At 49.7% G+C, this 68,157-nt stretch overlaps 4 protein-coding genes across 5 annotated transcripts; 2 read left to right on the forward strand and 2 right to left on the reverse strand.

Moving 5' to 3' along the window:
* Positions 1-1,729: 1,729 nt before the first annotated feature.
* LOC140357118 (complement C1q-like protein 4) lies at positions 1,730-3,631 on the reverse strand. 2 transcript variants are annotated; one of them, XM_072442037.1, is made up of 4 exons: positions 3,214-3,631; positions 3,012-3,136; positions 2,745-2,882; positions 1,730-2,044 (listed from the first exon to the last, which is right to left on the reverse strand). In XM_072442037.1, exons 2-4 carry the CDS (start codon positions 3,133-3,135, stop codon positions 1,758-1,760), a joined length of 549 nt encoding a protein of 182 aa, XP_072298138.1. In that variant the 5' UTR covers position 3,136; positions 3,214-3,631; the 3' UTR covers positions 1,730-1,757. The 2 variants fall into 2 exon arrangements, with proteins under 2 accessions (XP_072298138.1, XP_072298137.1); XM_072442036.1 differs by lacking the exon at positions 3,214-3,631 and having other exon boundaries at positions 3,012-3,207.
* A 6,295-nt stretch (positions 3,632-9,926) lies between these two features.
* LOC140357122 (uncharacterized) lies at positions 9,927-50,463 on the reverse strand. Its single transcript, XM_072442040.1, has 17 exons — positions 50,240-50,463; positions 43,303-43,490; positions 41,917-42,061; positions 41,659-41,835; positions 41,379-41,457; positions 41,194-41,250; positions 39,478-39,589; positions 27,358-27,399; positions 27,214-27,290; positions 25,233-25,345; positions 24,120-24,216; positions 23,970-24,055; positions 22,107-22,290; positions 19,596-20,201; positions 19,332-19,403; positions 17,925-17,987; positions 9,927-10,080 (listed from the first exon to the last, which is right to left on the reverse strand). The coding sequence occupies exons 1-17, from the start codon at positions 50,461-50,463 to the stop codon at positions 9,958-9,960; spliced, it is 2,445 nt and encodes an 814-aa protein (XP_072298141.1). The 3' UTR covers positions 9,927-9,957.
* LOC140357123 (cytochrome b5-like) lies at positions 50,326-55,459 on the forward strand. Its single transcript, XM_072442041.1, has 3 exons — positions 50,326-50,599; positions 53,662-53,790; positions 55,415-55,459. Exons 1-3 carry the CDS (start codon positions 50,462-50,464, stop codon positions 55,457-55,459), a joined length of 312 nt encoding a protein of 103 aa, XP_072298142.1. The 5' UTR covers positions 50,326-50,461.
* A 2,035-nt stretch (positions 55,460-57,494) lies between these two features.
* Positions 57,495-58,329, forward strand: LOC140357119 (protein phosphatase 1 regulatory subunit 3G-like). Its single transcript, XM_072442038.1, has one exon. It carries the CDS (start codon positions 57,604-57,606, stop codon positions 58,324-58,326), a length of 723 nt encoding a protein of 240 aa, XP_072298139.1. The 5' UTR covers positions 57,495-57,603; the 3' UTR covers positions 58,327-58,329.
* Positions 58,330-68,157: the final 9,828 nt, after the last annotated feature.

Raw genomic sequence — 68,157 nt, forward strand, 5'->3', positions numbered from 1 at the left:
TATAGATATATAGAGGTATATAGAGTTATAGATATATAAAGGTATATAGAGTTATAGATATAAAGGTATATAGTTATAGATATATAGAGGTATATAGAGTTATAGATATATAGAGGTATATAGTTATAGATATAAAGGTATATAGAGTTATAGATATATAGAGGTATATAGAGTTATAGATATATAAAGGTATATAGAGTTATAGATATAAAGGTATATAGTTATAGATATATAGAGGTATATAGAGTTATAGATATATAGAGGTATATAGTTATAGATATAAAGGTATATAGAGTTATAGATATATAGAGGTATATAGAGTTATAGATATATAGAGGTATATAGAGTTATAGAGGTATATAGAGTTATAGATATATAGAGGTGTATAGTTATAGATATAAAGGTATATAGAGTTATAGATATATAGAGGTATATAGAGTTATAGATATATAGAGGTATATAGTTATAGATATAAAGGTATATAGAGTTATAGATATATAGAGGTATATAGAGTTATAGATATATAGAGGTATATAGAGTTATAGATATATAGAGGTATATAGAGTTATAGATATATAGAGGTGTATAGAGTTATAGATATATAGAGGTATATAGAGTTATAGATATATAGAGGTATATAGAGTTATAGATATATAGAGGTATATAGAGTTATAGATATAAAGGTATATAGAGTTATAGATATATAGAGGTGTATAGAGTTATAGATATAAAGGTATATAGAGTTATAGATATATAGAGGTATATAGAGTTATAGATATATAGAGGTATATAGAGTTATAGATATATAGAGGTATATAGAGTTATAGATATAAAGGTATATAGAGTTATAGATATATAGAGGTATATAGAGTTATAGATATAAAGGTATATAGAGTTATAGATATATAGAGGTATATAGAGTTATAGATATATAGAGGTATATAGAGTTATAGATATAAAGGTATATAGAGTTATAGATATATAGAGGTGTATAGAGTTATAGATATATAGAGGTGTATAGAGTTATAGATATATAGAGGTGTATAGAGTTATAGATATATAGAGGTGTATAGAGTTATAGATATATAGAGGTGTATAGAGTTATAGATATATAGAGGTGTATAGAGTTATAGATATATAGAGGTGTATAGAGTTATAGATATATAGAGGTGTATAGAGTTATAGATATATAGAGGTGTATAGAGTTATAGATATATAGAGGTGTATAGAGTTATAGATATAAAGGTATATAGAGTTATAGATATATAGAGGTATATAGTTATAGAGGTATATAGAATTATAGATATATAGAGGTGTATAGAGTTATATAAAGTTATAGATATATAGAGTCATAGGTCTATAATTGTTGCCACAGATGTCACTTTTACTTTGGCTGTTTTCATGTTGTTGCTCGTTTTATAGATTGGTCGTTAATATAAGCAAACGGTAAAGCAGTTGAAGAGGCTCTTTACTCTTTCCATATCAATATCAGCTGATCTTTTGTTCTGAATTTAGTTCAAATTCCAATCATTTCATTTCCACCTGTAGCACTCATAAACAAAGACCTGTATATTTGTTCCAGCTAGTTCGTATAGAAATAACATTTAAAGTTATTCAATGCATTTGCTATTTCCCTTGTGTCATTTAAGATAAAGTTATCCTTCATAAAATGATTTAGGAAAGTACTATGACTTTGTTTATTTATGTGAAGTGTTTAATAGACACATGATCTCTTGTGCTTCAGGAGCTCTATGACATCACAGGGGGTGGAGCAGGAAGCCACTGAACATGTTGTTTTGCCCACGAAGCCCATAGATGGACTTTCCCCTCTCGAGCTCCACGTACACCATGTCTCCGACCTCTAGAACCAACGTGTCGGCACGGCTCACCGAGTCGTGAGTGTCCGAGGGCGCTTCGTCGAATACGTAGGCCACAAACTCTGTGTTTCTCTTCAGTGCAGCTCTCATATTTGGGGCGGGGTCAAAGGTGGCCATCAGTGAGAAGTAGAAGAAATGCAAGCCTTTGACTGGAGCAGTGAAGATTCCTGCAACAGAAGCAGGACCATTAGTCCTGAGCCACGTCTGGACTGGTTCACTTTGGAGCGCTACGCAATGTCCACCAAGAGTCTGGCTCTCTTGGTGGACTTTAGCTCAGGGGGAGGAGCTCCACAGCACAGCCAGATGATTGGACGAGAGAGACAACACAGACTCAGGCCAAAACAAGAGGCGAAAAGCAGAGAAACACAAAAGAATCATTTGTCTCCAAACTCTCCAAGCTCCGTGTTTCCACTGATGCTAACGACTATGTGGAGCCTTAGCAACACAAAGCTAGCGTAGCGCGTTAGCAACAGCTGTTTCCCGTTTATGGCACTCGCTTTGTCGAGAGCCACAATCTGATATTTCCAGGTCATAAAGCGTCTGACATGATCCAAAGCCAAAGCATGACATAAAGAGAGGTTCAGACGCCACGCCCCTCACAAACACTAGCTTTAGCCACGCCCCTCACACACACACAAACACACACACACACACACACACACACACACACTGTAACTCGCTCAGGGGTCTGTACCTGTCGGAGGGGGGCGGGGTCTGTACCTGGAGGGGGGCGGGGTCTGTACCTGTCGGAGGGGGGCGGGGTCTGTACCTGGAGGGGGGCGGGGTCTGTACCTGTCGGAGGGGGGCGGGGTCTGTACCTGGAGGGGGGCGGGGTCTGTACCTGTCGGAGGGGGGCGGGGTCTGTACCTTTGGCAAAGTTGTAGTTGTTGCCCACGTTGGTCAGGACTCTCTTGAACAGGATGGTTGTGTCGATGTTGTACGGGCCGTAGTTTCCCTGCTCATTGTTTGGATTGAGACCAGCAGTGAAGGCCACACGGGGGGGATCTGAGGGGGCAAACAAACGTGTGTTACTAATGGAGCCGGAGTCTCATGAGTTCAATGCTCAACAAACACAAACAATTAAGACAAATAATCACAGTATTTTCTCACATTCTCCGGTCAGAACATACTCACTTTGCAACTGGAGCAAAGATCTCTCCAGATTCTCCACTCTGGTCTGGAGGTTCTGGCTCTCATCCCCCGACTGGACTGAACACACACACCCTCCCAACAGCACCAGCAGCACTGCAGTCTGCATCCTGGTCCAGACCTGGTCCAGACCTGGTTCAGACCTGGTTCAGTCCTGGTACAGTCCTGGTTCAGTCCTGGTTCAGACCTGGTTCAGTCCTGGTTCAGTCCTGGTTCAGTCCTGGTTCAGACCTGGTTCAGTCCTGGTTCAGTCCTGGTTCAGACCTGGTTCAGACCTGGTTCAGACCTGGTTCAGTCCTGGTTCAGTCCTGGTTCAGACCTGGTTCAGTCCTGGTTCAGTCCTGGTTCAGTCCTGGTTCAGACCTGGTTCAGACCTGGTTCAGACCTGGTTCAGTCCTGGTTCAGTCCTGGTTCAGACCTGGTTCAGTCCTGGTTCAGACCTGGTTCAGACCTGGTTCAGACCTGGTTCAGTCCTGGTTCAGTCCTGGTTCAGACCTGGTTCAGTCCTGGTTCAGTCCTGGTTCAGTCCTGGTTCAGACCTGGTTCAGACCTGGTTCAGACCTGGTTCAGTCCTGGTTCAGTCCTGGTTCAGACCTGGTTCAGTCCTGGTTCAGACCTGGTTCAGTCCTGGTTCAGTCCTGGTTCAGACCTGGTTCAGTCCTGGTTCAGTCCTGGTTCAGTCCTGGTTCAGTCCTGGTTCAGACCTGGTTCAGACCTGGTTCAGTCCTGGTTCAGTCCTGGTTCAGACCTGGTTCAGACCTGGTTCAGTCCTGGTTCAGTCCTGGTTCAGTCCTGGTTCAGACCTGGTTCAGTCCTGGTTCAGTCCTGGTTCAGTCCTGGTTCAGTCCTGGTTCAGTCCTGGTTCAGACCTGGTTCAGTCCTGGTTCAGTCCTGGTTCAGTCCTGGTTCAGACCTGGTTCAGGACCCGTATTTGACCAGATTAGAACCCGTTAACATCGAAAACTCTTTCATAACTGACCTGGGCCAAAGTGCAGCCACAATCGAAAATAAATGTTTACATGTCTGGATAGATCAATAACTTCAAATGTATATGTCTGGCAGCCAAATAAAGACAGTCCTGAAGTCCAAAGGGGAGTTTATTATGTTTGGATTGTAATAATGTATAGATCTGAAAACTTTGATTACAGTCATACAACCTCCGTATACTAAGAATACTAGATTGTACCTTAGAAGACGCTCTGCCCTCTGTTATGGGGCCCACGTGATGGTCCGGGGCCCACGTTCTACCCTCTGTGATGGTCCGGGGCCCACGTGATGGTCCGGGGCCCACGTTCTGCCCTCTGTGATGGTCCGGGGCCCACGTGACGGTCCGGGGCCCACGTTCGGCCCTCTGTGATGGTCTGGGGCCCACGTGATGGTCCGGGGCCCACGTTCTGCCCTCTGTGATGGTCCGGGGCCCACGTGATGGTCCGGGGCCCATGTTCGGCCCTCTGTGATGGTCTGGGGCCCACTTATAGAAGTGTATGTAGAAGTGTAAAGGTATAAAAGTGTAAAAGTGTAAAAGTGTAAAAGTGTAAAGTGTAAAAGTATAAAAGTATAAAAGTGTAAAAGTGTAGAAGTATAAAAGTATAGAAGTGTATATAGAAGTGTAAAAGTATAAAAGTGTAAAAGTGTAAAGTGTAAAAGTATAGAAGTGTATATAGAAGTGTAAAAGTATAAAAGTGTAAAAGTGTAAAGTGTAAAAGTATAGAAGTGTATATAGAAGTGTAAAAGTAGAGAAGTGTAAAGTGTAAAAGTATAAAAGTATAAAAGTGTAAAAGTGTATATAGAAGTGTAAAAGTATAAAAGTGTAAAAGTGTAAAGTGTAAAAGTATAGAAGTGTATATAGAAGTGTAAAAGTATAGAAGTGTAAAGTGTAAAAGTATAAAAGTATAGAAGTGTATATAGAAGTGTAAAAGTATAGAAGTGTAAAAGTATAGAAGTGTAAAAGTATAGAAGTGTATATAGAAGTGTAAAAGTATAGAAGTGTAAAAGTATAGAAGTGTATATAGAAGTGTAAAAGTATAGAAGTGTATATAGAAGTGTAAAAGTAGAGAAGTATATATAGAAGTGTAAAAGTAGAGAAGTATAGAAGTGTAAAAGTATAGAAGTGTAAAGTGTAAAAGTATAAAAGTATAGAAGTGTATATAGAAGTGTAAAAGTATAGAAGTGTAAAAGTATAGAAGTGTAAAAGTATAGAAGTGTATATAGAAGTGTAAAAGTAGAGAAGTGTAAAGTGTAAAAGTATAAAAGTATAAAAGTGTAAAAGTGTATATAGAAGTGTAAAAGTATAAAAGTGTAAAAGTGTAAAGTGTAAAAGTATAGAAGTGTATATAGAAGTGTAAAAGTATAGAAGTGTAAAGTGTAAAAGTATAAAAGTATAGAAGTGTATATAGAAGTGTAAAAGTATAGAAGTGTAAAAGTATAGAAGTGTAAAAGTATAGAAGTGTATATAGAAGTGTAAAAGTATAGAAGTGTAAAAGTATAGAAGTGTATATAGAAGTGTAAAAGTATAGAAGTGTATATAGAAGTGTAAAAGTAGAGAAGTATATATAGAAGTGTAAAAGTAGAGAAGTATAGAAGTGTAAAAGTATAGAAGTGTAAAGTGTAAAAGTATAAAAGTATAGAAGTGTATATAGAAGTGTAAAAGTATAAAAGTGTAAAAGTGTAAAGTGTAAAAGTATAGAAGTGTATATAGAAGTGTAAAAGTATAGAAGTGTAAAGTGTAAAAGTATAAAAGTATAGAAGTGTATATAGAAGTGTAAAAGTATAGAAGTGTAAAGTGTAAAAGTATAAAAGTATAGAAGTGTATATAGAAGTGTAAAAGTAGAGAAGTGTAAAGTGTAAAAGTATAAAAGTATAAAAGTGTAAAAGTGTATATAGAAGTGTAAAAGTATAGAAGTGTAAAGTGTAAAAGTATAAAAGTATAAAAGTGTAAAAGTGTATATAGAAGTGTAAAAGTAGAGAAGTATAGAAGTGTAAAAGTATAGAAGTGTAAAGTGTAAAAGTATAAAAGTATAGAAGTGTATATAGAAGTGTAAAAGTAGAGAAGTGTAAAAATATAAAAGTATAGAAGTGTTAAGTGTAAAAGTATAGAAGTGTATATAGAAGTATAGAAGTATAGAAGTATAAAAGTATAGAAATATAGAAGTATAAAAGTATAGAAGTATAAAAGTATAAAAGTGCTTTTCACTGTTGCATCGTTTGACTTTCTCTGGGTAAAATCAAACGTTTTAAGAACATGAGGAAAAACAAAACGTTTGTCTCATGAGCTGCTGCTGTTACTACGGCAACGGCGCGACACACCAGGGTTTCCTCATTCTCAGACTCGTGTGAACCTGAGCTCGCCTCGCTCCCAGAAGACCAACTGAAGTCCAGCAGCTGTTTCGCATCGTCACGGCGATTGAACCCGACCAGCGATTGGTTTACATCCGTGCTCCCCCCGGCGTAACGGGGCGCTCCCCCCGGCGTAACGGGACGCTCCCCCCGGCGTAACGGGACGCTCCCTCCGGCGTGACGGGACCTTCCCCCCGGCGTGACGGGACGCTCCCTCCGGCGTGACGGGACCTTCCCCCCGGCGTGACAGGACGCTCCCCCCGGCGTGACGGGACGCTCCCTCCGGCGTGACGGGACCTTCCCCCCGGCGTGACGGGACGCTCCCCCCGGCGTGACGGGACGCTCCCTCCGGCGTGACGGGACCTTCCCCCCGGCGTGACGGGGCGCTCCCCCCGGCGTGACGGGACGCGGACGCTCCCTCCGGCGTGACGGGACGCTCCCTCCGGCGTGACGGGACCCTTCCCCCGGCGTGACGGGACGCTCCCTCCGGCGTGACGGGACCTTCCCCCCGGCGTGACGGGACGCTCCCCCCGGCGTGATGGGACGGGACGCTCCGCCGGCGTGATGGGACGGGACGCTCCCCCGGCGTGATGGGACGGGACGCTCCCCCCGGCGTGACGGGACGTTCCCCACACGCGTGTTAAGTTTCTGCACAGGTGCACGAGAGAGCAGCTGGAGGAGGAGGTTCCTCTGGAGAGCCACAAAACACAACACGAAATCTGCTCTTTTCACATTTTAAACTTTCAGGCACTTCAACAAACTACAGGTCAGTGAACGCCTCAGTAGGACAAACTACAGGTCAGTGAACGCCTCAGTAGGACAAACTACAGGTCAGTGAACGCCTCAGTAGGACAAACTACAGGTCAGTAAACACCTCAGTAGGACATACTACAGGTCAGTAAACGCCTCAGTAGGACAAACTACAGGTCAGTGAACGCCTCATTAGGACAAACTACAGGTCAGTGAACGCCTCAGTAGGACAAACTACAGGTCAGTGAACGCCTCAGTAGGACAAACTACAGGTCAGTAAACACCTCAGTAGGACATACTACAGGTCAGTAAACGCCTCAGTAGGACAAACTACAGGTCAGTGAACGCCTCAGTAGGACAAACTACAGGTCAGTGAACGCCTCAGTAGGACAAACTACAGGTCAGTAAACACCTCAGTAGGACAAACTACAGGTCAGTGCACGCCTCACGAGGACAAACTACAGGTCAGTGAACGCCTCACGAGGACAAACTACAGGTCAGTGCACGCCTCAGTAGGACAAACTACAGGTCAGTGAACGCCTCAGTAGGACAAACTACAGGTCAGTGAACGCCTCAGTAGGACAAACTACAGGTCAGTGAACGCCTCAGTAGGACAAACTACAGGTCAGTGAACGCCTCAGTAGGACAAACTACAGGTCAGTGAACGCCTCAGTAGGACAAACTACAGGTCAGTAAACACCTCAGTAGGACATACTACAGGTCAGTAAACGCCTCAGTAGGACAAACTACAGGTCAGTGAACGCCTCAGTAGGACAAACTACAGGTCAGTGAACACCTCAGTAGGACAAACTACAGGTCAGTGAACGCCTCAGTAGGACAAACTACAGGTCAGTGAACGCCTCAGTAGGACAAACTACAGGTCAGTAAACACCTCAGTAGGACAAACTACAGGTCAGTGAACGCCTCAGTAGGACAAACTACAGGTCAGTGAACGCCTCAGTAGGACAAACTACAGGTCAGTAAACACCTCAGTAGGACATACTACAGGTCAGTGAACGCCTCAGTAGGACAAACTATAGGTCAGTAAACGCCTCAGTAGGACAAACTATAGGTCAGTAAACGCCTCAGGAGGACAAACTACAGGTCAGTGAACGCCTCAGTAGGACAAACTACAGGTCAGTGAACGCCTCAGTAGGACAAACTACAGGTCAGTGAACGCCTCAGTAGGACAAACTACAGGTCAGTAAACACCTCAGTAGGACAAACTACAGGTCAGTGAACGCCTCAGTAGGACAAACTACAGGTCAGTAAACACCTCAGTAGGACAAACTACAGGTCAGTGAACGCCTCAGTAGGACAAACTACAGGTCAGTGAACGCCTCACGAGGACAAACTACAGGTCAGTGAACGCCTCAGTAGGACAAACTACAGGTCAGTAAACACCTCAGTAGGACAAACTACAGGTCAGTGAACGCCTCAGTAGGACAAACTACAGGTCAGTGAACGCCTCAGTAGGACAAACTACAGATCAGTGAACGCCTCACGAGGACAAACTACAGGTCAGTGAACGCCTCAGTAGGACAAACTACAGGTCAGTAAACGCCTCAGTAGGACAAACTACAGGTCAGTGAACGCCTCACGAGGACAAACTACAGGTCAGTGAACGCCTCAGTAGGACAAACTACAGGTCAGTAAACACCTCAGTAGGACAAACTACAGGTCAGTGAACGCCTCAGTAGGACAAACTACAGGTCAGTAAACACCTCAGTAGGACAAACTACAGTTCAGTGAACGCCTCAGTAGGACAAACTACAGGTCAGTGAACGCCTCACGAGGACAAACTACAGGTCAGTGAACGCCTCACGAGGACAAACTACAGGTCGGAGAGTTGTTTCCTGCTTCCGAAGAGTGCACACGCTTTTTTGCTCGCTCCGCTTGCTATCGCTGCTTTCCTTATTTATTTTGCTTTTTAATCAGTTTTTGTCTTCCAAACATTTTTGCTTTAGACTTTTTCAAGTAAACCAAGGATTTTAAGAACATTTTTCCAGTTTTAACGACATATCTGACGCCAGCGACATGTCCGGGAGAAGAAGGGAGAAAGACTGTGAACGCTGTCGGAAATATCAACAAGAAATTAATGAGCTGAAAACACGGATATTTGTTTTGGAATCTGAAAAAGTTCTTCACGATACCATTCCTGTGTCAACCGACGGTAAGAAGAGCACACTTTTTACAAGAAAAACGGCTACTTTCAACCTAAACCGCAGTGACTCTGTGTCGTTTCCAAAACTGTCTAAAAACCAGAAAGACCAGGCTGTTTCTTGGAACAAACTTGGAGCAAAGCCTAAACGATACAAAGATAACGTGAAGTCACCTAAAATACAGCTCACCAACAGATTTTTACCACTTTCAGAGATGGAATTAAATGAAAAATGGAAAGATGACGTGGCTAAAATACAGCGAGGAGGATCTGTGCCAGGAGCCAAGGTCAAGATTGTTTTAGTTGGGGTTTTAAAAAAGTGGAAATTTGTCAAAATCACATCAGGAATTAAATAAAAATAGTTCATTTTAATGAATAAATATAACTTTAATTCAAGGTGAGAGTTAATTTAAATAAATATAATTTCACACAATATCAGCTTAAATTTGCAAAATCAGGAATTTAAATTAAATACATTAGTTTGAACATCGAACAGTGAACAAGAAAAACAAAAGTCCTGGTCCTGGTTCAGTCCTGGTCTAGTCCTGGTTTAGTCCTGGTTCAGTCCTGGTCCTGGTTCAGTCCTGGTCTAGTCCTGGTTTAGTCCTGGTTCAGTCCTGGTCCTGGTTTAGTCCTGGTTTAGTCCTGGTTTAGTCCTGTCAGGTCTACACCTGGTCCTGGTCTTCAGCTCTCGGCTAAACATCCCATGACCTTCAGCATGAGCAGGTCTTTGGGCAGTTTGTGTTGGACGTTCAACCCTCGAGCTCGAAGCCACTGGAGCATCTTCACCGAGCTGACTCTGGAGAGCTGAAGGACACCAGCAAGGAGTGAGACACGGGCAAGGAGTGAGACACCAGCAAGGAGTGAGACACGGGCAAGGAGTGAGACACCAGCAAGGAGTGAGACACGGGCAAGGAGTGAGACACCAGCAAGGAGTGAGACACGGGCAAGGAGTGAGACACCAGCAAGGAGTGAGACACGGGCAAGGAGTGAGACACCAGCAAGGAGTGAGACACGGGCAAGGAGTGAGACACCAGCAAGGAGTGAGACACCAGCAAGGAGTGAGACACCAGCAAGGAGTGAGACACCGGCAAGGAGTGAGACACCAGCAAGGAGTGAGACACGGGCAAGGAGTGAGACACCAGCAAGGAGTGAGACACGGGCAAGGAGTGAGACACGGGCAAGGAGTGAGACACCAGCAAGGAGTGAGACACCAGCAAGGAGTGAGACACCGGCAAGGAGTGAGACACCAGCAAGGAGTGAGACACGGGCAAGGAGTGAGACACCAGCAAGGAGTGAGACACGGGCAAGGAGTGAGACACCAGCAAGGAGTGAGACACGGGCAAGGAGTGAGACACCAGCAAGGAGTGAGACACCAGCAAGGAGTGAGACACGGGCAAGGAGTGAGACACCAGCAAGGAGTGAGACACGGGCAAGGAGTGAGACACCAGCAAGGAGTGAGACACGGGCAAGGAGTGAGACACCAGCAAGGAGTGAGACACCAGCAAGGAGTGAGACACCAGCAAGGAGTGAGACACCGGCAAGGAGTGAGACACCAGCAAGGAGTGAGACACGGGCAAGGAGTGAGACACCAGCAAGGAGTGAGACACGGGCAAGGAGTGAGACACGGGCAAGGAGTGAGACACCAGCAAGGAGTGAGACACCAGCAAGGAGTGAGACACCGGCAAGGAGTGAGACACCAGCAAGGAGTGAGACACCAGCAAGGAGTGAGACACGGGCAAGGAGTGAGACACCGGCAAGGAGTGAGACACCAGCAAGGAGTGAGACACGGGCAAGGAGTGAGACACCAGCAAGGAGTGAGACACGGGCAAGACACCGGCAAGGAGTGAGACACCGGCAAGGAGTGAGACACCAACAAGGAGTGAGACACCGGCAAGGAGTGAGACACCAGCAAGGAGTGAGACACGGGCAAGGAGTGAGACACGGGCAAGGAGTGAGACACCAGCAAGGAGTGAGACACCGGCAAGGAGTGAGACACCAGCAAGGAGTGAGACACCAGCAAGGAGTGAGACACGGGCAAGGAGTGAGACACCGGCAAGGAGTGAGACACGGGCAAGGAGTGAGACACCAGCAAGGAGTGAGACACGGGCAAGGAGTGAGACACGGGCAAGGAGTGAGACACCAGCAAGGAGTGAGACACCAGCAAGGAGTGAGACACCGGCAAGGAGTGAGACACCAGCAAGGAGTGAGACACGGGCAAGGAGTGAGACACCAGCAAGGAGTGAGACACGGGCAAGGAGTGAGACACCAGCAAGGAGTGAGACACGGGCAAGGAGTGAGACACCAGCAAGGAGTGAGACACCAGCAAGGAGTGAGACACGGGCAAGGAGTGAGACACCAGCAAGGAGTGAGACACGGGCAAGGAGTGAGACACCAGCAAGGAGTGAGACACGGGCAAGGAGTGAGACACCAGCAAGGAGTGAGACACCAGCAAGGAGTGAGACACCAGCAAGGAGTGAGACACCGGCAAGGAGTGAGACACCAGCAAGGAGTGAGACACGGGCAAGGAGTGAGACACCAGCAAGGAGTGAGACACGGGCAAGGAGTGAGACACGGGCAAGGAGTGAGACACCAGCAAGGAGTGAGACACCAGCAAGGAGTGAGACACCGGCAAGGAGTGAGACACCAGCAAGGAGTGAGACACCAGCAAGGAGTGAGACACGGGCAAGGAGTGAGACACCGGCAAGGAGTGAGACACCAGCAAGGAGTGAGACACGGGCAAGGAGTGAGACACCAGCAAGGAGTGAGACACGGGCAAGACACCGGCAAGGAGTGAGACACCGGCAAGGAGTGAGACACCAACAAGGAGTGAGACACCGGCAAGGAGTGAGACACCAGCAAGGAGTGAGACACGGGCAAGGAGTGAGACACGGGCAAGGAGTGAGACACCAGCAAGGAGTGAGACACCGGCAAGGAGTGAGACACCAGCAAGGAGTGAGACACCAGCAAGGAGTGAGACACGGGCAAGGAGTGAGACACCGGCAAGGAGTGAGACACCAGCAAGGAGTGAGACACCGGCAAGGAGTGAGACACCAGCAAGGAGTGAGACACCAGCAAGGAGTGAGACACGGGCAAGGAGTGAGACACCGGCAAGGAGTGAGACACCAGCAAGGAGTGAGACACGGGCAAGGAGTGAGACACCAGCAAGGAGTGAGACACCGGAAAGGAGTGAGACACCGGAAAGGAGTGAGACACCGGCAAGGAGTGAGACACGGGCAAGGAGTGAGACACCAGCAAGGAGTGAGACACCGGAAAGGAGTGAGACACCGGCAAGGAGTGAGACACCGGCAAGGAGTGAGACACCAGCAAGGAGTGAGACACCAGCAAGGAGTGAGACACCGGAAAGGAGTGAGACACCGGCAAGGAGTGAGACACCGGCAAGGAGTGAGACACCAGCAAGGAGTGAGACACGGGCAAGGAGTGAGACACCAGCAAGGAGTGAGACACCAGCAAGGAGTGAGACACCGGCAAGGAGTGAGACACCAGCAAGGAGTGAGACACCAGCAAGGAGTGAGACACCAGCAAGGAGTGAGACACGGGCAAGGAGTGAGACACCGGCAAGGAGTGAGACACCAGCAAGGAGTGAGACACGGGCAAGGAGTGAGACACCAGCAAGGAGTGAGACACGGGCAAGACACCGGCAAGGAGTGAGACACCGGCAAGGAGTGAGACACCAACAAGGAGTGAGACACCGGCAAGGAGTGAGACACCAGCAAGGAGTGAGACACGGGCAAGGAGTGAGACACGGGCAAGGAGTGAGACACGGGCAAGGAGTGAGACACCGGCAAGGAGTGAGACACCGGCAAGGAGTGAGACACCGGCAAGGAGTGAGACACCAGCAAGGAGTGAGACACCAGCAAGGAGTGAGACACGGGCAAGGAGTGAGACACCGGCAAGGAGTGAGACACCAGCAAGGAGTGAGACACGGGCAAGGAGTGAGACACCAGCAAGGAGTGAGACACCGGAAAGGAGTGAGACACCGGAAAGGAGTGAGACACCGGCAAGGAGTGAGACACGGGCAAGGAGTGAGACACCAGCAAGGAGTGAGACACCGGAAAGGAGTGAGACACCGGCAAGGAGTGAGACACCGGCAAGGAGTGAGACACCGGCAAGGAGTGAGACACCAGCAAGGAGTGAGACACCGGAAAGGAGTGAGACACCGGAAAGGAGTGAGACACCGGCAAGGAGTGAGACACCAGCAAGGAGTGAGACACGGGCAAGGAGTGAGACACCAGCAAGGAGTGAGACACCAGCAAGGAGTGAGACACCGACAAGGAGTGAGACACCAGCAAGGAGTGAGACACCAGCAAGGAGTGAGACACGGGCAAGGAGTGAGACACCGGCAAGGAGTGAGACACCAGCAAGGAGTGAGACACGGGCAAGGAGTGAGACACGGGCAAGGAGTGAGACACGGGCAAGACACCGGCAAGGAGTGAGACACCGGCAAGGAGTGAGACACCAACAAGGAGTGAGACACCGGCAAGGAGTGAGACACCAGCAAGGAGTGAGACACGGGCAAGGAGTGAGACACCGGCAAGGAGTGAGACACCAGCAAGGAGTGAGACACGGGCAAGGAGTGAGACACCGGCAAGGAGTGAGACACCGGCAAGGAGTGAGACACCGGAAAGGAGTGAGACACCGGCAAGGAGTGAGACACCGGCAAGGAGTGAGACACCGGCAAGGAGTGAGACACCAGCAAGGAGTGAGACACCAGCAAGGAGTGAGACACCGGAAAGGAGTGAGACACCGGCAAGGAGTGAGACACCAGCAAGGAGTGAGACACGGCTAGGAGTTAGGAGACCAGACGAGGAGGTCTCTGTTCTTTGGACCTAATGTTCAGATTGATGGTGTGTTTTCGTTGCTGTGAGTATCTCGTCCTTCATCACAAAGTATTCTTCACTTTTACCTCATGAATCTAAAATATTGTGTTTAATCTGAGCAAAACGAGTCTAAAGAGAATCTAACGTGAAAATGTGTCCAAACTTCTGTGTCCCAGGACTAAACCAGGTCTAAACCAGGACTAAACCAGGTCTAAACCAGGACTAAACCAGGTCTAAACCAGGACTAAACCAGGTCTAAACCAGGACTAAACCAGGTCTAAACCAGGACTAAACCAGGTCTAAACCAGGACTAAACCAGGTCTAAACCAGGACTAAACCAGGACTAAACCAGGCCTAAACCAGGTCTAAACCAGGTCTAAACCAGGTGTAAACCAGGACTAAACCAGGTCTAAACCAGGACTAAACCAGGACTAAACCAGGTCTAAACCAGGACTAAACCAGGTCTAAACCAGGTCTAAACCAGGACTAAACCAGGTCTAAACCAGGACTAAACCAGGTCTAAACCAGGTCTAAACCAGGACTAAACCAGGTCTAAACCAGGTCTAAACCAGGTCTAAACCAGGACTAAACCAGGTCTAAACCAGGACTAAACCAGGACTAAACCAGGTCTAAACCAGGACTAAACCAGGACTAAACCAGGACTAAATCAGGTCTAAATCAGGACTAAACCAGGTCTAAACCAGGACTAAACCAGGTCTAAACCAGGACTAAACCAGGTCTAAACCAGGACTAAACCAGGACTAAACCAGGCCTAAACCAGGTCTAAACCAGGTCTAAACCAGGTGTAAACCAGGACTAAACCAGGTCTAAACCAGGACTAAACCAGGACTAAACCAGGTCTAAACCAGGACTAAACCAGGTCTAAACCAGGTCTAAACCAGGTCTAAACCAGGACTAAACCAGGTCTAAACCAGGTCTAAACCAGGACTAAACCAGGTCTAAACCAGGTCTAAACCAGGTCTAAACCAGGACTAAACCAGGTCTAAACCAGGACTAAACCAGGACTAAACCAGGTCTAAACCAGGACTAAACCAGGACTAAATCAGGTCTAAATCAGGACTAAACCAGGTCTAAACCAGGACTAAACCAGGTCTAAACCAGGACTAAACCAGGTTTAAACCAGGACTAAACCAGGACTAAACCAGGACTAAACCAGGTCTAAACCAGGACTAAACCAGGACTAAACCATGACTAAACCAGGTCTAAACCAGGACTAAACCAGGACTAAACCAGGTCTAAACCAGGTCTAAACCAGGTCTAAACCAGGACTAAACCAGGTCTAAACCAGGTCTAAACCAGGTCTATACCAGGACTAAACCAGGACTAAACCAGGTCTAAACCAGGACTAAACCAGGTCTAAACCAGGACTAAACCAGGTCTAAACCAGGTCTAAACCAGGACTAAACCAGGACTAAACCAGGTCTAAACCAGGACTAAACCAGGTCTAAACCAGGACTAAACCAGGACTAAACCAGGTCTAAACCAGGTCTAAACCAGGACTAAACCAGGACTAAACCAGGTCTAAACCAGGACTAAACCAGGACTAAACCAGGTCTAAACCAGGTCTAAACCAGGTCTAAACCAGGACTAAACCAGGACTAAACCAGGTCTAAACCAGGACTAAACCAGGACTAAACCAGGTCTAAACCAGGTCTAAACCAGGACTAAACCAGGACTAAACCAGGTCTAAACCAGGACTAAACCAGGACTAAACCAGGTCTAAACCAGGACTAAACCAGGACTAAACCAGGTCTAAATCAGGTCTAAACCAGGACTAAACCAGGACTAAACCAGGTCTAAACCAGGACTAAACCAGGTCTAAACCAGGACTAAAACAGGACTAAACCAGGACTAAACCAGGTCTAAACCAGGTCTAAACCAGGACTAAACCAGGACTAAACCAGGTCTAAACCAGGACTAAACCAGGACTAAACCAGGACTAAACCAGGTCTAAACCAGGACTAAACCAGGACTAAACCAGGTCTAAACCAGGACTAAACCAGGACTAAACCAGGACTAAATCAGGTCTAAACCAGGACTAAACCAGGACTAAACCAGGTCTAAACCAGGACTAAACCAGGTCTAAACCAGGACTAAAACAGGACTAAACCAGGTCTAAACCAGGACTAAACCAGGACTAAACCAGGACTAAACCAGGTCTAAACCAGGACTAAACCAGGACTAAACCAGGACTAAACCAGGACTAAACCAGGTCTAAAAAACCAGGACTAAACCAGGTCTAAACCAGGACTAAACCAGGACTAAACCAGGTCTAAAAAACCAGGACTAAACCAGGTCTAAACCAGGACTAAACCAGGACTAAACCAGGTCTAAACCAGGACTAAACCAGGACTAAACCAGGTCTAAACCAGGTCTAAACCAGGTCTAAACCAGGACTAAACCAGAGTCTAAACCAGAGTCTAAACCAGGTCTAAACCAGGACTAAACCAGAGTCTAAACCAGGACTAAACCAGAGTCTAAACCAGAGTCTAAACCAGGCCTAAACCAGAATCTAAACCAGGACTAAACCAGAGTCTAAATCAGAGTCTAAACCAGGACTAAACCAGGCCTAAACCAGGTCTAAACCAGGATAAAACCAGGACTAAACCAGAGTCTAAACCAGAGTCTAAACCAGAGTCTAAACCAGGACAAAACCAGAGTCTAAACTAGGCCTAAACAGGACTAAACCAGGCCTAAACCAGAGTCTAAACCAGGACTAAACCAGAGTCTAAACTAGGTCTAAACCAGAGTCTAAACCAGAGTCTAAACCAGAGCCTAAACCAGGACTAAACCAGAGTCTAAACTAGGCCTAAACCAGAGTCTAAATCAGAGTCTAAATCAGAGTCTAAACCAGGCCTAAATCAGGTCTAAACCAGGATTAAACCAGGACTAAACCAGAGTCTAAACCAGGACTAAACCAGGACTAAACCAGAGTCTAAACCAGAGTCTAAACCAGGACAAAACCAGAGTCTAAACTAGGCCTAAACCAGGACTAAACCAGGCCTAAACCAGGACTAAACCAGAGTCTAAACTAGGCCTAAACCAGGACTAAACCAGAGTCTAAACCACAGTCTAAACCAGGACTAAACCAGGAATAAACCAGGCCTAAACCAGGACTAAACCAGAGTCTAAACCAGGACTAAACCAGGACAAAACCAAAGTCTAAATCCGAGTCTAAACCAGGACTAAACCAGGACAAAACCAGAGTCTAAATCAGAGTCTAAACCAGGACTAAACCAGATTCTAAACCAGAGTCTAAACCATGACTAAACCAGAGTCCAAACCAGGACTAAACCAGGACTAAACCAGAGTCTAAACCAGGACTAAACCAGGAAGGACAAAACCAGAGTCTAAACCAGGACTAAACCAGAGTCTAAACTAGGCCAAAACCAGGCCTAAACCAGGACTAAACCAGAGTCCAAACCAGAGTCTATACCAGGACTAAACCAGGACTAAACCAGGTCTAAATCAGGACTAAACCAGGTCTAAACCAGGACTAAACCAGGTCTAAATCAGGACTAAACCAGGTCTGAACCATCAAACTATAAAATTTGTGATCAAATCATGATTTTTAATCTGAAATGTGTGAATTCCTGAGACTTCGTTGTTTCTTTCCTGGCTGAATGTTGAGCATTCTGGATCAAGTGAAAAACCTTTAATTGAGTTTCCGAGCAGCAAAGTGATGTTTCTGTCTGTTTCCATGTGTGGTTTTCCAGAAGCCTGCTCTTGTTACATAAAGGGCTAACCACTCTGCCAGCCCCTGTGAGCGGCCCACATTAAAGCGCACACCTGGTTGTTTCTGGCCATCTTCTCCACGTCCACCTCCCTCGCCGCTCTGGCTTTTGCTTCTCCCTAAAACAAAAGCAACAATATGTTTTAACGAGATGTTGGACTTTACGAGATGCTCCCGTTTCAGGGCCGTAAAAACTTCAAAACAAACCAATGGAAACTATTTGTGGCTGGAGGAAGTCCAGACGGCCCACATTTATGAACACACTGGGCCGCACAGTCTGGGATGTTTGTTTGTTTGTTTGTTTGTTTGTCTCTCTCCACATTTAAACCACAGACAAGTCCAGTCTTTCCCTGAAGATGTTTTCTCCTTCCATTGAATCAAGCCTAAACCAGGACTAAACCAGGACTAAACCGGCCCTAAACCGGGCCAAACCCGGGACTAAACCGGGCCTAACCCGGGCCAAAACCGGGACTAAACCGGGCCTAACCCGGCCTAAACCAGGACTAAACCGGCCCTAAACCGGGCCAAACCCGGGACTAAACCGGGCCTAACCCGGGCCAAAACCGGGACTAAACCGGGCCTAACCCGGCCTAAACCAGGACTAAACCAGGGCTAAACCAGGCCTAAACCAGGCCTAAACCAGGATTAACCCAGGCATAAACCAGGCATAAACCGGGACTAAACCAGGCATAAACCAGGCATAAACCGGCCCTAAACCGGGCCAAACCCGGGACTAAACCGGGCCTAACCCGGGCCAAAACCGGGACTAAACCGGGCCTAACCCGGCCTAAACCAGGACTAAACCAGGGCTAAACCAGGCCTAAACCAGGCCTAAACCAGGATTAACCCAGGCATAAACCAGGCATAAACCGGGACTAAACCAGGCATAAACCAGGCATAAACCGGGACTAAACCAGGCCTAAACCAGGCCTAAACCAGGATTAACCCAGGCATAAACCAGGCATAAACCGGGACTAAACCAGGACTAAACCAGGCATAAACCAGGCATAAACCGGGACTAAACCAGGCCTAAACCAGGATTAACCCAGGCATAAACCAGGCATAAACCGGGACTAAACCAGGACTAAACCGGGACTAAACCAGGCATAAACCGGGCCTAACCCGGGACTAAACCGGGCCTAAACCAGGCATAAACCGGGCCTAAACCAGGACTAAACCAGGCATAAACCGGGACTAAACCAGGACTAAACCAGGCATAAACCAGGCATGAACTGGGACTAAACCAGGACTAAACCAGGCATAAACCGGGCCTAAACCGGACACAGCCCGGGACTAACCCGGGCCTAAACCGGGCCTAAACCAGGCATAAACCGGGCCTAAACCAGGACTAAACAAGGCATAAACCGGGCCTAAACCGGGCCTAAGCCAGGCATAAACCGGGACTAAACCAGGACTAAACCAGGCATAAACCAGGCATAAACCGGGCCTAAACCAGGACTAACCTTCAGGTTCTGGGTCGTCTTCTCTTCAGTGACGACTTTCAGCACAGATTTCATCTTTAACTCTTCATGTGCCTTAAAACACAACAACAACATTTAATCTGTTTGACTTTATTATAAAACTGATTTCTCTGTCGTTTGATCTCGTAAATGAAGGTTTAATCGTGTGTTTTGTCTCTCAATAATCTGATAATATTCAAACACTTTCTGACACTAAACCCGCCGTCTTTCTCGTTCTGTCAGACGTAATCGTTCAGGGCGCTTCACCTTTTTGCTCCGCCCACTGGGTTTTGGCGCCGTAGTCTCCGCCTCCTCGAGGTTGAACTTCACGACGGCTTTGGACCGTTTACTCTGTTCTGGATCCTTCGCCCGCGCACTCACGGGCGGCGGCGCCTGGATCTCGCTTTTGGGGCTGAACGTCGGAATCCGCTTGACCTTCTGCGAGGAGAACGTTGTCAGACACGTGGGAGGCCGGGCGGGGTTCTGCCGAGGCGTCGCCAGAGCGTGTTGTTCAGCCGCACGCTTTTTCGTCTTCAGCAGCGCGAGGTTGACGAGCCGAGACGGAGGCGCGCCCCTGAAAACGGGGACAAATTTTGGTCTTGATTCCGGAAGTGCCGGAGGAGGAGGCGGAGTCAGAGGGTTGGATTCACAAACGGTGAAAAGGTTGTTGAGAGAAGAAGCAGGTTTGAATAAATCTGAAAAGCTTGGCGAGGGATTCAAGGATGAAGGCTGCGAGAAGAAAGATCCAGAGCTGGAGAACAGAGGAGGACATGAGGCCGGCTGCGACCCCAAGAAGAGCTTCATCGAGCGGGGAAGATGGGACAGGACCGGTCTGGAGCTGGAGAAGGTGGTCAGGTTTAAAGGAGCAGAAATCTGCAAAACAACAAGAACGAGGTTCAAGAACAGGTCTAAAGAAGATCTAAACCAGGGCTAACCCAGGGCTAAACCAGGGCTAAACAAGATCTAAACCAGGGCTAACCCAGGTCTAACCCAGGGCTAAACCAGGGCTAAACAAGATCTAAACCAGGGCTAACCCAGGTCTAAACCAGGGCTAAACAAGATCTAAACCAGGGCTAACCCAGGTCTAACCCAGGGCTAAACCAGGGCTAAACAAGATCTAAACCAGGGCTAACCCAGGTCTAAACCAGGGCTAAACAAGATCTAAACCAGGGCTAAACCAGGTCTAAACCAAGACTAAATCAGGGCTAAACCAGGGCTAAACCAGGTCTAAACCAGGACTAAATCAGGGCTAAACCAGGGCTAAACCAGGGCTAAACCAGGACTAAACCAGGTCTAAACCACGGCTAAACCAGGGCTAAACCAGGGCTACACCAGGTCTAAACCAGGTCTAAACCAGGACTATACCAGGGCTAAACCAGGACTAAACCAGGTCTAAACCAGGCCTAAACCAGGTCTAAACCAGGTCTAAACCAGGTCTAAACCAGGTCTAAACCAGGACTAAACAAGGACTAAACTAGGTCTACACCAAGTCTAAACCAGGTCTAAACTTGGTCCAAACCAGGTCTAAACCCGGACTAAACAAGGACTAAACCAGGACTAAACCAGGTCTAAACCAGGACTAAACCAGGACTAAACCAGGTCTAAACCAGGTCTAAACAAGGACTAAACCAGGACTAAACAAGGATTAAACCAGGTCTAAACCAGGTCTAAACCAGGTCTAAACCAGGACTAAACAAGGACTAAACTAGGTCTACACCAGGTCTAAACCAGGTCTAAACCAGGACTAAACAAGGACTAAACTAGGTCTACACCAGGTCTAAACCAGGACTAAACCAGGACTAAACCAGGTCTAAACCAGGTCTAAACCAGGACTATACCAGGACTAAACCAGGCCTAAACCAGGTCTAAACCAGGTCTAAACCCGGACTAAACAAGGACTAAACCAGGACTAAACCAGGGCTAAACCAAGTCTAAACCAAGACTAAATCAGGGCTAAACCAGGGCTAAACCAGGTCCAAACCAGGTCTAAACCAGGTCTAAACCAGGGCTAAACCAAGTCTAAACCAAGACTAAATCAGGGCTAAACCAGGGCTAAACCAGGTCTAAACCAGGGCTAACCCAGGTCTAAACCAGGGCTAAACCAGGGCTAAACAAGATCTAAACCAGGGCTAACCCAGGTCTAAACCAGGGCTAAACCAGGGCTAAACCAAGTCTAAACCAAGACTAAATCAGGGCTAAACCAGGGCTAAACCAGGTCTAAACCAGGACTAAATCAGGGCTAAACCAGGGCTAAACCAGGTCTAAACCACGGCTAAACCAGGGCTAAACCAGGGCTACACCAGGTCTAAACCAGGTCTAAACCAGGACTATACCAGGGCTAAACCAGGACTAAACCAGGTCTAAACCAGGCCTAAACCAGGTCTAAACCAGGTCTAAACCAGGTCCAAACCAGGTCTAAACCAGGACTAAACAAGGACTAAACTAGGTCTACACCAGGTCTAAACCAGGTCTAAACAAGGACTAAACCAGGACTAAACAAGGATTAAACCAGGTCTAAACCAGGTCTAAACCAGGACTAAACAAGGACTAAACTAGGTCTACACCAGGTCTAAACCAGGACTATACCAGGACTAAACCAGGCCTAAACCAGGTCTAAACCAGGTCTAAACCCGGACTAAACAAGGACTAAACCAGGACTAAACCAGGTCTAAACCAGGACTAAACCAGGACTAAACCAGGTCCAAACCAGGTCTAAACCAGGTCTAAACCAGGGCTAAACCAGGGCTAAACCAGGGCTAAACCAGGGCTAAACCAGACCTTGTTTGATGCAGGGTTGAAGGTCGTGGTGGTGAAAGATGACTTGGTGGAAATTTTCGTTGGAAAACCACAAATTGAAGGAAGTTTTTCTCTGACGTCGGTCATGAAAGAGGAGAGCGCCCCCTCCAGGTCCACACGGGGACAGCACTGCACCGGAGACAGACGCACACAGCACAGAGGATACCTAAAAGACACGCAGGGGTCAAGGGTCGCTCCATCAGGCGTTTCAGTCCAGATTTATTCAACTCATTAACTATGGCTGACTAAAGTGTTATGCTAATGTAGTCGACTAAATCAGGAGAATATTAGAAGAATAACGGAAGAAACATGGCAGAAAATCAGTCAAATAAAGGGTGAAAAACTGTGACCAGGCGAATAACGGGCGAGTAACAGGCGAGTAAAAAGCGAGTAACAGGCGAGTAACGGGCGTGTAACGGGCGAGTAACAGGCGAGTAACGGGCGAGTAACGGGCGAGTAACGGGCGAGTAACAGGCGAGTAATGGGCGAGTAACAGGCGTGTAAAGGGCGAGTAACAGGCGAGTAACGGGCGTGTAACGGGCGAGTAACGGGCGAGTAACGGGCGAGTGACGGGCGAGTAACAGGCGAGTAACAGGCGAATAACGGGCGAGTGACGGGCGAGTAACAGGCGAGTAATGGGCGAGTAACAGGCGTGTAAAGGGCGAGTAACAGGCGAGTAACGGGCGTGTAACGGGCGAGTAACGGGCGAGTAACGGGCGAGTGACGGGCGAGTAACAGGCGAGTAACAGGCGAATAACGGGCGAGTGACGGGCGAGTAACGGGCGAGTAAAAGGCGAGTAGTAACGGGCGAGTAACGGGCGAGTGACGGGCGAATGACGGGCGAGTAACGGGCGAATAACGGGCGAGTAACGGGCGAGTAACAGGCGAGTAACGGGCAAATAACGGGCAAGTAACGGGCGAGTAACGGGCGAGTGACGGGCGAATAACAGGCGAGTAACGGGCGAATGACGGGCGAGTGACGGGCGAGTGACGGGCGAGTGATGGGTGAGTAACGGGCGAGTGACGGGCGAGTGACGGGCGAGTGATGGGTGAGTAACGGGCGAGTGACGGGCGAGTAACGGGCGAGTAAAAGGCGAGTAGTAACGGGCGAGTAACGGGCGAGTGACGGGCGAATGACGGGCGAGTAACGGGCGAATAACGGGCGAGTAACGGGCGAGTAACGGGCGAGTAACGGGCGAGTGACGGGCGAATAACAGGCGAGTAACGGGCGAATAACGGGCGAGTAACGGGCGAGTAACAGGCGAGTAACGGGCGAATGACGGGCGAGTGACGGGCGAGTGACGGGCGAGTGATGGGTGAGTAACGGGCGAGTGACGGGCGAGTGACGGGCGAGTGATGGGTGAGTAACGGGCGAGTGACGGGCGAGTAACGGGCGAGTAAAAGGCGAGTAGTAACGGGCGAGTAACGGGCGAGTGACGGGCGAATGACGGGCGAGTAACGGGCGAATAACGGGCGAGTAACGGGCGAGTAACGGGCGAGTAACGGGCGAGTGACGGGCGAATAACAGGCGAGTAACGGGCGAATAACGGGCGAGTAACGGGCGAGTAACAGGCGAGTAACGGGCAAATAACGGGCAAGTAACGGGCGAGTAACGGGCGAGTGACGGGCGAATAACAGGCGAGTAACGGGCGAATGACGGGCGAGTGACGGGCGAGTGATGGGTGAGTAACGGGCGAGTGACGGGCGAGTGATGGGTGAGTAACGGGCGAGTGACGGGTGAGTGACGGGCGAATAACAGGCGAGTAACTGCAGAATAATAATAGGAGAGTAAGAAGCGGATGACGGGTCGAGGACACAAAAGGCGTAAAAGTCATCTGCGTTTACGTGAAGAGCGTTTGCCCCACGGGCTTGAAGTAGACGCTGCAGTAAACGACCTGGTCCTCCTCCTGATCCGGGAGAACGTATCCGTACTGAAACACAGCGGGACATTAAACGTTTCACCGAGCGTGGCGGCGCCGGCTCGTGCGTCGGTACCAGTCGGTTCCAGTGGCGCCGCAGTTCCTCGTAGGACTTGAACGGTCCGTCTTTGGGTAGTTTCCGAGCGACGCTGACGATCTGTCCCTTCTTCATGCTGCGAAACACCACGAGAGCTTCAGAAAAAGTGTTTAGTTTGACATCATTTGGAACGATTCTGGTTATATGTGACAGATGAAATAAAGTTATTTACATTTAAGTCTATTTTAGGGCTGAAAATACTCAAATTTGCTTCTTGAACTGTCACGATGATCATTATTTGCTTCTTAGGATGAAATTGTGACTGAATAATAAGAACATAAAAAGGCCAAAACGAAGCTAAATAAGTTGTAGCTAAAAAAATGGCTCTCTCTAGTGGTCATTGAGTGGTATTACAGAAGAAAGACAGGAATCTGGAGAACGACAGAGCAGCGAAGGAGAAGAAGCACGAACACGAAATCTGACACGTTATTGAGCTCAGCGTTTCATCACGTCGTGTTTTCAGACAGAAATAAAGACTTTTCTGAGCAAAAACTTTTAAATGTGACACAGACACGGAGCAGTTTAAATGTCTTCATTTTGTCACATGTTTGACACAAACACATTTACAGAGGATTTTGGACTAAACTAGATAAAAATGGTCCAAAACGTTCATGTTTTTTATTTAGATGTTGTGTCTCTGTGGGAGGAGCGTGTCTCTGTGGGAGGAGCGTGTCTCTGTGGGAGGAGTGTGTCTCTGTGGGAGGAGTGTGTCTGGAGTGTGTCTCTGTGGGAGGAGCGTGTCTCTGTGGGAGGAGTGTCTCTGTGGGAGGAGTTTGTCTCTGTGGGAGGAGTGTGTCTCTGTGGGAGGAGTGTGTCTCTGTGGGAGGAGCGTGTCTCTGTGGGAGGAGTGTCTCTGTGGGAGGAGTTTGTCTCTGTGGGAGGAGTGTGTCTCTGTGGGAGGAGTGTCTCTGTGGGAGGAGTTTGTCTCTGTGGGAGGAGTGTGTCTCTGTGGGAGGAGTGTGTCTCTGTGGGAGGAGCGTGTCTCTGTGGGAGGAGTGTCTCTGTGGGAGGAGTTTGTCTCTGTGGGAGGAGTGTGTCTCTGTGGGAGGAGTGTGTCTCTGTGGGAGGAGTGTGTCTCTGTGGGAGGAGCACCTGGGCAGCACGTGGCACCAGACTGGTCCTCCTGTGTGATGTGGGTCCAAGACTGAGTCCGGGTCAGAACAGAACCTCCTCAGAACCAGAGGAGACACACCCAAGTCCTCCAGCTGCACACACACAGGCCTTAGAGACACACACACACATACACACACACACACACACACACACAGGCCTTAGAGAGAGAAAAAGACACACACACACCCACACAGGCCTTAGAGACACACACACACACACACACACACAGGCCTCAGCGAGAGAGAGAGAGAGACACACACACACACACACACACACACACAGGCCTTAGAGACACACACACACAAACACATACACAGACATATACAGAGGCCTTAGGCACACTCACTTACACACACACACACACACACACACACATATACACTCATACAAACACACACTCATACACACACACACACACACTCATAAAAAACACACACACACACACACACACACACTCATACAAACACACACTCATACACACACACACACTCACTCTCACACACACACTCATAAAAAACACAAACTCATACAAACACACACACTCATACAAACACACATTCATACAAACAGACATACACACACACACACACTCATACAAACACACACACACACTCACTCACTCACTCATACAAACACACACACACACACACTGATACAAACACACACACACACACACACTCACTCATACAAACACACACACACACACACACACACACACACTGATACAAACACACATACACACACACACACACTGATACAAACACACACACACACACACACTCATACAAACACACACACACACTCACTCACTCACTCATACAAACACACACACACACACACTGATACAAACACACACACACTCACTCATACAAACACACACACACACACACACACACACACACACTGATACAAACACACATACACACACACACACACTGATACAAACACACACACACACACACACAAACACACTCATACAAACACACACACACACATTCATACAAACAGACACACACACTCATACAAACACACATTCATACAAACAGACACACACACACACACACACACTCATACAAACACACACACTCATACAAACACACACACACACACACACTCATACAAACACACACACACACACTCATACAAACACACACTCACACACACACACACACACACACACAAACACACACACTCATACAAACACTCATACAAACACACACACTCATACAAACACACACACACACACACACTCATACAAACACACACACACACACTCATACATACAAACACACTCATACAAACACACATTCATACAAACACACACACTCACACACACACAAACTCATACAAACACACACACACACTCATACAAACACACACACTCATACAAACAGACACACACACATATACACACACACACACACTCATACAAACACACATTCATACAAACAGACACACACACACACATACACACACACACTCATACAAACACACACACACACTCATACAAACACACATTCATACAAACAGACACACACACACACACACACACACTCATACAAACACACATTCATACAAACAGACACACACACATACACACACACACTCATACAAACACACACACACTCATACAAACAGACACACACACATACACACACACACACACACACTCATACAAACACACATTCATACAAACAGACACACACACACTCATACAAACAGACACACACACAGACACACACACACACACACATACACACACACTCATACAAACACACATTCATACAAACAGACACACACACACACACACACACACACACATACACACACACACACACACACACACACACTCATACAAACACACATTCATACACACACACACACACACACACACATACACACACACACACACTCATACAAACACACATTCATACAAACAGACACACACACATACACATACGGCTGTGTGGTTCAGGCGGATGGTGTTGGGAAACAGACTCATGCTGATCTTTCCATCAGTCGTGCTCAGCTCCAGACCTACAACACATCAAGACGTCATGACAACAGTGAGAGCAGAACTCTGCATCTTCAGCTCAGCACTCACTGACAGCGGTGAGGCGCCCCCTATCTGTCAGGAAGTCTCTACCTGCACACACAAAGAGGTTTAGCAGTTTAGTCCTGGTTTAGACCTGGTTTAGACCTGGTTTAGACATGGTTTAGTCCTGATTAAGTTCTGGTCTAGTCCTGGTCTAGTCCTGGTTTAGTCTTGGTCCAGTCCTGGTTAAGTTCTTGTTTGGACTCTGGTTTAGTCCTGGTTTAGTCCTGGTTTCGACTCTGGTTTTGTCCTGGTTTAGTCCTGGTTTCGACTCTGGTTTAGTCATGGTTTAGACCTGGTTTAGTCCTGGTTTCGACTCTGATTTTGTCCTGGTTTAGTCCTGGTTTCGACTCTGGTTTTGTCCTGGTTTAGTCCTGGTTTAGTCCTGGTTTAGTCCTGGTTTATACCTGGTTTAGACCTGGTTTAGACTAGGTTTAGACCTGGTTTAGACTCTGGTTTAGTCCTGGTTTAGCCCTGGTTTAGACCTGGTTTAGTCCTAGTGTAGACCTGGTGTAGTCCTGGTTTAGACCTGGTTTAGTCCTGGTTTAGACCTGGTTTAGTCCTGGTTTAGTCCTGGTTTAGTCCTGGTTTAGACCTGGTTTAGTCCTGGTTTAGTCCTGGTCCAGTCCTGGTTTAGTCCTGGTTTAGTCCTGGTCCAGTCCTGGTGTAGTCCTGGTTTAGTCCTGGTCCAGTCCTGGTTTAGTCCTGGTTTAGTCCTGGTTTCGACTCTGGTTTTGTCCTGGTTTAGTCCTGGTTTCGACTCTGGTTTAGTCCTGGTTTAGTCCTGGTTTAGTCCTGGTTTATACCTGGTTTAGACCTGGTTTAGACAAGGTTTAGACCTGGTTTAGACTCTGGTTTAGTCCTGGTTTAGCCCTGGTTTAGACCTGGTTTAGTCCTAGTGTAGACCTGGTGTAGTCCTGGTTTAGACCTGGTTTAGTCCTGGTTTAGTCCTGGTTTAGACCTGGTTTAGTCCTGGTTTAGTCCTGGTTTAGTCCTGGTTTAGACCTGGTTTAGTCCTGGTTTAGTCCTGGTCCAGTCCTGGTTTAGTCCTGGTTTAGTCCTGGTCCAGTCCTGGTGTAGTCCTGGTTTAGTCCTGGTCCAGTCCTGGTGTAGTCCTGGTTTAGTCCTGGTCCAGTCCTGGTTTAGTCCTGGTTTAGTCCTGGTCCAGTCCTGGTTTAGTCCTGGTTTAGTCCTGGTCCAGTCCTGGTGTAGTCCTGGTTTAGTCCTGGTCCAGTCCTGGTTTAGTCCTGGTTTAGTCCTGGTTTAGTCCTGGTCCAGTCCTGGTGTAGTCCTGGTTTAGTCCTGGTCCAGTCCTGGTTTAGTCCTCGTTTAGTCCTGGTCCAGTCCTGGTGTAGTCCTGGTTTAGTCCTGGTCCAGTCCTGGTTTAGTCCTGGTGTAGTCCTGGTCCAGTCCTGGTTTAGTCCTGGTGTAGTCCTGGTCCAGTCCTGGTTTAGTCCTGGTGTAGTCCTGGTCCAGTCCTGGTTTAGTCCTGGTTTAGTACTGGTTTAGTCCTGGTCCAGTCCTGGTGTAGTCCTGGTTTAGTCCTGGTCCAGTCCTGGTTTAGTCCTGGTTTAGTCCTGGTCCAGTCCTGGTGTAGTCCTGGTTTAGTCCTGGTCCAGTCCTGGTTTAGTCCTGGTTTAGTCCTGGTTTAGTCCTGGTCCAGTCCTGGTGTAGTCCTGGTTTAGTCCTGGTCCAGTCCTGGTTTAGTCCTGGTGTAGTCCTGGTCCAGTCCTGGTTTAGTCCTGGTTTAGTCCTGGTCCAGTCCTGGTTTAGTCCTGGTGTAGTCCTGGTCCAGTCCTGGTTTAGTCCTGGTTTAGTCCTGGTCCAGTCCTGGTGTAGTCCTGGTTTAGTCCTGGTCCAGTCCTGGTTTAGTCCTGGTTTAGTCCTGGTGTAGTCCTGGTCCAGTCCTGGTGTAGTCCTGGTTTAGTCCTGGTCCAGTCCTGGTTTAGTCCTGGTGTAGTCCTGGTCCAGTCCTGGTTTAGTCCTGGTTTAGTCCTGGTCCAGTCCTGGTTTAGTCCTGGTGTAGTCCTGGTCCAGTCCTGGTTTAGTCCTGGTCCAGTCCTGGTTTAGTTCTGGTTTAGTCCTGGTTTAGTCCTGGTCCAGTCCTGGTGTAGTCCTGGTTTAGTCTTGGTCCAGTCCTGGTTTAGTCCTGGTTTAGTCCTGGTCCAGTCCTGGTGTAGTCCTGGTTTAGTCCTGGTCCAGTCCTGGTTTAGTCCTGGTTTAGTCCTGGTTTAGTCCTGGTTTAGTCCTGGTCCAGTCCTGGTCTAGTCCTGGTTTAGTCCTGGTACAGTCCTGGTTTTGTCCTCGTTTAGTCCTGGTCCAGTCCTGGTGTAGTCCTGGTTTAGTCCTGGTCCAGTCCTGGTTTAGTCCTGGTGTAGTCCTGGTCCAGTCCTGGTTTAGTCCTGGTATAGTCCTGGTCCAGTCCTGGTTTAGTCCTGGTGTAGTCCTGGTCCAGTCCTGGTTTAGTCCTGGTGTAGTCCTGGTCCAGTCCTGGTTTAGTCCTGGTGTAGTCCTGGTCCAGTCCTGGTGTAGTCCTGGTCCAGTCCTGGTTTAGTCCTGGTGTAGTCCTGGTCCAGTCCTGGTTTAGTCCTGGTTTAGTCCTGGTCCAGTCCTGGTTTAGTCCTGGTGTAGTCCTGGTCCAGTCCTGGTGTAGTCCTGGTCCAGTCCTGGTGTAGTCCTGGTGTAGTCCTGGTCCAGTCCTGGTTGAGTCCTGGTGCAGTCCTGGTCCAGTCCTGGTGTAGTCCTGGTTTAGTCCTGGTCCAGTCCTGGTTTAGTCCTGGTGTAGTCCTGGTCCAGTCCTGGTGTAGTCCTGGTGTAGTCCTGGTCCAGTCCTGGTTTAGTCCTGGTGTAGTCCTGGTCCAGTCCTGGTGTAGTCCTGGTTTAGTCCTGGTCCAGTCCTGGTTTAGTCCTGGTGTAGTCCTGGTTTAGTCCTGGTTTAGTCCTGGTTTAGTCCTGGTTTAGTCCTGGTTTAGACCTGGTTTAGTCCTGGTTTAGTCCTGGTTTAGACCTGGTTTAGTCCTGGTTTAGTCCTGGTCCAGTCCTGGTCTAGTCCTGGTTGAGTCCTGGTTGAGTCCTGGTCCAGTCCTGGTTTAGTCCTGGTTTAGTCCTGGTTTAGTCCTGGTCCAGTCCTGGTGTAGTCCTGGTTTAGTCCTGGTCCAGTCCTGGTTTAGTCCTGGTTTAGTCCTGGTCCAGTCCTGGTGTAGTCCTGGTTTAGTCCTGGTCCAGTCCTGGTTTAGTCCTGGTTTAGTCCTGGTCCAGTCCTGGTTTAGTCCTGGTTTAGTCCTGGTTTAGTCCTGGTCCAGTCCTGGTGTAGTCCTGGTTTAGTCCTGGTCCAGTCCTGGTTTAGTCCTCGTTTAGTCCTGGTCCAGTCCTGGTGTAGTCCTGGTTTAGTCCTGGTCCAGTCCTGGTTTAGTCCTGGTGTAGTCCTGGTCCAGTCCTGGTTTAGTCCTGGTATAGTCCTGGTCCAGTCCTGGTTTAGTCCTGGTGTAGTCCTGGTCCAGTCCTGGTTTAGTCCTGGTGTAGTCCTGGTCCAGTCCTGGTTTAGTCCTGGTTTAGTCCTGGTTTAGTCCTGGTCCAGTCCTGGTGTAGTCCTGGTTTAGTCCTGGTCCAGTCCTGGTTTAGTCCTGGTTTAGTCCTGGTCCAGTCCTGGTTTAGTCCTGGTTTAGTCCTGGTCCAATCCTGGTGTAGTCCTGGTTTAGTCCTGGTCCAGTCCTGGTTTAGTCCTGGTTTAGTCCTGGTCCAGTCCTGGTTTAGTCCTGGTTTAGTCCTGGTTTAGTCCTGGTCCAGTCCTGGTGTAGTCCTGGTTTAGTCCTGGTCCAGTCCTGGTTTAGTCCTCGTTTAGTCCTGGTCCAGTCCTGGTGTAGTCCTGGTTTAGTCCTGGTCCAGTCCTGGTTTAGTCCTGGTGTAGTCCTGGTCCAGTCCTGGTTTAGTCCTGGTATAGTCCTGGTCCAGTCCTGGTTTAGTCCTGGTGTAGTCCTGGTCCAGTCCTGGTTTAGTCCTGGTGTAGTCCTGGTCCAGTCCTGGTTTAGTCCTGGTTTAGTCCTGGTTTAGTCCTGGTCCAGTCCTGGTGTAGTCCTGGTTTAGTCCTGGTCCAGTCCTGGTTTAGTCCTGGTTTAGTCCTGGTCCAGTCCTGGTTTAGTCCTGGTTTAGTCCTGGTCCAGTCCTGGTTTAGTCCTGGTGTAGTCCTGGTCCAGTCCTGGTTTAGTCCTGGTGTAGTCCTGGTCCAGTCCTGGTGTAGTCCTGGTCCAGTCCTGGTTTAGTCCTGGTGTAGTCCTGGTCCAGTCCTGGTTTAGTCCTGGTTTAGTCCTGGTCCAGTCCTGGTGTAGTCCTGGTCCAGTCCTGGTTTAGTCCTGGTGTAGTCCTGGTCCAGTCCTGGTCCAGTCCTGGTTTAGTCCTGGTGTAGTCCTGGTCCAGTCCTGGTTTAGTCCTGGTTTAGTCCTGGTCCAGTCCTGGTTTAGTCCTGGTGTAGTCCTGGTCCAGTCCTGGTGTAGTCCTGGTCCAGTCCTGGTTTAGTCCTGGTCCAGTCCTGGTGTAGTCCTGGTTTAGTCCTGGTCCAGTCCTGGTTTAGTCCTGGTTTAGTCCTGGTTTAGTCCTGGTTTAGTCCTGGTCCAGTCCTGGTCTAGTCCTGGTTTAGTCCTGGTACAGTCCTGGTTTTGTCCTCGTTTAGTCCTGGTCCAGTCCTGGTGTAGTCCTGGTTTAGTCCTGGTCCAGTCCTGGTTTAGTCCTGGTGTAGTCCTGGTCCAGTCCTGGTTTAGTCCTGGTATAGTCCTGGTCCAGTCCTGGTTTAGTCCTGGTGTAGTCCTGGTCCAGTCCTGGTTTAGTCCTGGTGTAGTCCTGGTCCAGTCCTGGTGTAGTCCTGGTTTAGTCCTGGTCCAGTCCTGGTTTAGTCCTGGTGTAGTCCTGGTCCAGTCCTGGTGTAGTCCTGGTCCAGTCCTGGTTTAGTCCTGGTGTAGTCCTGGTCCAGTCCTGGTTTAGTCCTGGTTTAGTCCTGGTCCAGTCCTGGTTTAGTCCTGGTGTAGTCCTGGTCCAGTCCTGGTGTAGTCCTGGTCCAGTCCTGGTGTAGTCCTGGTGTAGTCCTGGTCCAGTCCTGGTTTAGTCCTGGTGCAGTCCTGGTCCAGTCCTGGTGTAGTCCTGGTTTAGTCCTGGTTTAGTCCTGGTCCAGTCCTGGTGTAGTCCTGGTTTAGTCCTGGTCCAGTCCTGGTTTAGTCCTGGTGTAGTCCTGGTCCAGTCCTGGTTTAGTCCTGGTTTAGTCCTGGTCCAGTCCTGGTTTAGTCCTGGTGTAGTCCTGGTCCAGTCCTGGTTTAGTCCTGGTTTAGTCCTGGTCCAGTCCTGGTGTAGTCCTGGTTTAGTCCTGGTCCAGTCCTGGTTTAGTCCTGGTTTAGTCCTGGTGTAGTCCTGGTCCAGTCCTGGTGTAGTCCTGGTTTAGTCCTGGTCCAGTCCTGGTTTAGTCCTGGTGTAGTCCTGGTCCAGTCCTGGTTTAGTCCTGGTTTAGTCCTGGTCCAGTCCTGGTTTAGTCCTGGTGTAGTCCTGGTCCAGTCCTGGTTTAGTCCTGGTCCAGTCCTGGTGTAGTCCTGGTTTAGTCCTGGTCCAGTCCTGGTGTAGTCCTGGTTTAGTCCTGGTCCAGTCCTGGTTTAGTCCTGGTTTAGTCCTGGTTTAGTCCTGGTCCAGTCCTGGTCTAGTCCTGGTTTAGTCCTGGTCCAGTCCTGGTTTAGTCCTGGTTTAGTCCTGGTTTAGTCTTGGTCCAGTCCTGGTTTAGTCCTGGTTTAGTCCTGGTCCAGTCCTGGTGTAGTCCTGGTTTAGTCCTGGTCCAGTCCTGGTTTAGTCCTGGTTTAGTCCTGGTTTAGTCCTGGTTTAGTCCTGGTCCAGTCCTGGTGTAGTCCTGGTTTAGTCCTGGTCCAGTCCTGGTTTAGTCCTGGTTTAGTCCTGGTTTAGTCTTGGTCCAGTCCTGGTTTAGTCCTGGTTTAGTCCTGGTCCAGTCCTGGTGTAGTCCTGGTTTAGTCCTGGTCCAGTCCTGGTTTAGTCCTGGTTTAGTCCTGGTTTAGTCCTGGTCCAGTCCTGGTCTAGTCCTGGTTTAGTCCTGGTACAGTCCTGGTTTTGTCCTCGTTTAGTCCTGGTCCAGTCCTGGTGTAGTCCTGGTTTAGTCCTGGTCCAGTCCTGGTTTAGTCCTGGTGTAGTCCTGGTCCAGTCCTGGTTTAGTCCTGGTATAGTCCTGGTCCAGTCCTGGTTTAGTCCTGGTGTAGTCCTGGTCCAGTCCTGGTTTAGTCCTGGTGTAGTCCTGGTCCAGTCCTGGTTTAGTCCTGGTGTAGTCCTGGTCCAGTCCTGGTGTAGTCCTGGTTTAGTCCTGGTCCAGTCCTGGTTTAGTCCTGGTGTAGTCCTGGTCCAGTCCTGGTGTAGTCCTGGTCCAGTCCTGGTTTAGTCCTGGTGTAGTCCTGGTCCAGTCCTGGTTTAGTCCTGGTTTAGTCCTGGTCCAGTCCTGGTTTAGTCCTGGTGTAGTCCTGGTCCAGTCCTGGTGTAGTCCTGGTAAAGTCCTGGTGTAGTCCTGGTGTAGTCCTGGTCCAGTCCTGGTTTAGTCCTGGTGCAGTCCTGGTCCAGTCCTGGTGTAGTCCTGGTTTAGTCCTGGTCCAGTCCTGGTTTAGTCCTGGTGTAGTCCTGGTCCAGTCCTGGTGTAGTCCTGGTGTAGTCCTGGTCCAGTCCTGGTTTAGTCCTGGTGTAGTCCTGGTCCAGTCCTGGTTTAGTCCTGGTTTAGTCCTGGTTTAGTCCTGGTTTAGTCCTGGTTTAGACCTGGTTTAGTCCTGGTTTAGTCCTGGTTTAGTCCTGGTCCAGTCCTGGTGTAGTCCTGGTTTAGTCCTGGTCCAGTCCTGGTTTAGTCCTGGTTTAGTCCTGGTTTAGTCCTGGTCCAGTCCTGGTTTAGTCCTGGTTTAGTCCTGGTTTAGTCCTGGTCCAGTCCTGGTGTAGTCCTGGTTTAGTCCTGGTCCAGTCCTGGTTTAGTCCTGGTTTAGTCCTGGTCCAGTCCTGGTGTAGTCCTGGTTTAGTCCTGGTCCAGTCCTGGTTTAGTCCTGGTGTAGTCCTGGTCCAGTCCTGGTTTAGTCCTGGTATAGTCCTGGTCCAGTCCTGGTTTAGTCCTGGTGTAGTCCTGGTCCAGTCCTGGTTTAGTCCTGGTGTAGTCCTGGTCCAGTCCTGGTTTAGTCCTGGTTTAGTACTGGTTTAGTCCTGGTCCAGTCCTGGTGTAGTCCTGGTTTAGTCCTGGTCCAGTCCTGGTTTAGTCCTGGTTTAGTCCTGGTCCAGTCCTGGTGTAGTCCTGGTTTAGTCCTGGTCCAGTCCTGGTTTAGTCCTGGTTTAGTCCTGGTTTAGTCCTGGTCCAGTCCTGGTGTAGTCCTGGTGTAGTCCTGGTCCAGTCCTGGTGTAGTCCTGGTTTAGTCCTGGTCCAGTCCTGGTTTAGTCCTGGTGTAGTCCTGGTCCAGTCCTGGTTTAGTCCTGGTGTAGTCCTGGTCCAGTCCTGGTTTAGTCCTGGTTTAGTCCTGGTCCAGTCCTGGTTTAGTCCTGGTGTAGTCCTGGTCCAGTCCTGGTGTAGTCCTGGTGTAGTCCTGGTCCAGTCCTGGTTTAGTCCTGGTGTAGTCCTGGTCCAGTCCTGGTGTAGTCCTGGTTTAGTCCTGGTCCAGTCCTGGTTTAGTCCTGGTGTAGTCCTGGTCCAGTCCTGGTGTAGTCCTGGTGTAGTCCTGGTCCAGTCCTGGTTTAGTCCTGGTGTAGTCCTGGTCCAGTCCTGGTGTAGTCCTGGTTTAGTCCTGGTCCAGTCCTGGTTTAGTCCTGGTTTAGTCCTGGTCCAGTCCTGGTGTAGTCCTGTTTTAGTCTTGGTCCAGTCCTGGTTTAGTCCTGGTTTAGTCCTGGTCCAGTCCTGGTGTAGTCCTGGTTTAGTCCTGGTCCAGTCCTGGTTTAGTCCTGGTTTAGTCCTGGTTTAGTCCTGGTTTAGTCCTGGTCCAGTCCTGGTCTAGTCCTGGTTTAGTCCTGGTACAGTCCTGGTTTTGTCCTCGTTTAGTCCTGGTCCAGTCCTGGTGTAGTCCTGGTTTAGTCCTGGTCCAGTCCTGGTTTAGTCCTGGTGTAGTCCTGGTCCAGTCCTGGTTTAGTCCTGGTATAGTCCTGGTCCAGTCCTGGTCTAGTCCTGGTGTAGTCCTGGTCCAGTCCTGGTTTAGTCCTGGTGTAGTCCTGGTCCAGTCCTGGTTTAGTCCTGGTGTAGTCCTGGTCCAGTCCTGGTGTAGTCCTGGTTTAGTCCTGGTCCAGTCCTGGTTTAGTCCTGGTGTAGTCCTGGTCCAGTCCTGGTGTAGTCCTGGTCCAGTCCTGGTTTAGTCCTGGTGTAGTCCTGGTCAAGTCCTGGTTTAGTCCTGGTTTAGTCCTGGTCCAGTCCTGGTTTAGTCCTGGTGTAGTCCTGGTCCAGTCCTGGTGTAGTCCTGGTCCAGTCCTGGTGTAGTCCTGGTGTAGTCCTGGTCCAGTCCTGGTTTAGTCCTGGTGCAGTCCTGGTCCAGTCCTGGTGTAGTCCTGGTTTAGTCCTGGTCCAGTCCTGGTTTAGTCCTGGTGTAGTCCTGGTCCAGTCCTGGTGTAGTCCTGGTGTAGTCCTGGTCCAGTACTGGTTTAGTCCTGGTGTAGTCCTGGTCCAGTCCTGGTGTAGTCCTGGTTTAGTCCTGGTCCAGTCCTGGTGTAGTCCTGGTTTAGTCCTGGTCCAGTCCTGGTTTAGTCCTCGTTTAGTCCTGGTCCAGTCCTGGTGTAGTCCTGGTTTAGTCCTGGTCCAGTCCTGGTTTAGTCCTGGTGTAGTCCTGGTCCAGTCCTGGTTTAGTCCTGGTATAGTCCTGGTCCAGTCCTGGTTTAGTCCTGGTGTAGTCCTGGTCCAGTCCTGGTTTAGTCCTGGTGTAGTCCTGGTCCAGTCCTGGTTTAGTCCTGGTTTAGTACTGGTTTAGTCCTGGTCCAGTCCTGGTGTAGTCCTGGTTTAGTCCTGGTCCAGTCCTGGTTTAGTCCTGGTTTAGTCCTGGTCCAGTCCTGGTGTAGTCCTGGTCCAGTCCTGGTTTACTCCTGGTTTAGTCCTGGTTTAGTCCTGGTTTAGTCCTGGTCCAGTCCTGGTGTAGTCCTGGTTTAGTCCTGGTCCAGTCCTGGTTTAGTCCTGGTGTAGTCCTGGTCCAGTCCTGGTGTAGTCCTGGTTTAGTCCTGGTCCAGTCCTGGTTTAGTACTGGTGTAGTCCTGGTCCAGTCCTGGTGTAGTCCTGGTCCAGTCCTGGTTTAGTCCTGGTGTAGTCCTGGTCCAGTCCTGGTTTAGTCCTGGTTTAGTCCTGGTCCAGTCCTGGTTTAGTCCTGGTGTAGTCCTGGTCCAGTCCTGGTGTAGTCCTGGTCCAGTCCTGGTGTAGTCCTGGTGTAGTCCTGGTCCAGTCCTGGTTTAGTCCTGGTGTAGTCCTGGTCCAGTCCTGGTGTAGTCCTGGTTTAGTCCTGGTCCAGTCCTGGTTTAGTCCTGGTGTAGTCCTGGTCCAGTCCTGGTGTAGTCCTGGTCCAGTCCTGGTTTAGTCCTGGTGTAGTCCTGGTCCAGTCCTGGTGTAGTCCTGGTTTAGTCCTGGTCCAGTCCTGGTTTAGTCCTGGTGTAGTCCTGGTCCAGTCCTGGTTTAGTCCTGGTTTAGTCCTGGTTTAGTCCTGGTTTAGTCCTGGTTTAGACCTGGTTTAGTCCTGGTTTAGTCCTGGTTTAGTCCTGGTTTAGACCTGGTTTAGTCCTGGTTTAGTCCTGGTCCAGTCCTGGTTTAGTCCTGGTTTAGTCCTGGTCCAGTCCTGGTTTAGTCCTGGTTTAGTCCTGGTTTAGTCCTGGTCCAGTCCTGGTGTAGTCCTGGTTTAGTCCTGGTCCAGTCCTGGTTTAGTCCTGGTTTAGTCCTGGTCCAGTCCTGGTGTAGTCCTGGTTTAGTCCTGGTCCAGTCCTGGTTTAGTCCTGGTTTAGTCCTGGTCCAGTCCTGGTTTAGTCCTGGTTTAGTCCTGGTTTAATCCTGGTGTAGTCCTGGTCCAGTCCTGGTTTAGTCCTGGTTTAGTACTGGTTTAGTCCTGGTCCAGTCCTGGTGTAGTCCTGGTTTAGTCCTGGTCCAGTCCTGGTTTAGTCCTGGTTTAGTCCTGGTCCAGTCCTGGTGTAGTCCTGGTTTAGTCCTGGTCCAGTCCTGGTTTAGTCCTGGTTTAGTCCTGGTTTAGTCCTGGTCCAGTCCTGGTGTAGTCCTCGTTTAGTCCTGGTCCAGTCCTGGTTTAGTCCTGGTGTAGTCCTGGTCCAGTCCTGGTGTAGTCCTGGTTTAGTCCTGGTCCAGTCCTGGTTTAGTCCTGGTGTAGTCCTGGTCCAGTCCTGGTTTAGTCCTGGTTTAGTCCTGGTCCAGTCCTGGTTTAGTCCTGGTGTAGTCCTGGTCCAGTCCTGGTTTAGTCCTGGTTTAGTCCTGGTGTAGTCCTGGTCCAGTCCTGGTTTAGTCCTGGTTTAGTCCTGGTCCAGTCCTGGTGTAGTCCTGGTTTAGTCCTGGTCCAGTCCTGGTTTAGTCCTGGTTTAGTCCTGGTCCAGTCCTGGTGTAGTCCTGGTTTAGTCCTGGTCCAGTCCTGGTTTAGTCCTGGTTTAGTCCTGGTTTAGTCCTGGTTTAGTCCTGGTCCAGTCCTGGTCTAGTCCTGGTTTAGTCCTGGTAGTCCTGGTTTTGTCCTCGTTTAGTCCTGGTCCAGTCCTGGTGTAGTCCTGGTTTAGTCCTGGTCCAGTCCTGGTTTAGTCCTGGTGTAGTCCTGGTCCAGTCCTGGTTTAGTCCTGGTATAGTCCTGGTCCAGTCCTGGTTTAGTCCTGGTGTAGTCCTGGTCCAGTCCTGGTTTAGTCCTGGTGTAGTCCTGGTCCAGTCCTGGTTTAGTCCTGGTGTAGTCCTGGTCCAGTCCTGGTGTAGTCCTGGTCCAGTCCTGGTTTAGTCCTGGTGTAGTCCTGGTCCAGTCCTGGTTTAGTCCTGGTTTAGTCCTGGTCCAGTCCTGGTTTAGTCCTGGTGTAGTCCTGGTCCAGTCCTGGTGTAGTCCTGGTCCAGTCCTGGTTTAGTCCTGGTCCAGTCCTGGTTTAGTCCTGGTGTAGTCCTGGTCCAGTCCTGGTTTAGTCCTGGTTTAGTCCTGGTCCAGTCCTGGTGTAGTCCTGGTTTAGTCCTGGTCCAGTCCTGGTTTAGTCCTGGTTTAGTCCTGGTCCAGTCCTGGTTTAGTCCTGGTTTAGTCCTGGTTTAGTCCTGGTTTAGTCCTTGTCCAGTCCTGGTCTAGTCCTGGTTTAGTCCTGGTACAGTCCTGGTTTTGTCCTCGTTTAGTCCTGGTCCAGTCCTGGTGTAGTCCTGGTTTAGTCCTGGTCCAGTCCTGGTTTAGTCCTGGTGTAGTCCTGGTCCAGTCCTGGTTTAGTCCTGGTATAGTCCTGGTCCAGTCCTGGTTTAGTCCTGGTGTAGTCCTGGTCCAGTCCTGGTTTAGTCCTGGTTTAGTCCTGGTCCAGTCCTGGTTTAGTCCTGGTGTAGTCCTGGTCCAGTCCTGGTGTAGTCCTGGTCCAGTCCTGGTTTAGTCCTGGTGTAGTCCTGGTCCAGCCCTGGTTTAGTCCTGGTTTAGTCCTGGTCCAGTCCTGGTTTAGTCCTGGTGTAGTCCTGGTCCAGTCCTGGTGTAGTCCTGGTCCAGTCCTGGTTTAGTCCTGGTTTAGTCCTGGTCCAGTCCTGGTGTAGTCCTGGTTTAGTCCTGGTCCAGTCCTGGTTTAGTCCTGGTGTAGTCCTGGTCCAGTCCTGGTGTAGTCCTGGTCCAGTCCTGGTTTAGTCCTGGTTTAGTCCTGGTCCAGTCCTGGTTTAGTCCTGGTTTAGTCCTGGTCCAGTCCTGGTTTAGTCCTGGTGTAGTCCTGGTCCAGTCCTGGTGTAGTCCTGGTCCAGTCCTGGTTTAGTCCTGGTGTAGTCCTGGTCCAGTCCTGGTTTAGTCCTGGTTTAGTCCTGGTCCAGTCCTGGTTTAGTCCTGGTGTAGTCCTGGTCCAGTCCTGGTGTAGTCCTGGTCCAGTCCTGGTTTAGTCCTGGTTTAGTCCTGGTCCAGTCCTGGTGTAGTCCTGGTTTAGTCCTGGTCCAGTCCTGGTGTAGTCCTGGTTTAGTCCTGGTCCAGTCCTCACCCTTGACCAGGTACAGTCCGACCTTGTTCCAGTTTGGGGTGAGTCTGCAGATGAGGCTGAAGGACACACAGACCTGGAGCGTCCCGGGATAAACCTGCTCTGGACTCTTCATCTGGAACAAACACATGAAAGAAACAATCATACAATATTTAGCTCATCAAAATAATACGAACATCTAAATGTTTAAGTATTAAAGGCTGAACATTGGCGACCCCTGCTGAAGTTCTACTGGTATTACAACTGAGCCTGGACTTGAGCCTGGACCTGAGCCTGGACCTGAGCCTGGACCTGAGCCTGGACCTGGACCTGAGCCTGGACTTGAGTCTGGACCTGAGCCTGGACCTGGACCTGAGTCTGGACTTGAGCCTGGACCTGAGCCTGGACCTGAGCCTGAGCCTGGACCTGAGCCTGGACCTGAGCCTGGACCTGGACCTGAGTCTGGACCTGAGCCTGGACTTGAGTCTGGACCTGAGCCTGGACCTGAGCCTGGACCTGGACCTGAGTCTGGACCTGAGCCTGGACCTGAGTCTGGACCTGAGCCTGGACCTGGACCTGAGCCTGGACCTGAGCCTGGACCTGGATCTGAGTCTGGACCTGAGCCTGGACCTGAGTCTGGACCTGAGCCTGGACCTGGACCTGAGCCTGGACCTGAGCCTGGACCTGGACCTGAGTCTGGACCTGAGTCTGTACCTGAGTCTGGACCTGGACCTGAGCCTGGACCTGGAATTGAGTCTGGACCTGAGCCTGGACCTGGACCTGAGCCTGGACCTGGACCTGAGCCTGGACCTGAGCCTGGACCTGAGCCTGGACCTGAGTCTGGACCTGAGTCTGGACCTGGACCTGAGCCTGGACCTGGACCTGAGCCTGGACCTGGACCTGAGCCTGGACCTGAGCCTGGACCTGAGTCTGGACCTGAGTCTGGACCTGAGTCTGGACCTGGACCTGAGCCTGGACCTGAGCCTGGACCTGAGTCTGGACCTGAGTCTGGACCTGAGCCTGGACCTGATCCTGGACCTGATCCTGGACCTGAGCCTGGACCTGAGCCTGGACCTGAGTCTGGACCTGAGTCTGGTCCTGAGTCTGGTCCTGAGCCTGGACCTGAGTCTGGACCTGACTCTGGACCTGGACCTGAGTCTGGAACTGAATCTGGACCTGAGTCTGGACCTGAGTCTGGACCTGAGTCTGGACCTGAGTCTGAGTCTGGTCCTGGACCTGAGCCTGGACCTGACTCTGGACCTGGACCTGAGTCTGGACCTGAGTCTGGTCCTGGACCTGAGTCTGGACCTGGACCTGAGTCTGGACCTGAGTCTGGACCTGAGTCTGGTCCTGGACCTGAGTCTGGACCTGAGTCTGGACCTGAGTCTGGTCCTGGACCTGAGTCTGGACCTGAGTCTGGACCTGAGTCTGGACCTGAGTCTGGTCCTGGAACTGAGTCTGGACCTGAGTCTGGACCTGAGTCTGGACCTGAGTCTGGTCCTGGACCTGAGTCTGGACCTGAGTCTGGACCTGAGTCTGGACCTGAGTCTGGACCTGGACCTGAGTCTGGACCTGAGTCTGGACCTGGACCTGAGTCTGGACCTGAGTCTGGACCTGAGTCTGGACCTGAGTCTGGTCCTGGAACTGAGTCTGGACCTGAGTCTGGACCTGAGTCTGGACCTGAGTCTGGTCCTGGACCTGAGTCTGGACCTGAGTCTGGTCAGGACAGAAGTCGTTCACCTGAAGACAGTGTCTGTGAATGAAGCCCTGAAGAACTCCAGACTGGAAGAACTGGACCTGAAACACAGAAAATGTAGCGCCTGGATTAAACCCGGTTTAGACCCGGTTTAGACCCGGTTTAGACCCGGCTTAGACCATGTTAGACCCGGTTGAGACCCGGTTTAGACCCGGGTTAGTCCACTCACAGTCATGACCGCAGTGATCTCGGTGAATGAGTCTAAAGCCGGCGCAGCCAAAACGTCAGAGAAAAGAAGAACCAGCTTCCTGAAAACACACAAACCATTATGTGTTGGTCACCTGCTCTGTTTGGATGTGTTGGTCACCTGCTCGTGCTGTTTGGATGTGTTGGTCACCTGCTCTGTTTGGATGTGTTGGTCACCTGCTCTGTTTGGATGTGTTGGTCACCTGCTCCTGCTCTTTGGATGTGTTGGTCACCTGCTCATGCTGTTTGGATGTGTTGGTCACCTGCTCTGTTTGGATGTGTTGGTCACCTGCTCCTGCTCTTTGGATGTGTTGGTCACCTGCTCGTGCTCTTTGGATGTGTTGGTCACCTGCTCGTGCTGTTTGGATGTGTTGGTCACCTGCTCGTGCTGTTTGGATGTGTTGGTCACCTGCTCTGTTTGGATGTGTTGGTCACCTGCTCTGTTTGGATGTGTTGGTCACCTGCTCCTGCTCTTTGGATGTGTTGGTCACCTGCTCATGCTGTTTGGATGTGTTGGTTACCTGCTCGTGCTCATCTGTTTGGTGCGCGGTTTGTCGTAATCGTCCTGTAACTTCAGAGCGACGCAGCAGAGACTCTGGAGCTCGGGCAGCGACAGGAAGAACACGGCACTCATCCTGAAACACACGGATCTGGACGACACAGACTCTGTAACGTTTGATTAAAGACGTTTTAAAACAAAGAAACCTACATTTTGACAAATCGAAATGTCAAAATAGAATAAACAATGAGTGATTCTGTAAGTGATGCACTTTACTTGAATATATTTGCTCTCAAAATGCCTTGACACAGTATTATCTCTTTAAAAAGGCATAATATACAGAAATACTGGTTACCTAATTAAAATAAATAATTACTCATACTCAAATAATTCTCAATTAAAATAAAATGGAGATTATTTTATCATTAACATAATAACTAACTTATTAACATAATATGTTGTCTTTTTATAATACATAAAATAACTTGTCACAAAAGAAAACTAAATTCTTAAAATAAATTTTAACAAAGTCAAAACTGTTTTCACGTTTATGGTTTAGTATTTTTTTGTGTTGCCCAAACTGAAATAATAACAAAAGATGAGACAATATTAGAACAAAAATACGGCGGACTTACCTGCCTTTAGCCTAGCGCAAGCTAAATCGCCAAATACACGGTCTTTATTCTATTTTATGTTCCTTTTTCAGACTAAGAGTTACAACAAATGCTCCTTTATCGTCGTTTCTTGAGGAGATTCGCTTCAATAAGACGAAAAACAGAATAAAATCTAAATAGTTTATCCAAATATTAACTTTAGCACGAACAATGTCTTTAGCAAGAAAGATCTTCCGTGAGAGCAGGATGTATCACTCTGTATCAATGATCAAACTACGTAAATAGCGTTCATATCTAGAAATGTAACGCTTTTATTTCTTTTTTAGAGGCAATAAGAATAATTTTGTATTACATTTTATTATCGTGAACGAATATAATAGATGAATAGCTATGCCAACTGATTAAATCTAAAAAAAAATACAACTGAACAAGGTGAATTAAGGTTAGTAAGGTATTACGTCTGTTGTTGTGTCATTAATTGTAAGAATAGCACTAAGTAAAGTAAAGTAAAGTAAAGTAAAGTAAAAAGAAGTAAAGTAAAGTAAAGTAAGCTCAAAGTCCCGTTTTATGAGGTTTGGAGGAGGAAGTAGTGGCGCATTGTGTTCAATAACAATCTCGGACTTTGGGACCTGGACGCTTTCCCGCCACAGCTGCCAAAACGTACAAATGCGTTGTTATAGCGACGTTTTAAAGCTTCACTCTGTTTTTTTTCCCAAACAGACGCGTTTGAGGCCGACAGCGGGAGAGTTCACGGTCATCCTGGGACAGTGATAAAGCTCCGTGTCGTCACAAACCGTCATTAAAGCCCCGGGACGCGTGAGAAGCCCCGTTCCCCCCGAACTTAGGCGACCTCGGTGGAGAGTGAGAACAGAACAGACCAATCAGAGAGCGAGGAAGAGAGCGCTGGGCCAATGGGAGCGCTGGATGTGTTAAAGAGGCGGGTGCCAGGGTTGTGGAAACGCAGATGTGTTTAGGAGTTTTTCTGCGAAAGATGAAAGGTGAATTATTGATCCTGAGTCTATCTAAAGTGTATTTGGAGATAGTTTTCATCCATTCAACTATTCTATTATTTAAAGAGCACATATTACATAGGATAGACTTATTATTACAGATGTTATTACAGTGTTCTCGTCATAAACTGCATGTTTGAACAACCTCGTAATGTTCTGTATCTGAGGCTCGACTGCTCACTTACCCCCTATCCCCGCCCACTGCTCTGGACTTAACTGTGGTTATTTAACAAAACTCAGACTCTGGGTCACACACGCAGGGTTATAAAACAAATAATTATAAAAACATGTAAATTGAATTTGGTCGTTTTGAACAGGAAGTCAATAGACCAGTTGCTAGAATTACATGACAAATATTATGCATTAAAGGCGCAATGGACGATTTTTCGGCAATTTGAGAACTCAGGCGGAAGTGCACATGCCACTCCCCCGTGCTCGTGCCACTCCCCCGTGCTCGTGCCACTCCCCCGTGCACGTGCCACTCCCCCGTGCTCGTGCCACTCCCCCGTGCACATGCCACTCCCCCGGGCACATGCCACTCCCCCGGGCACATGCCACTCCCCCGTGCACATGCCACTCCCCCGGGCACATGCCACTCCCCCGTGCACATGCCACTCCCCCGTGCACATGCCACTCCCCCGGGCACATGCCACTCCCCCGTGCACATGCCACTCCCCCGTGCACATGCCACTCCCCCGGGCACATGCCACTCCCCCGGGAACATGCCACTCCCCCGTGTACATGCCACTTCCCCGTGCACATGCCACTCCCCCGTGCACATGCCACTCCCCCGGGCACATGCCACTCCCCCGGGCACATGCCACTCCCCCGTGCACATGCCACTCCCCCGGGCACATGCCACTCCCCCGGGCACATGCCACTCCCCCGGGCACATGCCACTCCCCCGTGCACATGCCACTCCCCCGGGCACTCCCCCGTGCACATGCCACTCCCCCGTGTACATGCCACTCCCCCGGGCACATGCCACTCCCCCGTGCACATGCCACTCCCCCGGGCACGTGCCACTCCCCCGTGCACATGCCACTCCCCCGTGCACATGCCACTCCCCCTGGCACATGCCACTCCCCCGTGCTCGTGCCACTCCCCCGGGCACGTGCCACTCCCCCGGGCACGTGCCACTCCCCCGTGCACGTGCCACTCCCCCGTGCACATGCCACTCCCCCTGGCACATGCCACTCCCCCGTGCTCGTGCCACTCCCCCTGGCACATGCCACTCCCCCGTGCTCGTGCCACTCCCCCGTGCACGTGCCACTCCCCCGTGCACATGCCACTCCCCCGTGCACATGCCACTCCCCCGTGCACATGCCACTCCCCCGTGCACGTGCCACTCCCCCGTGCTCGTGCCACTCCCCCGGGCACGTGCCACTCCCCCGTGCACATGCCACTTCCCCGTGCACATGCCACTCCCCCGTGCACATGCCACTCCCCCGGGCACATGCCACTCCCCCGGGCACATGCCACTCCCCCTGGCACATGCCACTCCCCCGTGCTCGTGCCACTCCCCCGTGCACGTGCCACTCCCCCGTGCGCGTGCCACTCCCCCGGGCACGTGCCACTCCCCCGGGCACGTGCCACTCCCCCGTGCACATGCCACTCCCCCGTGCACATGCCACTCCCCCGTGCACATGCCACTCCCCCGGGCACATGCCACTCCCCCGTGCACATGCCACTCCCCCGTGCACATGCCACTCCCCCGTGCTCGTGCCACTCCCCCGGGCACGTGCCACTCCCCCGTGCACATGCCACTTCCCCGTGCACATGCCACTCCCCCGTGCACATGCCACTCCCCCGGGCACATGCCACTCCCCCGGGCACATGCCACTCCCCCGGGCACATGCCACTCCCCCGTGCACATGCCACTCCCCCGGGCACATGCCACTCCCCCGTGTACATGCCACTCCCCCAGGCACATGCCACTCCCCCGTGCACATGCCACTCCCCCGTGCACATGCCACTCCCCCGTGCACATGCCACTCCCCCGTGCACGTGCCACTCCCCCGTGCACATGCCACTCCCCCTGGCACATGCCACTCCCCCGTGCTCGTGCCACTCCCCCGGGCACGTGCCACTCCCCCGGGCACGTGCCACTCCCCCGTGCACGTGCCACTCCCCCGTGCACATGCCACTCCCCCGTGCACATGCCACTCCCCCGGGCACATGCCACTCCCCCGGGCACATGCCACTCCCCCGGGCACATGCCACTCCCCCGTGCACATGCCACTCCCCCGGGCACATGCCACTCCCCCGTGTACATGCCACTCCCCCAGGCACGTGCCACTCCCCCGGGCACATGCCACTCCCCCGTGCACATGCCACTCCCCCGTGCACATGCCACTCCCCCGTGCACGTGCCACTCCCCCGTGCACGTGCCACTCCCCCGTGCACATGCCACTCCCCCTGGCACATGCCACTCCCCCGTGCTCGTGCCACTCCCCCGGGCACGTGCCACTCCCCCGGGCACGTGCCACTCCCCCGTGCACGTGCCACTCCCCCGTGCACATGCCACTCCCCCGTGCACATGCCACTCCCCCGTGCGGACTGATACAACACACACGTGCGTTTGTTTATCAGCGCGACGGATCACATCGCATCGCTCGTCTTTTTTAGATTTCCGTCTCTTCTGTGTCAGCTCCAACTGTCTTTCTCCGTCTTCATTTTGTCCCGTACACTGAGGGAACTATATTATGATAGATCAATGCGCTTAGACACGCGGAAACGTGCTGCTCTTAGGTGAGCGGTAGGTGCGTTTTATGATTGATACGTGGCAGGACTAATCCACGCCATGAGGAAATAAGACTCAGATTTGGGTCAAAAAAATGGTCCATTCAACCTTTAAGTGTATTATTATCGGCCTTTAAACATGATCTTGTACCTTTGGTTTGGCATCTCATGTTTAAGAACTAAAAACAAAATGATTATACATAATATGTATAATCATTTTGTTATATAATGGATCTCTGCTGATTCCCTAGGGCCTAACTGAGCTTTTGCGCCATCTACTGGACGCAGAGAGAATTACACACATTTCAAGAGTCACAGATGGAGGAGATTTAGAACGGAGTGTTTCTGAGGCTCGGAGGGGAGAGGAGTTTATCTGTGAATGAAGCTGAATGTGCTCCAGAGTTTGTGACGAGTGAGAACAGAGTGAGAACAGAGTGAGAACAGAGAGAGAACAGAGAGAGAACAGAGAGAGAACAGAGTGAGAACAGAGTGAGAACAGAGAGAGAACAGAGAGAGAACAGAGTGAGAACAGAGAGAGAACAGAGAGAGAACAGAGTGAGAACAGAGTGAGAACAGAGTGAGAACAGAGAGAGAACAGAGTGAGAACAGAGTGAGAACAGAGTGAGAACAGAGAGAGAACAGAGTGAGAACAGAGAGAGAACAGAGTGAGAACAGAGAGAGAACAGAGTGAGAACAGAGAGAGAACAGAGAGAGAACAGAGTGAGAACAGAGTGAGAACAGAGTGAGAACAGAGAGAGAACAGAGTGAGAACAGAGAGAGAACAGAGAGAGAACAGAGAGAGAACAGAGTGAGAACAGAGTGAGAACAGAGTGAGAACAGAGAGAGAACAGAGTGAGAACAGAGTGAGAACAGAGAGAGAACAGAGTGAGAACAGAGTGAGAACAGAGAGAGAACAGAGAGAGAACAGAGAGAGAACAGAGTGAGAACAGAGTGAGAACAGAGAGAGAACAGAGTGAGAACAGAGTGAGAACAGAGAGAGAACAGAGTGAGAACAGAGTGAGAACAGAGTGAGAACAGAGAGAGAACAGAGTGAGAACAGAGTGAGAACAGAGAGAGAACAGAGTGAGAACAGAGTGAGAACAGAGAGAGAACAGAGAGAGAACAGAGTGAGAACAGAGAGAGAACAGAGAGAGAACAGAGTGAGAACAGAGTGAGAACAGAGTGAGAACAGAGAGAGAACAGAGAGAGAACAGAGTGAGAACAGAGAGAGAACAGAGAGAGAACAGAGTGAGAACAGAGTGAGAACAGAGAGAGAACAGAGAGAGAACAGAGTGAGAACAGAGTGAGAACAGAGAGAGAACAGAGAGAGAACAGAGTGAGAACAGAGTGAGAACAGAGTGAGAACAGAGAGAGAACAGAGAGAGAACAGAGTGAGAACAGAGTGAGAACAGAGAGAGAACAGAGAGAGAACAGAGAGAGAACAGAGTGAGAACAGAGTGAGAACAGAGTGAGAACAGAGTGAGAACAGAGAGAGAACAGAGAGAGAACAGAGTGAGAACAGAGAGAGAACAGAGAGAGAACAGAGTGAGAACAGAGTGAGAACAGAGAGAGAACAGAGAGAGAACAGAGTGAGAACAGAGTGAGAACAGAGTGAGAACAGAGTGAGAACAGAGTGAGAACAGAGAGAGAACAGAGTGAGAACAGAGTGAGAACAGAGTGAGAACAGAGAGAGAACAGAGTGAGAACAGAGTGAGAACAGAGTGAGAACAGAGAGAGAACAGAGTGAGAACAGAGTGAGAACAGAGAGAGAACAGAGTGAGAACAGAGTGAGAACAGAGAGAGAACAGAGTCAAAGAGAGAGATAAATAAACTATTTACACAATATGTGCCCTTTAATTAGTTTTAGATCAAAAGTGCGGTGGCTAATTTTATAGCTATGTACTAAATATTTAAAAAAGCATACTAGGTCTACTTTAAAAAATCATATTTTTACATACATACTTTTACCCTATTTTTTATTTAAAGGTTGAATTGACGATTTTTTTTGGCCCAGATCTGAGTCTTATTTCCTCGTGGCGTGGACTGCACCTACTGCTCACCTGCAGAGCCTCGTTCACCTGCAGAGCCTCGTTCACCTGCAGAGCCCTCGGGAGTGGCATGGGCACGGGGAGTGGCATGAGCACGGGGGAGTGGCATGTGCACGGGGGAGTGGCATGAGCACGGGGGAGTGGCATGCGCACGGGGGAGTGTCATGCGCACGGGGGAGTGGCATGAGCACGGGGGAGTGGCATGTGCACGGGGAGTGGCATGTGCACGGGGAGTGGCATGAGCACGGGGGAGTGGCATGTGCACGGGGGAGTGGCATGTGCACGGGGGAGTGGCATGTACGGGGGAGTGGCATGTAGGGGGAGTGGCATGTAGGGGGAGTGGCATGTAGGGGGAGTGGCATGTACAGGGGAGTGGCATGCGCACGGGCGAGTGGCATGTACGGGGGAGTGGCATGTGCACGGGGGAGTGGCATGTGCACGGGGGAGTGGCATGTGCACGGGGGAGTGGCATGTACGGGGGAGTGGCATGTGCACGGGGGAGTGGCATGTACGGGGGAGTGGCATGTACGGGGGAGTGGCATGCGCACGGGGGAGTGGCATGTACGGGGGAGTGGCATGTGCACGGGGGAGTGGCATGTACGGGGGAGTGGCATGTACGGGGGAGTGGCATGCGCACGGGGGAGTGGCATGTGCACGGGGGAGTGGCATGTGCACGGGGAGTGGCATGTGCACGGGGGAGTGGCATGTGCACGGGGGAGTGACATGTACGGGGGAGTGGCATGTACGGGGGAGTGGCATGCGCACGGGGGAGTGGCATGAGCACGGGGGAGTGGCATACGCACGGGGGAGTGGCATGTGCACGGGGGAGTGGCATGTGCACGGGGGAGTGGCATGAGCACGGGGGAGTGGCATGAGCATGGCGGAGTGGCATGAGCACGGGGGAGTGGCACGAGCACGGGGGAGTGGCATGAGCACGGGGGAGTGGCATGAGCACGGGGGAGTGGCATGTGCACGGGGGAGTGGCATACGCACGGGGGAGTGGCATGTGCACGGGGGAGTGGCATGAGCACGGGGGAGTGGCATGGGCACGGGGAGTGGCATGAGCACGGGGGAGTGGCATGAGGAGTGGCATATATATATATATATATAAAAGTCTTATGTCCATCGCGCTCTTATTTCCTGGTTTTTCGGTATCGGATAGAACTTCTCTCTGTTTATTTTCCCGTTGCTGCATCAACTGCCACATAAACCTTCACCATTGTGATAATAGTAGAGAGTGCGATATCATTAATGACGTTTTGGGCCTCTTTGAGCCGTGTTTCCTCGTAAATCGAAGCAGAAAAACTCCGGGGCTGGTATGGGGAGACACGAGAGCCTGGAGCAGCGCGGAGCCGGGGGGAAGGGGGCGGCAGGCGGGAGGGTGAGGGGGGAGGGTGGAGGGTGATGGTGACCTGTGCCTGGTGTTATGACGCGGTCTTGCACCCACCCCCCGTCAGTTTGGAGATTTGCGGAAAGGAGATAGTCTGTACTATAGCTAAACACTGCAGGAATCAATTTAAAAAACACTCTGGACATATATGAAGCACAAATAGCAATGTAAGAAGGTTAAAAGCTCTGAAAAGTCGATTTAGCATGTTATGGGACCTTTAAGGTTAGGGTTAAGGTTGTGGTTAGCTATGAGGCTATATGGCAGTGCCGCGGTTCCTGAAACTGCTGGGCCATTTGACCACGCTGCGGCTCTGCAGCCACGACCTTTATATTACTTAAACTTTTGGTCCAGGTTCATAACAATACAGCCTGCACCCCAGGACAAGTGCGCCCTCTACAGGTGAGCACAATAATGACTATTACCACAGTGTAACAGTCACATTAGGAGGAGCAGAATACAACGTATACAAATACAATACTATACTTTATTGCAATACACCACGCAAAGCTTTTTTCGCAGTAATAAAGCCTGTTTGCTTCACCTGTCCGTGCTTTTATTGTGACAGTCCGGAGCGGAAGCCTCTGCCCGCACGTGCACCTTGACGCATGGTGACGCACCGTGACGCTCGGCCGAGGCTCGCGGCCGTGATCTGGGGTAAATGTCGGACACTCCTGTGTAGTCACTCGCTAAAAACCGAGTTTCCGGGAGAAGCGCACGGACAGCGGCACCTCCGAGCTCACGTACCCGCCTCACAGCGTCACTCATGGGGGACAAAGAGCAGAGCGGCCCGGGGGAGCTCCGGTACTACCGGCTCTCCGAGATCGAGGAGAAGAACTCGTTCAAATCAACGTGGATCATCATCCACAACAAAGTTTACGACGTGACCAAGTTCCTCGAAGAGGTGAGCGTGAGATGACCTGTGACCTTTGACCTGCGCATTGTTAGAATGCAGAGACTTTCAGACACTTCCTGGAATATTTCATCACTTTGTCTCAGTATTTCAAAGTGACTGTGAAATGTAGTAATAAAGCAGTAATAATTAAAAAAAAAGTAAAAGTACTTTACTTTCTACATTTGTATAACTGGACTCGTTCACTTGGAGGTCAAGGCCCAGTTCATAAGCCCGTGGACATAAAAAAATAAATTGACCAAAAATCGTGAACATTAGGCCTTAAAACTTCTCATGATGTGGGAGCCTCTTGTTTCTGTACTCCACAAACCTGACTCGTACTTGGCCTGGAGGTGCCTCCTCCTGTTTGTTTTAGACCTGGTTTAGTCCTGGTTTAGTCCTGTTTTAGACCTGGTTTAGTCCTGGTTTAGTCCTGGTTTAGACCTGGTTTAGTCCTGGTTTAGTCCTGGTTCAGGGCCAGGTCTGGTCTCGGTCTCTTGGTCTTAAATGGAGCGACTCTGACACTTAGTATCTCTTGTTTTTCTTCTTCCGTCGTGTTTGGACTCGTTTATCTCATTCTCTCGTTCTGACCTGGTTTAGTCCTGGTTTAGTCCTGGTTTAGTCCTATTTGATGGTACCACAAGGTAAAAAAGTTTAGACCTGAATGAGGTGAATGCTGAGTGGCCTTTAAAAACCCAGAGGAGCTTCATGAGCCATTTTTAGGACCTGAGAGATTCTGATGCTACTAACCCTAACTATGTGGAGCCTTAGCAACACAAAGCTAGCAAAGCGCGTTAGCAACAGCTGTTTCCTGTTTATGGCCGCACGCCACTCGCTTTAGCCACGCCCCTCACACACTAGCTTTAGCCACACCCCTCAAACACACTAGCTTTAGCCACACCCCTCACACACTAGCTTTAGCCACGCCCCTCACACACTAGCCTTAGCCACGCCCCTCACACACACTAGCTTTAGTCACGCCCCTCACACACTAGCTTTAGCCACACCCCTCACACACTAGCTTTAGCCACGCCCCTCACACACTAGCCTTAGCCACGCCCCTCACACACACTAGCTTTAGCCACGCCCCTCACACACTAGCTTTAGCCACGCCCCTCACACACTAGCTTTAGCCAGGCCCCTCACACACTAACTTTAGCCACGCCCCTCACACACTAGCTTTAGCCAAGCCCCTCACACGCACTAGCTTTAGCCACGCCCCTCACACACACTAGCTTTTGCCACGCCCCTCACACACACTAGCTTTAGCCACGCCCCTCACACACACTAGCTTTAGCCACGCCCCTCACACACACTAGCTTCAGACACGCCCCTCACACACACTAGCTTTAGCCACGCCCCTCACACACACTAGCTTTAGCCACGCCCCTCACACACACAAGCTTTAGCCACGCCCCTCACACACACTAGCTTTAGCCACGCCCCTCACACGCACTAGCTTTAGCCACGCCCCTCACACACACTAGCTTTAGCCACGCCCCTCACACACACTAGCTTTAGCCACGCCCCTCACACACACTAGCTTTAGCCACACCCCTCACACACTAGCTTTAGCCACGCCCCTCACACACACTAGCTTTAGCCACGCCCCTCATACACATTAGCTTTAGCCACGCCCCTCACACACTAGCTTTAGCCACGCCCCTCACACACTAGCTTTAGCCACGCCCCTCACACACTAGCTTTAGCCAGGCCCCTCACACACTAGCTTTAGCCAGGCCCCTCACACACTAGCTTTAGCCACGCCCCTCACACACTAGCCTTAGCCACGCCCCTCACACACTAGCTTTAGCCAGGCCCCTCACACACTAGCTTTAGCCAGGCCCCTCACACACTAACTTTAGCCACGCCCCTCACACACTAGCCTTAGCCACGACCCTCACACACACTAGCTTTAGCCACGCCCCTCACACACACTAGCTTTAGCCACGCCCCTCACACACACTAGCTTTAGCCACGCCCCTCACACACACTAGCTTTAGCCACGCCCCTCACGTTCTCAGGATGTGGATCAGAACCTGAGGAAACTGAAGCTCTTGAACCGGGACAAAGTCTGAAACAGTGAATGAAACAAAAACACGACTCCAGAGACGTTTCATCACAATGATACAGAGTTATCCTGATTTTAACCCTTGACCTCAAGCTGAACCTGGGTGACCTTTGACCTCAGGCTGGAGGTGAACGTTTGAATTTATAAACATCAAAACTCGATCAACAGCAGGTGATTAGATTGTGTTTGTGGTTAAAGAGTTATCAAGGGCTGAACTTTGAGCAAACACAAGAGCCACTGTGCACAAGTTCACCGCCCCTCCTGCTCCTCAGCCAGACCAGGTTTAGTCCTGGTTTAGACCAGGTTTAGACCAGGTTTAGACCAGGTTTAGACCAGGTTTAGTCCTGCTTTAGACCAGGTTTAGACCAGGTTTAGTCCTGGTTTAGACCAGGTTTAGACCAGGTTTAGTCCTGGTTTAGACCAGGTTTAGACCAGATTTAGTCCTGGTTTAGACCTGGTTTAGACCAGATTTAGACCAGGTTTAGTCCTGGTTTAGACCTGGTTTAGACCAGATTTAGTCCTGGTTTAGACCTGGTTTAGTCCTGGTTTAGTCCTGGTTTAGACCTGGTTTAGTCCTGGTTTAGACCTGGGTTAGACCTGGTTTAGACCAGGTTTAGTCCTGGTTTAGACCTGGTTTAGTCCTGGTTTAGACCTGGTTTAGACCTTGTTTAGACCAGATTTAGTCCTGGTTTAGACCTGGTTTAGTCCTGGTTTAGACCTGGTTTAGTCCTGGTTTAGACCTGGTTTAGTCCTGGTTTAGACCTGGTTTAGACCTGGTTTAGACCAGGTTTAGTCCTGGTTTAGACCAGGTTTAGTCCTGGTTTAGACCTGGTTTAGTCCTGGTTTAGACCTGGTTTAGTCCTGGTTTAGACCAGATTTAGTCCAGGTTTAGACCTGGTTTAGACCTGGTTTAGTCCAGGTTTAGTCCTGGTTCTGGCCCTTGAGCCTTCACTGTTTGAACTGGACTCCATCTTTGTTTGTTTGTTTGTTTGTTTGTTTGTAGCACCCGGGTGGAGAGGAGGTGCTGAGGGAGCAGGCTGGTGGAGACGCCACAGAGAGCTTTGAGGACGTGGGACATTCGACCGATGCACAAGAGATGGCAAAGGACATGATCATCGGAGAACTGCACCCGGTTAGACCTGGTTTAGTCCTGGTTTAGACCTGGTTTAGTCCTGGTTTAGTCCTGGTTAGTCCTGGTTAGACCTGGTTTAGTCCTGGTTTAGACCTGGTTTAGTCCTGGTTTAGTCCTGGTTAGTCCTGGTTAGTCCTGGTTAGACCTGGTTTAGTCCTGGTTTAGACCTGGTTTAGACCTGGTTTAGTCCTGGTTTAGTCCTGTGTTAGACCTGGTTTAGACCTGGTTTAGTCCTGGTTAGTCCTGGTTAGACCTGGTTTAGTCCTGTGTTAGACCTGGTTTAGACCTGGTTTAGTCCTGTGTTAGACCTGGTTTAGTCCTGGTTAGACCTGGTTTAGTCCTGTGTTAGACCTGGTTTAGACCTGGTTTAGTCCTGTGTTAGACCTGGTTTAGACCTGGTTTAGTCCTGTGTTAGACCTGGTTTAGACCTGGTTTAGTCCTGGTTTAGTCCTGGTTAGTCCTGGTTAGACCTGGTTTAGTCCTGTGTTAGACCTGGTTTAGACCTGGTTTAGTTCTGTGTTAGACCTTGTTTAGACCTGGTTTAGTCCTGGTTAGTCCTGGTTAGACCTGGTTTAGTCCTGTGTTAGACCTGGTTTAGTCCTGGTTAGACCTGGTTTAGTCCTGTGTTAGACCTTGTTTAGACCTGGTTTAGTCCTGGTTAGTCCTGGTTAGACCTGGTTTAGTCCTGTGTTAGACCTGGTTTAGTCCTGTGTTAGACCTGGTTTAGTCCTGTGTTAGACCTGGTTAAACCTGGTTTAAACATCCAAAGAGCCCACAGACTGATCCTAAAAGAGATCAGAGGGAAAATCATTTTCTATGTAAAAAAGACCCTTCAGTACGGTTGATCAGATCTTTCCTGGTGATCTCCACGGGAACGACCGCAGCCCGACAGACACGCCCGCTCTGCGCCCGCCCGCTCTGAGCCCGCTCTGAGCCCGCTCTGCGCCCGCCCGCTCTGAGCCCGCTCTGCGCCCGCTCTGCGCCCGCCCGCTCTGAGCCCGCTCTGCGCCCGCCCGCTCTGCGCCCGCCCGCTCTGCGCCCGCCCGCTCTGCGCCCGCTAGGCGCCCGCTCTGCGCCCGCTCTGCGCCCGCCCGCTCTGAGCCCGCTCTGCGCCCGCTCTGCGCCCGCCCGCTCTGAGCCCGCTCTGCGCCCGCTCTGCGCCCGCCCGCTCTGAGCCCGCTAGGCGCCCGCTCTGCGCCCGCTCTGCGCCCGCCCGCTCTGAGCCCGCTCTGCGCCCGCTCTGCGCCCGCCCGCTCTGAGCCCGCTAGGCGCCCGCTCTGCGCCCGCTCTGCGCCCGCTCTGCGCCCGCCCGCTCTGAGCCCGCTCTGAGCCCGCTCTGAGCCCGCTCTGCGCCCGCTCTGCGCCCGCCCGCTCTGCGCCCGCCCGCTCTGCGCCCGCTCTGCGCCCGCTCTGCGCCCGCCCGCTCTGAGCCCGCTAGGCGCCCGCTCTGCGCCCGCTCTGCGCCCGCTCTGCGCCCGCCCGCTCTGAGCCCGCTCTGAGCCCGCTCCGCGCCCGCTCCGCGCCTGCTCCGCGCCCGCTCCGCGCCCGCTCTGCGCCCGCTCTGGTCTGTGTTCTGTCCTGTTCCTTCTCATCACTCGTGTCTTGAACATGTGTTTGTTTCCAGGACGACAGAGAGAAGATCTCCAGACCAGAGGTGAGTCCAACATGAGACATCTGGACACGGAGTTTGAAACTAACGTCTTTGTGTTTCCAGGAGACACTGGCCACCACTTTACACCAAGAGCCCAGGTAAACCTTTGATTCTAGTCCTGGTTTAGTCCTGGTTTAGTCCTGGTTTAGACCCGGTTTAGACTCGGTTTGGACCCGGTTTAGACCTGGTTTAGACCTGGTTTAGACCCTACTTGGACCTGGTTTAGACCCGGTTTAGACCCTGTTTAGTCCCGGTTTAGACCCTGTTTAGACCCTGTTTCCTCTGGTAGTTCCTGGGGTCACTGGGTGCTCTCTCTGCTGGCGGCCGGAGTCGTGACACTGATGTACCGCATGTACTCCAATGAGAGCCAGTGATGTCATCGCCGTGACGACCGCATCAGGACTGGGCTCCGACCAATCACATTATAGCTCTGTTAAGAGAATCACAACATTTAAAATGATAACCTAGTTATACTCCTAGTTTAGTCCAGTTTTTCAGAATCACATGAATGAGTGAGTTCTGCTTTTTATAAGAATAAAATCATATTTTTTAACATGTTGTTTTTCTTCACATTTTAGTTTTTTCTCGGGTTTAGTCCTGGTTTAGTCCTGGTTTAGTTTTAGTCCTGGTTTAGTCCTGGTTTAGTCCTGGTTTAGTTTTAGTCCTGGTTTAGTCCTGGTTTAGTTTTAGTCCTGGTTTAGTCCTGGTTTAGTTTTAGTTCTGGTTTAGACCTGGTTTAGTCCTGGTTTAGTCCTGGTTTAGAACTGGTTTAGTCCTGGTTTAGACCTGGTTTAGAACTGGTTTAGACCTGGTTTAGAACTGGTTTAGTCCTGGTTTAGACCTGGTTTAGAACTGGTTTAGACCTGGTTTAGTCCTGGTTTAGTTTTAGTCCTGGTTTAGACCTGGTTTAGTCCTGGTTTAGACCTGGTTTAGTCCTGGTTTAGACCTGGTTTAGAACTGGTTTAGTCCTGGTTTAGACCTGGTTTAGTCCTGGTTTAGTTTTAGTCCTGGTTTAGACCTGGCTTGGACCTGGTTTAGTCCTGGTTTAGTCCTGGTTTAGACCTGGTTTAAAACTGGTTTAGTCCTGGTTTAGACCTGGTTTAGAACTGGTTTAGTCCTGGTTTAGACCTGGTTTAGAACTGGTTTAGTCCTGGTTTAGACCTGGTTTAGAACTGGTTTAGTCCTGGTTTAGACCTGGTTTAGTCCTGGTTTAGTTTTAGTCCTGGTTTAGTTTTAGTTCTGGTTTAGTCTAGTCCTGGTTCAAACGACTGAAGGACAAATTGTGGATAAAATGTTGTATTTTGTCTCATTTGTTTAGCGCGGCCTGCTGGAGGTCAGAGTTCATTACAGAGGCTAACCACTCTGCCAGAGGCTCCGGTCACACTCTGACCACTGACCGCAGGCCACTGTAAACACACGTCACAAACAAACACACGAATGACGTGAGTGACCCAGAACCACAGGGCAAAGGTCACAGACGGACACAGGGGGCGCCAGAGGAAACGTGTCTGTAAGCAAGACATTTGACCCCCACTTTAAAGCCCTCTGACCTTCTGACCTTCTGGCCCTTGAAGGCAGAAATACACTGTAGTAATAATAATAAGCACAAACATCAGCAGCTCGTGCTGACCTGAGTCCTGACCCCGCCCAGTGGGTCTACACACAGTCCGAGCCTTGACCTCTGACCCCGCCCAGTGGGTCTACACACAGTCCGAGCCTTGACCTCTGACCCCGCCCAGTGGGTCTACACACAGTCCGAGCCTTGACCTCTGACCCCGCCCAGTGGGTCTACACACAGTCCGAGCCTTGACCTCTGACCCCGCCCAGTGGGTCTACACACAGTCCGAGCCTTGACCTCTGACCCCGCTCTGTGCCGTTGTCCCGCAGAGCTGTGTTTAACCCTTGACCCTGGGCGCGGGTCCCTCAGGTGAACTTCTTGAACCTGGTCCAGGCCAGGACGTCCTGACGCACGCCGTGGTGACGTCACGGGGGCTGTTTAACAGCCCGCGCGGGGGTCGCGGCTCAGACGCGGCACTTGACCGCGTCTGAGCCCGCGAGCCGGACGTGCCTCAGCGGAGCACGCGCTACTGGAGAGCCACGCGCCTCCAGGGCGGGCACGGGGCGGACGTGTTTAAAGCAGCACGCGCCCGGACACTTCAGTCATGGACCCGGAGCAGAGCCTCGAGACACGGGGCCCCACGGGCCTCACGGGCCCCACGGGCCCCGTGGATAACGGTCTCGCAGACTCTGACGAGGAGCTGGACGCGGCGCAGGACGCGGCGCGGATGCGCTTCATGCGGGAGCGGCGCAGGGCGCGCTCGCTGCCCGCGTGCACGGCGGCACTGCTCGGGGACGGGAGCGCGCGGAAGCGCGTGCAGTTCGCGGACACTCTGGGCTTGAGTCTCGCGGACGTGAAACACTTCAACACCACGGACGAGCCGCTCGTGCCGCACGCGGTGCTTTCCCGCCACCGGAGTTTTGGCGCGCCCGCGCCGCAGACGCACGCGCAGCCTGCGCTCCTGCCGTGTTTCCCGGAGCCTGTGCACGCGCAGAAGAGCGTGCACGAGCAGCGCGTGGCCCTGGAGAAAGTTCAGGTGACGCAGTTCGAGGTGCGCGGACAGGTGCTCACGCGCACGGAGGACACGCACGCGGCGGTCTTCATCAGATACACGTTCAACGAGTGGCTGTCTCACGTGGACGCGCCCGCCCTGCGCGTGGCCGATGGCCGCCACACCTTCTCCGTGCTCGTGCCGCCGCTGTGGAGCGCGAGCGCGGTGCACTTCGCGCTGCTGCTGCGCTGCGCGGAAGGAGACTTCTGGGACAACAACCGCGGGAAGAACTTCAGCCTGAGGTACGGGCACGCGCACGCGCGCAGAGACACCTGAGGCGCGTGCACAGAGACACCTGAGGCGCGTGCACAGAGACACCTGAGGCGCGTGCACAGAGACACCTGAGGCGCGTGCACAGAGACAAAAAGTGAACCGGCGCGCGAGCCCGTGCGTCATGACGTGCATCTGTCCAAGCAAAGCACCGGGACGCTCCTGAAGTGATCCGATTTTACATCAAACATAATCCGACTTCCCCGGGACCGTACTCCGGTAACCCGGGCCTGACGCACCGGAGCCGCGCGCATTACGCGTGGATTCAGCGGACACTGAGGGACCAGAATCAAAAAAACATTTATAATTTAACTGTTATTTTTATCATTCCGGTTTTTCAACATGAGTTTGAATAAAGAGTTTATGAAACTGTCATGAAAGTGCTTTAAATAAAATGGATTTTAGTTCAAAACATTCTGTTATTTCTGCTCCAGGTCCAGAGTCTAGTTTATCCAGTTAAACAAACACATCTGCAGCACCTTTGTCCTGGTTTAGACCTGGTTTAGTCCTGGTTTAGTCCTGGTTTAGTCCTGGTTTAGTCCTGGTTTAGACCTGGTTTAGTCCTGGTTTAGTCCTGGTTTAGTCCTGGTTTAGTCCTGCTTTAGTCCTGGTTTAGACCTGGTTTAGTCCTGGTTTAGTCCTGGTTTAGTCCTGGTTTAGACCTGGTTTAGAACTGGTTTAGTCCTGGTTTAGACCTGGTTTAGTCCTGGTTTAGTTTTAGTCCTGGTTTAGTCCTGGTTTAGACCTGGTTTAGAACTGGTTTAGTCCTGGTTTAGACCTGGTTTAGACCTGGTTTAGTCCTGGTTTAGTCCTGCTTTAGTCCTGGTTTAGAGCTGGTTTAGACCTGGTTTAGACCTGGTTCAAACCTAGTTTAGACCTGGTTTAGTCCTGGTTTAGTCCTGGTTTAGACCTGGTGGTTTAGACCTGGTTTAGTCCTAGTTTAGACCTGGTTTAGTCCTGGTTTAGTCCTGGTTTAGACCTGGTTTAGTCCTGGTTTAGTCCTGGTTTAGACCTGGTTTAATCCTGGATTAGCCCTGGTTTAGTCCTAGTTTAGACCTGGTTTAGTCCTGGTTTAGACCTGGTTTAGTCCTGGTTAAGTCCTGCTTTAGTCCTGCTTTAGTCCTGGTTTAGTCCTGGTTTAGACCTGGTTTAGACCTGGTTTAGTCCTGGTTTAGACCTGGTTTAGTCCTGGTTTAGTCCTGGTTTAGTCCTTATTTAGTCCTGGTTTAGAGCTGGTTTAGACCTGGTTTAGACCTGGTTTAAAACTAGTTTAGACCTGGTTTGGACCTGGTTTAGTCCTGGATTAGTCCTGGTTTAGTCCTGGTTTAGACCTGGTGGTTTGGACCTGGTTTAGACCTGGTTTAGTCCTGGTTTAGTCCTGGTTTAGTCCTGGTTTAGACCTGGTTTAGTCCTGGATTAGTCCTGGTTTAGTCCTAGTTTAGACCTGGTTGGTCCTGGTTTAGACCTGGTTTAGTCCTGGTTTAGTCCTGGTTTAGTCCTGGTTTAGTCCTGGTTTAGTCCTAATTTAGTCCTGCTTTAGTCCTGGTTTAGTCCTAGTTTAGACCTGGTTGGTCCTGGTTTAGACCTGGTTTAGTCCTGGTTTAGTCCTGGTTTGGACCTGGTTTAGTCCTGGTTTAGTCCTGCTTTAGTCCTGCTTTAGTCCTGGTTTAGTCCTGGTTTAGACCTAGTTTAGACCTGGTTTAGTCCTGGTTTAGACCTGGTTTAGTCCTGCTTTAGTCCTGGTTTAGTCCTGGTTTAGACCTGGTTTAGACCTGGTTTAGTCCTGGTTTAGACCTGGTTTAGTCCTGGTTTAGTCCTGGTTTAGTCCTTATTTAGTCCTGGTTTAGAGCTGGTTTAGACCTGGTTTAGACCTGGTTTAAAACTAGTTTAGACCTGGTTTGGACCTGGTTTAGTCCTGGATTAGTCCTGGTTTAGTCCTGGTTTAGACCTGGTTTAGTCCTGGTTTAGTCCTAGTTTAGACCTGGTTTAGTCCTGGTTTAGTCCTGGTTTAGACCTGGTTTAGTCCTGGTTTAGTCCTGGTTTAGTCCTTATTTAGTCCTGGTTTGGACCTGGTTTAGACCTGGTTTAGTCCTGGTTTAGTCCTGGTTTAGTCCTGGTTTAGACCTGGTTTAGTCCTGGATTAGTCCTGGTTTAGTCCTAGTTTAGACCTGGTTGGTCCTGGTTTAGTCCTAGTTTAGACCTGGTTTAGTCCTGGTTTGGACCTGGTTTAGTCCTGGTTTAGTCCTGCTTTAGTCCTGCTTTAGTCCTGCTTTAGTCCTGGTTTAGTCCTGGTTTAGACCTGGTTTAGACCTGGTTTAGTCCTGGTTTAGACCTGGTTTAGTCCTGGTTTAGTCCTGGTTTAGTCCTAATTTAGTCCTGCTTTAGTCCTGGTTTAGACCTGGTTTAGTCCTGGTTTAGTCCTGGTTTAGTCCTGCTTTAGTCCTGGTTTAGACCTGGTTTAGACCTGGTTTAGACCTGGTTTAGTCCTGGTTTAGTCCTGGTTTAGTCCTGGTTTAGACCTGGTGGTTTAGACCTGGTTTGGTCCTAGTTTAGACCTGGTTTAGTCCTGGTTTAGTCCTGGTTTAGACCTGGTTTAGTCCTGGTTTGGACCTGGTTTAGTCCTGGTTTAGTCCTGGTTTAGTCCTAGTTTAGACCTCTTTTAGTCCTGGTTTAGTCCTGGTTTAGACCTGGTTTAGTCCTGGTTTAGTCCTGGTTTAGTCCTGGTTTGGGCCTGGTTTAGACCTGGTTTAGTCCTGGTTTAGTCCTGGTTTAGACCTGGTTTAGTCCTGGTTTAGTCCTGGTTTAGTCCTAATTTAGTCCTGCTTTAGTCCTGGTTTGGACCTGGTTTGGACCTGGTTTAGTCCTGGTGTAGTCCTGGTTTAGACCTGGTTTAGTCCTAATTGAGTCCTGCTTTAGTCCTGGTTTAGACCTGGTTTAGTCCTGGTTTAGTCCTGCTTTAGTCCTGGTTTAGAGCTGGTTTAGACCTGGTTTAGACCTGGTTCAAACCTAGTTTAGACCTGGTTTAGTCCTGGTTTAGTCCTGGTTTAGACCTGGTGGTTTAGACCTGGTTTAGTCCTAGTTTAGACCTGGTTTAGTCCTGGTTTAGTCCTGGTTTAGACCTGGTTTAGTCCTGGTTTAGTCCTGGTTTAGACCTGGTTTAATCCTGGATTAGCCCTGGTTTAGTCCTAGTTTAGACCTGGTTTAGTCCTGGTTTAGACCTGGTTTAGTCCTGGTTAAGTCCTGCTTTAGTCCTGCTTTAGTCCTGGTTTAGTCCTGGTTTAGTCCTGGTTTAGTCCTGGTTTAGTCCTTATTTAGTCCTGGTTTAGAGCTGGTTTAGACCTGGTTTAGACCTGGTTTAAAACTAGTTTAGACCTGGTTTGGACCTGGTTTAGTCCTGGATTAGTCCTGGTTTAGTCCTGGTTTAGACCTGGTGGTTTGGACCTGGTATAGACCTGGTTTAGTCCTGGTTTAGTCCTGGTTTAGTCCTGGTTTAGACCTGGTTTAGTCCTGGATTAGTCCTGGTTTAGTCCTAGTTTAGACCTGGTTGGTCCTGGTTTAGACCTGGTTTAGTCCTGGTTTAGTCCTGGTTTAGTCCTGGTTTAGTCCTGGTTTAGTCCTAATTTAGTCCTGCTTTAGTCCTGGTTTAGTCCTAGTTTAGACCTGGTTGGTCCTGGTTTAGACCTGGTTTAGTCCTGGTTTAGTCCTGGTTTGGACCTGGTTTAGTCCTGGTTTAGTCCTGCTTTAGTCCTGCTTTAGTCCTGGTTTAGTCCTGGTTTAGACCTAGTTTAGACCTGGTTTAGTCCTGGTTTAGACCTGGTTTAGTCCTGCTTTAGTCCTGGTTTAGTCCTGGTTTAGACCTGGTTTAGACCTGGTTTAGTCCTGGTTTAGACCTGGTTTAGTCCTGGTTTAGTCCTGGTTTAGTCCTTATTTAGTCCTGGTTTAGAGCTGGTTTAGACCTGGTTTAGACCTGGTTTAAAACTAGTTTAGACCTGGTTTGGACCTGGTTTAGTCCTGGATTAGTCCTGGTTTAGTCCTGGTTTAGACCTGGTGGTTTAGACCTGGTTTAGTCCTAGTTTAGACCTGGTTTAGTCCTGGTTTAGTCCTGGTTTAGACCTGGTTTAGTCCTGGTTTAGTCCTGGTTTAGTCCTTATTTAGTCCTGGTTTGGACCTGGTTTAGACCTGGTTTAGTCCTGGTTTAGTCCTGGTTTAGTCCTGGTTTAGACCTGGTTTAGTCCTGGATTAGTCCTGGTTTAGTCCTAGTTTAGACCTGGTTGGTCCTGGTTTAGTCCTAGTTTAGACCTGGTTTAGTCCTGGTTTGGACCTGGTTTAGTCCTGGTTTAGTCCTGCTTTAGTCCTGCTTTAGTCCTGCTTTAGTCCTGGTTTAGTCCTGGTTTAGACCTGGTTTAGGTTTAGTCCTGGTTTAGACCTGGTTTAGTCCTGGTTTAGTCCTGGTTTAGTCCTAATTTAGTCCTGCTTTAGTCCTGGTTTAGACCTGGTTTAGTCCTGGTTTAGTCCTGGTTTAGTCCTGCTTTAGTCCTGGTTTAGACCTGGTTTAGACCTGGTTTAGACCTGGTTTAGTCCTGGTTTAGTCCTGGTTTAGTCCTGGTTTAGACCTGGTGGTTTAGACCTGGTTTGGTCCTAGTTTAGACCTGGTTTAGTCCTGGTTTAGTCCTGGTTTAGACCTGGTTTAGTCCTGGTTTGGACCTGGTTTAGTCCTGGTTTAGTCCTGGTTTAGTCCTAGTTTAGACCTCTTTTAGTCCTGGTTTAGTCCTGGTTTAGACCTGGTTTAGTCCTGGTTTAGTCCTGGTTTAGTCCTGGTTTGGGCCTGGTTTAGACCTGGTTTAGTCCTGGTTTAGTCCTGGTGGTTTAGACCTGGTTTAGTCCTAGTTTAGACCTGGTTTAGTCCTGGTTTAGTCCTGGTTGAGACCTGGTTTAGTCCTGGTTTAGTCCTGGTTTAGACCTGGTTTAGTCCTGGTTTAGTCCTGGTTTAGTCCTGGTTTAGTCCTGGTTTAGACCTGGTTTAGTCCTGGTTTAGTCCTGGTTTAGTTCTGGTTTAGACCTGCTTTAGTCCTGGTTTAGTCCTGGTTTAGTCCTGGTTTACTCCTGGTTTAGTCCTGCTTTAGTCCTGGTTTAGACCTGGTTTAGACCTGGTTCAAACCTAGTTTAGACCTGGTTTAGTCCTGGTTTAGTCCTGGTTTAGTCCTGGTTTAGACCTGGTGGTTTAGACCTGGTTAAGTCCTAGTTTAGACCTGGTTTAGTCCTGGTTTAGTCCTGGTTTAGACCTGGTTTAGTCCTGGTTTAGACCTGGTTTATTCCTGGTTTAGTCCTGGTTTAGTCCTGGTTTAGTCCTGGTTTGGAACTGGTTTAGTCCTGGTTTAGACCTGGTTAAGTCCTAGTTTAGACCTGGTTTAGACCTGGTTTAGTCCTGGTTTAGTCCTGGTTAAGTCCTGGTTTAGACCTGGTGGTTTAGACCTGGTTAAGTCCTAGTTTAGACCTGGTTTAGTCCTGGTTTAGTCCTGGTTTAGACCTGGTTTAGTCCTGGTTTAGACCTGGTTTAGTCCTGGTTTAGTCCTGGTTTAGTCTTGCTTTAGTCCTGGTTTAGACCTGGTTTAGTCCTGGTTTAGAGGTGGTTTAGACCTGGTTTAGTCCTGGTTTAGTCCTGGTTTAGACCTGGTTTAGTCCTGGTTTAGAGGTGGTTTAGACCTGGTTTAGTCCTGGTTTAGTCCTGGTTTAGTCCTAGTTTAGACCTGGTTTAGTCCTGGTTTAGTCCTGGTTTGGACCTGGTTTAGACCTGGTTTAGTCCTAGTTTAGACCTGGTTTAGACCTGGTTTAGTCCTGGTTTAGTCCTGGTTTAGACCTGGTTTAGTCCTGGTTTAGACCTGGTTTATTCCTGGTTTAGTCCTGGTTTAGACCTGGTTTCGTCCTGGTTTAGTCCTGGTTTGGACCTGGTTTAGTCCTGGTTTAGTCCTGGTTTAGTCCTGCTTTAGTCCTGGTTTAGACCTGGTTTAGACCTGGTTAAGTCCTAGTTTAGACCTGGTTTAGACCTGGTTTAGTCCTGGTTTAGTCCTGGTTAAGTCTTGGTTTAGACCTGGTGGTTTAGACCTGGTTAAGTCCTGGTTTAGTCCTGGTTTAGACCTGGTTTAGTCCTGGTTTAGACCTGGTTTAGTCCTGGTTTAGTCCTGGTTTAGTCTTGCTTTAGTCCTGGTTTAGACCTGGTTCAAACCTGGTTTAGTCCTGGTTTAGTCCTGGTTTAGTCTTGCTTTAGTCCTGGTTTAGACCTGGTTTAGACCTGGTTTAGTCCTGGTTTAGTCCTGGTTTAGACCTGGTTTAGTCCTGGTTTAGACCTGGTTTAGTCCTGGTTTAGTCCTGGTTTAGTCTTGCTTTAGTCCTGGTTTAGACCTGGTTCAAACCTAGTTTAGATCTGGTTTAGACCTGGTTTAGTCCTGGTTTAGTCCTGGTTTAGACCTGGTTTAGTCCTGGTTTAGAGGTGGTTTAGACCTGGTTTAGTCCTGGTTTAGTCCTGGTTTGGACCTGGTTTAGTCCTGGTTTAGTCCTAGTTTAGACCTGGTTTAGTCCTGGTTTAGTCCTGGTTTGGACCTGGTTTAGTCCTGGTTTAGTCCTGGTTTAGACCTAGGTTAGTCCTGGTTTAGACCTGGTTTAGTCCTGGTTTAGTCCTGCTTTAGTCCTGGTTTAGTCCTGGTTTAGTCCTGGTTTAGACCTGGTTTAGACCTGGTTTAGTCCTGGTTTAGTCCTGGTTTAGTCCTGGTTTAGACCTGGTTTAGTCCTGGTTTAGTCCTGGTTCAGACCTGGTTTAGACCTGGTTTAGACCTGGTTTAGTCCTGGTTTAGTCCTGGTTTAGTCCTGGTTTAGACCTGGTTTAGTCCTCGTTTAGACCTGGTTTAGTCCTGGTTTAGTCCTGGTTTAGTCTTGCTTTAGTCCTGGTTTAGACCTGGTTCAAACCTGGTTTAGTCCTGGTTTAGTCCTGGTTTAGTCCTGGTTTAGTCCTGGTTTAGACCTGGTTTAGACCTGGTTTAGACCTGGTTTAGTCCAGGTTTAGTCCTGGTTTAGTCCTGGTTTAGACCTGGTTTAGTCCTGGTTTAGTCCTGGTTTAGACCTGGTTTAGTCCTGGTTTAGTCCTGGTTTAGTCTTGCTTTAGACCTGGTTTAGAACTGTTTTAGACCTGGTTTAAAACTGGTTTAGTCCTGGTTTAGTCCTGGTTTAGACCTGGTTTAGACCTGGTTTAGTCCTGGTTTAGTCCTGGTTTAGTCCTGGTTTAGACTTGGTTTAGTCCTGGTTTAGTCCTGGTTTAGTCCTGGTTTAGACTTGGTTTAGTCCTGGTTTAGTCCTGGTTTAGTCCTGGTTTAGTCCTGGTTTAGTCCTGGTTTAGTCCTGGTTTAGTTCTGGTTTAGACCTGCTTTAGTCCTGGTTTAGTCCTGGTTTAGTCCTGGTTTACTCCTGGTTTAGTCCTGCTTTAGTCCTGGTTTAGACCTGGTTTAGACCTGGTTCAAACCTAGTTTAGACCTGGTTTAGTCCTGGTTTAGTCCTGGTTTAGTCCTGGTTTAGACCTGGTGGTTTAGACCTGGTTAAGTCCTAGTTTAGACCTGGTTTAGTCCTGGTTTAGTCCTGGTTTAGACCTGGTTTAGTCCTGGTTTAGACCTGGTTTATTCCTGGTTTAGTCCTGGTTTAGTCCTGGTTTAGTCCTGGTTTGGAACTGGTTTAGTCCTGGTTTAGACCTGGTTAAGTCCTAGTTTAGACCTGGTTTAGACCTGGTTTAGTCCTGGTTTAGTCCTGGTTAAGTCCTGGTTTAGACCTGGTGGTTTAGACCTGGTTAAGTCCTAGTTTAGACCTGGTTTAGTCCTGGTTTAGTCCTGGTTTAGACCTGGTTTAGTCCTGGTTTAGACCTGGTTTAGTCCTGGTTTAGTCCTGGTTTAGTCTTGCTTTAGTCCTGGTTTAGACCTGGTTTAGTCCTGGTTTAGAGGTGGTTTAGACCTGGTTTAGTCCTGGTTTAGTCCTGGTTTAGACCTGGTTTAGTCCTGGTTTAGAGGTGGTTTAGACCTGGTTTAGTCCTGGTTTAGTCCTGGTTTAGTCCTAGTTTAGACCTGGTTTAGTCCTGGTTTAGTCCTGGTTTGGACCTGGTTTAGACCTGGTTTAGTCCTAGTTTAGACCTGGTTTAGACCTGGTTTAGTCCTGGTTTAGTCCTGGTTTAGACCTGGTTTAGTCCTGGTTTAGACCTGGTTTATTCCTGGTTTAGTCCTGGTTTAGACCTGGTTTCGTCCTGGTTTAGTCCTGGTTTGGACCTGGTTTAGTCCTGGTTTAGTCCTGGTTTAGTCCTGCTTTAGTCCTGGTTTAGACCTGGTTTAGACCTGGTTAAGTCCTAGTTTAGACCTGGTTTAGACCTGGTTTAGTCCTGGTTTAGTCCTGGTTAAGTCTTGGTTTAGACCTGGTGGTTTAGACCTGGTTAAGTCCTGGTTTAGTCCTGGTTTAGACCTGGTTTAGTCCTGGTTTAGACCTGGTTTAGTCCTGGTTTAGTCCTGGTTTAGTCTTGCTTTAGTCCTGGTTTAGACCTGGTTCAAACCTGGTTTAGTCCTGGTTTAGTCCTGGTTTAGTCTTGCTTTAGTCCTGGTTTAGACCTGGTTTAGACCTGGTTTAGTCCTGGTTTAGTCCTGGTTTAGACCTGGTTTAGTCCTGGTTTAGACCTGGTTTAGTCCTGGTTTAGTCCTGGTTTAGTCTTGCTTTAGTCCTGGTTTAGACCTGGTTCAAACCTAGTTTAGATCTGGTTTAGACCTGGTTTAGTCCTGGTTTAGTCCTGGTTTAGACCTGGTTTAGTCCTGGTTTAGAGGTGGTTTAGACCTGGTTTAGTCCTGGTTTAGTCCTGGTTTGGACCTGGTTTAGTCCTGGTTTAGTCCTAGTTTAGACCTGGTTTAGTCCTGGTTTAGTCCTGGTTTGGACCTGGTTTAGTCCTGGTTTAGTCCTGGTTTAGACCTAGGTTAGTCCTGGTTTAGACCTGGTTTAGTCCTGGTTTAGTCCTGCTTTAGTCCTGGTTTAGTCCTGGTTTAGTCCTGGTTTAGACCTGGTTTAGACCTGGTTTAGTCCTGGTTTAGTCCTGGTTTAGTCCTGGTTTAGACCTGGTTTAGTCCTGGTTTAGTCCTGGTTCAGACCTGGTTTAGACCTGGTTTAGACCTGGTTTAGTCCTGGTTTAGTCCTGGTTTAGTCCTGGTTTAGACCTGGTTTAGTCCTCGTTTAGACCTGGTTTAGTCCTGGTTTAGTCCTGGTTTAGTCTTGCTTTAGTCCTGGTTTAGACCTGGTTCAAACCTGGTTTAGTCCTGGTTTAGTCCTGGTTTAGTCCTGGTTTAGTCCTGGTTTAGACCTGGTTTAGACCTGGTTTAGACCTGGTTTAGTCCAGGTTTAGTCCTGGTTTAGTCCTGGTTTAGACCTGGTTTAGTCCTGGTTTAGTCCTGGTTTAGACCTGGTTTAGTCCTGGTTTAGTCCTGGTTTAGTCTTGCTTTAGACCTGGTTTAGAACTGTTTTAGACCTGGTTTAAAACTGGTTTAGTCCTGGTTTAGTCCTGGTTTAGACCTGGTTTAGACCTGGTTTAGTCCTGGTTTAGTCCTGGTTTAGTCCTGGTTTAGACTTGGTTTAGTCCTGGTTTAGTCCTGGTTTAGTCCTGGTTTAGACTTGGTTTAGTCCTGGTTTAGTCCTGGTTTAGTCCTGGTTTAGTCCTGGTTTAGTCCTGGTTTAGACTTGGTTTAGTCCTGGTTTAGTCCTGGTTTAGACCTGGTTTAGTCCTGGTTTAGACTTGGTTTAGTCCTGGTTTAGTCCTGGTTTAGTCCTTGTTTA

This window comes from Eucyclogobius newberryi, unplaced genomic scaffold (genome assembly GCF_026437365.1).
Source record: "Eucyclogobius newberryi isolate DKJ021-1_F unplaced genomic scaffold, fEucNew1.0.hap1 SCAF_126, whole genome shotgun sequence".
Taxonomy (NCBI): domain Eukaryota; kingdom Metazoa; phylum Chordata; class Actinopteri; order Gobiiformes; family Gobiidae; genus Eucyclogobius; species Eucyclogobius newberryi.

Bases quoted from the DNA above. Each gene is read 5' to 3' on its own strand.
- LOC140357118 (XM_072442037.1), bottom strand. From the start codon at position 3,135: ATGCAGACTGCAGTGCTGCTGGTGCTGTTGGGAGGGTGTGTGTGTTCA. The intron at 2,883-3,011 runs GTGAGTATGTTC...TTGCCCCCTCAG, and splicing joins ATCTTTGCTCCAGTTGCAAA to ATCCCCCCCGTGTGGCCTTC. The intron at 2,045-2,744 runs GTACAGACCCCG...CTTCTGTTGCAG, and splicing joins CAACTACAACTTTGCCAAAG to GAATCTTCACTGCTCCAGTC.
- LOC140357123 (XM_072442041.1), top strand. From the start codon at position 50,462: ATGGGGGACAAAGAGCAGAGCGGCCCGGGGGAGCTCCGGTACTACCGG. The intron at 50,600-53,661 runs GTGAGCGTGAGA...GTTTGTTTGTAG, and splicing joins TGACCAAGTTCCTCGAAGAG to CACCCGGGTGGAGAGGAGGT. The intron at 53,791-55,414 runs GTTAGACCTGGT...GTTTGTTTCCAG, and splicing joins TCATCGGAGAACTGCACCCG to GACGACAGAGAGAAGATCTC.
- LOC140357122 (XM_072442040.1), bottom strand. From the start codon at position 50,463: ATGAGTGACGCTGTGAGGCGGGTACGTGAGCTCGGAGGTGCCGCTGTC. The intron at 42,062-43,302 runs GTTTGTGACGAC...CAAACGTTACAG, and splicing joins GTCCCGGGGCTTTAATGACG to AGTCTGTGTCGTCCAGATCC. The intron at 25,346-27,213 runs GTATGTGTATGT...GTGTGTGTGCAG, and splicing joins TCCGCCTGAACCACACAGCC to CTGGAGGACTTGGGTGTGTC.
- LOC140357119 (XM_072442038.1), top strand. From the start codon at position 57,604: ATGGACCCGGAGCAGAGCCTCGAGACACGGGGCCCCACGGGCCTCACG.